Source organism: Lynx canadensis, chromosome B2 (genome assembly GCF_007474595.2).
Source record: "Lynx canadensis isolate LIC74 chromosome B2, mLynCan4.pri.v2, whole genome shotgun sequence".
Lineage (NCBI taxonomy): Eukaryota > Metazoa > Chordata > Mammalia > Carnivora > Felidae > Lynx > Lynx canadensis.
Window position 1 is genome coordinate 101,135,448 of NC_044307.1, and position 71,454 is coordinate 101,206,901.

Below are 71,454 nucleotides of genomic sequence, written 5' to 3' on the forward strand. Positions count from 1 at the left end.
TTTATTTTTGAAAGAGAGAGAGAGAGACAGAGTATGAGCAGGGGAGGGGCAGAGAGAGAGGAAAACACAGAATCCAAAGCAGGCTCCAGGCTCTGAGCTGTCAGCACAGAGCCCGATGAGGTCCTTGAGCCAAAGTTAGACGCTTAACGACAGAACAACCCAGGCCCCCCCCCCCACCCTTAACTCACCCTGACAGTCTTCCCAGGAGTCGGTTCTGTCCTCTTCTTTCTGTAGCTGAAACTCTGAAAGTAACTTGCCTAAGGTCACACAACTTACAAATGAACAGGGACTCAGGTTTTTCTGATTACAAAGCTACTCTGCATGTGCAAGTGAGAAACTTGTTAAGACACTTGTTAAGCTTGTTAAGACAGAGTCCATTTGGTCAGTGCTTTCTGCCGCATATTTTGCTTGGGAAAATTGGACAATGCCGATATTCATTCATGAAGAGAGCTTCCTTGCCCACTCCAGCAAATTATCATTTTCTGCTTTCTCACTCAGTTGTTTGTGGATTTAGCTGACAGGCTCAACTTCAAAACATTCCCCACTCCCTATTTAGTAGGGTATAGAAACCCACTTCCTCTCTCCCCGTTGACCCCATCACCAGCCAGGTCTCTGCCTTCCCAGATCATTGGAGGGCGCAGTGTAAAAAGCACATCCCCACCATCCCTCTCGCCACAGTGTGGTCTGGCCCTTCTTGCCAGATGGATCTAGGCTGTCTTTAGAGAGGGCTGATGTATGCCCTGCAAGCTGCATTGTCATGTAGTAGTTTAATTATATACACTCTGCAGTGCTTTTCCATACTTTCCTGTTCTTACATTGTGTCTCTCTCTTTTTTTTTAATGTTTATTTATTTTGAGGGAGAGAGAGAAAGAGAGAGCAAGCAGGGAAGGGACAGAGAGAGAGAGAGAATCCCAAACAGGCTCCACTCTCAGTGCAGAGCCCGAGGCAGGGCTTGACCTCATGAACCATGAGATCACGACCTGAGCCAAAATCGAGAGTTGGATGCTTAACCGAGCCACTCAGCTGTCCCTTACATTGTGTCTCCTAATCTTGGAGTGATACATAGGGATTTTGAATATTATCATCTCAAAGGTGTATGTGGGGAGGAGGAGTGAACAAGTCTTCTGTTTATTAGGAGAAATGTCCAGTCATCTGCTCCTTGGAGGATCTGACCTTGAAACTGCCTAAATGTGGGCTCAGTCCTGGGTCCTAGTGAGGGTCGGGGAAAAGAGAGCAGCTGCCCCTTGCTTAGCCTCTACTGCCTGCTGCTTTGATTCAGTCTTTTCACGTGGCTCATGCCATCCTAGGTTTGAAATAATTTTATCCACGTCCCTAGATTTGAAATAATTTGAAGGCAAAGGCATGTATCATCTTTATGCCAAGCATAGTACCTTGCACACAGTAGGCATTTAATAACTAATTGTAGATTGGTTGCTGATCTCTAGCTGCTGCCTAGTTCCCACCCTGTTACTTTCGGGGATTAGCTCTTCAATGACCGGCTCAACGGAGATGGTAGCATGATGGAACCTGAACCTTTCTGCTCACACTAGGGTGTCAGGGACTTCTGCTTCACGTGCCTTTTCAACAAACAGCTATGTGCTGGTATCCAAAGACCTGGTTTAGAATCTTGAATTTTAAAAACCTGGGTGCAGAAAGGCCCTGCCCACCGAGTTTGGAATGCCCACCCTTCCACCCGACGTAAGTCACCTCACAGCATGGCTTAGCACCTGAACTTTGTGATGCTGTTTCACCTGGGAAAATTACTGCATGCAGCTTTTTCCTCCACTGACACCAGAGCTTAAATTAGTTTTTCAGCCATTCGTTTTTTACTTATTAGGGTCAAAGGTAGGGTGATGTGTGAAGGGGCCTCCAGGGCCTCATCTGGGGAACTGGGACTTGACAAGGGGGGCAGGAGCGTTGGTGCTGGGCCTCTTTGGGGAGGAAAACTAGAGCAGGACAGAAGCGGAAAGAGGGTTGGAGCTGCTGAACAGTAAGCCCCGCTTGACAGGTCTGCACTGAGTGGCCTGGCCCCCGCTGTACAAGTTCTCCCCAGTTCAGTGGTTTTGCCACAACCTGGTTTAGCATTGTCTTGTGTTCTTGGAGCCTGTTGGTGAATGAGCATCCTGTTTTCAAAATCCATGAGAAGCTAGGAGAAGTTTTCTTTCAGTCACAAAGTGAGAAAAATGAAAACAGGACCATCCCACCTACCATTCATTTGGCCTTATAACAATTAAAAAAAAAAAAAAACAAACAAGCAAAACTTCTCTGTTTAACTTGGGAGGATTTTTATAAAATCTCCGCATTTTGTGCACGTTTTGAACATGAGTATCTACCACCCCGGAGAGGGATTTAAAGCTCAGGGAAACAGGGGCGCCTGGGTGGCGCAGTCGGTTAAGCGTCCGACTTCAGCCAGGTCACGATCTCGAGGTCCGTGAGTTCGAGCCCCGCGTCGGGCTCTGGGCTGATGGCTCAGAGCCTGGAGCCTGTTTCCGATTCTGTGTCTCCCTCTCTCTCTGCCCCTCCCCCGTTCATGCTCTGTCTCTCTCTGTCCCAAAAATAAATAAACGTTGAAAAAAAAAATAAATAAATAAATAAAGCTCAGGGAAACAGCCACTCTCCGCAAGTTTCCGAGTAACTGAACTTTGTAGATAAGTACAGATTGGAAGATAGAGTCGGTTAATCCCTGAACTCAAGGAACCCTTGGCCCGTATCCCAGATAACACAGGATGCTGACAACCGGTCAGCTCCCAGCCTCACCTAAACACCTTTCTGCTCTCCTCGGAAGGATGCAGTTTTGACCACTGCCGGCCAGGCCTCCCGGTTCCTCCTGGATGAATGCGCCAACCAGTGGCTTTCTGCGAGGAGCCCGGCACCTGCAAGGGGCCAAAGGCCAGGCAGGTACCTGCGGCCCAGCGGCTGCCGAGGGACGAGGCCCGCAGCCAAGCGGAGCGCCTGCTTTTTTACAGCCGCCCTTTTGATAACACTGATTACGTTTCCCTTCACCAGAGCCTTGGGCCGATTGAGCAACAGCCAACTTCTCCGGGTAACAAAGAGGAGGGGAAAGTAATCCAAACACAGGTTTTATTATAAAAACCAGGGAGTGAGAGAAGTATGTTTATTCTGTAAGATAACACACCTGCTCAGTGCCCCGGAGGCTCATTTCCATCAGTTGCCATGGCAAACTCGTTATACTTCAAGGCCATGTGGCTTTGTTTCCTTTTGAGATCTGGTCCTTGTCCTACCTTTTCTAACAACTCCAACACAATGCCATGGAAGCCCGCGACAGCATAATTGATTTCTCCTTCCCTCTATCAACGGTTTACATTTGTTGGGAGCAGGACTGAGGCTCCCTTCTCCTTTGAACTCCTAGCTAACCGTGAAGGCATGCTTCAGAGAGCCGTCCTCATTAACATTCCAGGTCCCCCTTCCCCGTCAGCGATAAACGAGCCCTGCATCGATGGCCTCCTTCCTTCCAGTTTTACAAATGAGTGGCTCGGTTCCATGTTTTGCTGCCGATCCAGGTGCCCAGGCGGACAATGCGGGGCTAAGAAGCACGCGGGAGAGACTAAAAATAGAACAGCAGTTTGGACGCATACCAGAGCAGCTACTTCATCTCAACTTGCTTTGCACACTAAGCCTAATGGGATCCATCAGGCATGAGTTCTCTCTCGCGCCTTCTCCCTCCCTCTCCCGTCTTTCCCCAGCTGCCTTCAACCATCAGCGCCTTCCTGGTGAAGGGAGCAGAGGGAGGTCAGGCAAGGGACAAGAAATGTGTGCCCTGGTGGCTTTCGTTACAAGTGCTGGGAGATCTGGGGGCTGCAATTATTCCTTCCCCTCGAGTGTTTCTAGAAAAGAGCAGGGAGGCCCAGCACACTTCTCCCAGGTACACTTTGGTCCAAGATGCCCTTATTGTTTAGCAAAGGCTCAAATACCACTTCCTAAAGGCCCTGGGAAGTGTGACCTAGACCCATGCTCATATGCTCCTTGAGAAGTCAAATACGGAACTCGGCTACACGGAGTGCTGCTCTTACAGGTCCCACCTGTTCTGCTTGAGGCTGAGGACTTGGGAGCAAATGCAGTCACAGGTGGAGGGGCTGTGGTCCATGTAGGCGAGTGGACAGCACACGACTGCCCAGGGTCTGTGAAAGCTTCCCAGACCCTACCAAGTACGCTGCGATTCTATCCAAAAGCTTTCTCCGATAGAAAATGGAACAAATCAGGGGCGCCTGGGTGGCTCAGTCAATTGAACGTCTGACGTTGGCTCAGGCCATGATCTCACTTTCTGTGGGTTTGAGCCCCCATCGGGCTCTGTGCTGACCAGCTCAGAGTTTGGAGCAGTTTCAGATTCTGTCTCCCTCTCTCTCTGCCCCTCCCCCACCTCGTGCTCTATCTCTCTCTCTCAAAACTAAATAAACATTAAAAAAATTTTTAAAGAGGGGTGCCTGGGTGGCTCAGTCGGTTAAGCGTCCGACTTCAGCTCAGGTCACGATCTCACGTCGGTGAGTTTGAGCCCTGCATTGGGCTCTGGGCTGATGGCTCAGAGCCTGGAGCCTGCTTCCGATTCTGTCTCCCCCTCTCTCTCTGCCCCTCCCCCGTTCATGCTCTGTCTCTCTCTGTCTCAAAAATAAATAAACGTTAAAAAAGAGAAAAAAAAATTTTAAAGAAAAAAAGAAAATGGAACAAATCAGCACGAAGTTAGGAACATGCTACCTTAGGAACTGTGTTCCTGTCCTAGGACCATTGCTAGCCTTTTGGGCGAGGCTCTTTTGTGTTGTTGCTGTGCTTCCTGATAAAACATACCTTTCCTGAAGCCTCCCCCCACCCACAGGAGAGTTATAACCCACACCTTTCTCCTTGTTTCTTCTGAAAGGTAATGCGTTTTCCGAACAGCTATGTATTATTCCAACAAGCGCTACTCTTATAGAATCAGAAGCAGGAGGGAAAGATGAATACCACAGTATTTAAAAAATAAAAGCACGTTTCATTGTTTTTGCCTTGGAGATTGGCCAGATAAAACTGAAACAAAATCGATCTAATAGCAGATTGTATCTGGAAGCTTCAGGGAGGTGCCAAGATCTTTTCAATTGTGCTTTGGTTTTATATAATACTAGTATAAAATAAATATGCCACACTACTTCAAGAAAAGTTACACTCCATATAATCACAGCAATAATTAATTCCCCCAAGAATTTCCCACAGAACAAGTTGCAACATGATCATTTAATCCTCCAGCCACCAGAGGACAGAGATGCATCTTCCCTCAGGCGTCCTTCTTTCACGAGGCTCAGTTTACCTCCAGGAGACCATGGGTCATTTGTTGAACAAATCTACAACCAAAAGCCAGAAAGCCTTCTAGGTTTATCAAACAAAGGTCTGCAGACTAGAAATCAGGCTATCTGGGTTCTAGCCGCGGGGCGAACTTAAACAAGCTTAGGTGACTGTGGGTCCCACTTTTCTATGCATGAAACCACACTGCAGAGGTGCTGAATTTCCCGGGTCCTTTTCAGACGGAAAATTCCAAATGGTTCCAGAAATAAATGATTTAAGAATTACATTTATTTCTGTGCTTTCTTTCTTCCTTTCTGGTTTTTGTTTTAGTTTATTTTGTGGGCTCATATAGAGCCACTGATCTTGAAACGTAGTGCCTAATTCTTCAGGATGAGAGGCGCTTTTTCTTTGTGCCATTTTCCCACAGTCTAACCTTCCTCCTCTTTTCATTTGCCGCTAGGAGGTGGGTCTCACTGATTCTTCTTGGTTCATTAGGAAGAAACAGAAAGATCCTGTGTTTTGAGAAACTCTTTCTGGATCATTTCCCAATGATCACAGGACTTTTGCAATCCCTTTGGCAAAGGTGATGGTGACAATGGGGTGTTTGGCAAAGTGGGTGGAGGTGGCTAATGAAGTGGCTGAGGTTAAGAAAAATGCTCTTGGCAAAACATCATGAAACAAGGTCTGGAGTGCTCAGAGCCGAGGGCTTTCCTCCCTTGCTGAGATGACTAAGAAAAACCCAATCTTTAAGTAGGTGATTTCTTTAATAGGAAAAAAAAAAAAAAAGACTATCAACAACAATAATTTTTCTGAGCACTGAACTGAGAAGTAGCCAGTCCAATACTTAGATTGTAGCCATGCACTGAGATGCTGTTAAATGATACAGAAGTCAAAGGAACTCGGCATAGATTTTGAAGCCGGTCACTGAAATTAAAAAATTACATTTCAAATTTTAAGTGAGTCACTAAATATTAGACTTAAGAATCTGACCTTGCATTGTGCACACCTCACCGCTAAAATCAGTTTTGGTCTGAATCAAGCCTTGAGGCTAAAGGGTTATTTTTACTGAGTCAGCCCTACCTCACTTCCACCCCCAAAATATCTGCAGATGAACGCAGAGGACAGGGATAACATCTAAATAAACCAAGTGTTAATCCTAGTGTCAGTGCTCTATAATAGTTGTTAAAATTCCTTTGATATCCGTGGTCATCAAATTTCTTAGAAACTTCAAGGGTCCAACTTTCATCACTTGGCCAGGTGTTGTATGTGTGTGTGTGTTTACTTTTTGTTTGTTTGTTTTGCTACCAGTGCTCCCAGCTGTAACACTTTAATGAATGTTTGTGGAACACCAGGGAATAACCCCGGGTAGGAACAGTGGCTGAGGGCTCAGGACAGGTCTCCGAAGGGAGGAGGGGTAACAACGTCCCATTATTAAACCTTGCAAACTAGACACATTTGAGGGTAGTAATTACGGATGTCATTTTATTTACAAGGGTGTGAATCCTTAATGATTGTGTCACCTCCAAAAAAGATTTAAAAAGAGAGAAAGACTTGAAGTTTGTGTTTGGGGTGTTTTCTTAGGCATTTTGAGTTAATCAAACAAGAGAGAATTCAACCGGGTCTCAAATGCTACGGAGCTAAAGATGCTTGTGTTCGTCTTACAAATGATTCCTTAAGGGATACTAGCTTCTATCCTTTCCCGATTTTTTTTTTTCAACACAAAGACATTCACCTTACCACCCAGAAGACCTCTAGGTTACAACGTAAATGAAACTAGTGTTCTTTACAATTCATTAGCAAACTTGCTTATTTATAGTTGGTACATATTTGTCTTTTCTCTGTGGCGACATACCAAGGTTGAACTATCTCACAGCACAATTGAGCCTTGTTTAAGAGATTAGATAGATCGGTAACAGGAAGCAGTAGCACCCCTCCCCCACCCCCCACCCTCCCCAGCCCCCAAGAATCTTCATATTAGCTTACTACTTAGGCCATAATTAACGTAATACCACCTTGCTCAATAGTTTATGTAGATTATACACATACTTCATATACAGGTATGTTTGTGTGTTTTTTGGAATCAGATGAGCAAGGTGTACGTGTTTCTAAAATTATGCATGTGAGGGACTGGAGAGATTTAAAGAGAAGAGATTTTAAAAAGAAGAAAATGTCCTTGTTAAGAAAATGTAAATTTATCCTCTGGGAGATATAATTATGACAACTCAGTCATTCCTCAAAAGAGTATTTAGAACTTAGGTCCCAGACCTTCAACCATTTAGGGCCGTTAGAGGTACATCTGTCCATGTGATTTTGTTTTGCGTAGGCTTCATCCCAGCACAGAGCCCAACGAGGGGCTTGCACTCATGACCCTGAGATCAAGACCTGAACTGAGATTAAAAGTGGGACACTTAAGTGCTTGAGCCACCCTGGCACCCCTGTCCATGTCAGTTTATAACGGAGTCCTCGGGGTTTCAGAAAAGTGAAAGGACTTGCCTAAGGTCACATGGCTAGTTAGTGATAGAAGCAAGACTAGAACACAAACCACCATTCCAGCCAAACTTCTACATCCACGGCCACTCCTGACCATAGAGGATATTCTTAGGTATACACATATCACGGTGGTTGCACAAGTGGTTTTGTTAAAAAGTTCTACTGCGACAATAAAGCTTTCAAGATTATGTGAAAAGGGATTGTTCAACTATCTGGCTCTAATCCTTTAATACAGACTAGTGTATCTAATATTACATCTAAGCAGCTTTACTAACATCCCTGGAAGCAACTGCCCATCTCATCAGGAATTAATACACATCTATCTCCTTTGAGATAAGTAAAATACAGTCTTACAAAAGAGTAAACATTTTATTATCTGTACACGAATCAGGTTGGTCTGAGGACACAAGAACATCTGGCTAACTCATAAAAGTAGCCCTAAGCGATGGGAGAGTGTTTGTGGTCCGTTTGCATTTATCGCAACATCATTTATATGATCTACTCGCTGAGCAGTGAGAGGCCCAGAATGGACACATCAGACAGTTAGGAGCAACATGCCGTGGGTGTTAGCAGTAGGGAAGGCAGAGCAACATGGCCTCTGTCTGAAAGGAGGTCTCTGGAGGAAGAATGCTCTGCAGAACAGGTTTTCTGGGGTTGGGGGGAGCCCTCTGAGAGGGCCTGCAAACGAACAGCCTCTGCTAGAAGAGTGCTTGTAAGTACACACACACAGCATGGCCCTGGGGCTCTGGGGATGGTGGGGGTCACAAGGGTACCACCTGAAGGGTGGGCAGAGGCCCCCGGGGAGGGGCTATGTACTCTTCCTCTCTGAGCAGCCGCAGCAGGATGTTTTTTTTATTCTTGGGCCAGCTGTAGATGTGAGTGTTCTGAAGCCAGGTGGGCACATGCTCCTATGGGAGAGAGAATGACAGGAGTAAAGGCCATTAGAGAAAAACCTGGATTCCAGATCCCCGGCTCCGTTCCCAAACATCTACGGCTTTCCCTGCATGGGCGTTCCCTGCCGAACTATCCTGGGAGTTGTGCTGTTTTGCTTTTGGAAAGGGCTAGCATGTGAGCCTCTCCTGGCTCCGCGTACAAGCTGAATATCTCATTATGGAAACCACATGTGCGCGGCGTTTTCTGTCAGCCTCCCAGGCTACCTGCCCTTTGCATTTCAACGTGCTTTTCACCACCCTCACATGAAAGGGGTAGGACAGAGGTCACGCAGAGTGATGGGAATTCCTTCGTGGCTTCAGAAGAATGCCAAGGCTAGGGGCTTAATCTAATTCGTTTCAGCCACAGATCTGGCCTGCAGCAGCAGGAGCCCAGCAGATCTGTTAGCAGGCAAAAAGCACAAAGCGTGAGCCGGGGATCATGAGGGTGCGCTTTCTGACCGCCCTCGTGGAGTGGACATTCTGTCTGCTGTGGCGTGGACAGACAGACGACGAATCAGGAAAACGTATAGTGTGTTTGATGGTGATACATGCCTCGGAGAAAAATGAAACAGAGAAAGGGACTAGAGAGTGCTGGGGCAGGGCTGAAAGGTTGCAGCTTTAAACAGAGCATGTAGGAGGGGCGCCTGGATGGCTCAGTCGGTTGAGCGTCCGACTTTGGCTCAGGGCATGACCTCACAGTTCATGGGTTTGAGCCCCGCATCAGGCTCTGTGCTGACAGCTCAGAGCCTGGAGCCTGCTTCAGATTCTGTGTCTCCCTCTCTGTCCCTCCCCTGCTTATGCTCTGTGTCTCTCTCTCTCTCTCTCTGTCAAAAATAAATAAACATTAAAAAAAAAATTTTTTTTTTTAAACAGAGTGTATAGGAAAGGTCTCACAGAGAAAATAAGCAAAGACCTAAAAGAGCAGAAGGGGCCAGCTTTGTGGATGTCTGGGTCCAGACAGTGCAGAGGCCCTGTGACGGGGGCGTGCCTGGCCTGTTCAAGGAGCAACAGGCCAGTGTGGCCAGAGAGGAGTGAGTGAAATAGAGTAGGAGAGGAGGTCTGGAAGTAGGGGGGCCCGTGTCCCATGGGGCCTTGTAGGCTTTTCTCTGAGGAGATGGGATCCCTTTGGGGACTGCCGGATACACCCAGAAGCAGCACGTGCTACGTGTCAGGCATGGTGCTAGGTGTTGATGACACCCAAAGGAAAAGACACAGTTACTGTCTTGAGGAGTTCACAGTCTAATGTTGGAATGTGAATGAAGATGTAAAGAAACTATTTTCTAGGCAATAGTGTACCAAGGGGGCAGGAGGTGGGAGCACAGGCCACAAGGGACTGTCTGACGAAGTTTTAAAAACATTAATAAAACCAACTAAAAGTCGGTCTCCTTTTCCATCACCATATTCCCAATAGTGCATCCACCCCCAACCACATTGACTCAAGGCACTACGACTGAGAGAGCTCAAGAGTATTGGCAAAGGGGACGAGAAGTCAGGAGAGGCTAGACAGATTGGGTGATATAAGGATAGGCAAGAGTTGACTACACAGACAAGTCAGGGAAGGGCATTGTAAGCGGGGGGAACAGAAAGTGCACAGGCACAGAAACATGAAAAAACACGGCAGGTGTGAGGGCATGCTGAAATAGCCCAGTACGACCCGAGCATAGTCACTGTGCACACGGTCGGGAGAGGAGACTGAGCATGTGGGCACAGCCCTCTTCTCAGGGGCCTCATCTGTCACGCTAAGAAAGGTGGATATGATCCCGTGGTTGGTCGGCATCCGCCACATGATTTCTAAGCTGGGGCGAGACAGGGGAGATCTACATTTTGGATGTTCCTCTTTGACGGTGGTGCAGACGATGGCTAGGGAGACCAGTCAGGAGATGCTGCAGCGGGGCTTTGAGAGCCTGGGCAAGGGATGGACATGCATACCATCGCACAGGGTGTGAGCTTTGTAACTGGAGGCATCCCATTCGTATCAGCTGGACTCTCCCTCCTTCGGCACCTGAGTCTCAAGGCAGTCCTGACATTTAGGGATCCTCCAGGGTGCAGCTGGGCCTGGGCTCAGGGTGCTGTGCTCCAACTCTCAAGACATCCACCACACCTCTGTCTTCCCTTTGCCAAGCCTGGAACGTGGCTTCAGATGGTTTCTGTCCTCCCTCCCCTAACCTGCTGGCATGCTCTTCTGGGGCAAAAACCCACATAGGAACCACAGCAAAGCTCACTTTGGCAACTGTGTAGATTTAATTCCTTTCATCTACAGGTTTGAGAGCTGAGCTATGTGCACCAAAAGACTTCTGTGGCTAGTCAGCAAAAAATGTACATATCTTGACTTTTATGTACAAGAGATAAGAAGTATCAGATGAACAGCCTCTTTTTCTCTCATGAGTTAAAACACAAACTACTTCTTTGTGTGTAATGGCTGTTTGAACAATTAGGGCAGCGATGGTCTATCAGATAACGTCTTAAAACCTTCCTGATCCATGCAGCTGAGCTGAGCGCTCTACGACCTGTGGATCTTTCTGGTAACACTGTTATCTCTAACGACTGATAAAGAGTTCACAAGCTTTTCCACTTAAAATCCCAGATAGCAGACAAAGCAAATCTCGAATTGTTAAGGTTTGTTTGTTTGTGTGCTTATTTCTTTGTTTACCTTCTTAGCGTTTGGGAAGAGCACAGGGATGAATCTGAAATTCATGCTTCCTTGTTTTATGAACTCAATCTGCATCTGGAACAGAAGGAATGTGAAAGTTTGATTTCAGGAATGCGGAGGAGGAGTTAATGGCACCCACAATCATGCAAGGCCCACACAGCGTTTTTATTCTGATTTCGAGTGCCACACACTTCGCCTTTCAGGTGCCCCCCATGACACATGCATGCCATACACACGAATCATTTGTTGAAGGCCTGCCTGTTAAACATCACACTCAGTGCTCGACCTTGGGTTTCAAGGATTAGGATACCCTCCAGGGTGTGCTGAGCTGGCTCCTATTGGCTCACAAAAGCCAGTTGTATGCATCCATTCCTAATTCCTTGTTCAGTGATTTTACACTGGTAGCTTGAAATGGGCCCTAATGAGAGTATTTATACCATGGAAATGGGGAAATGCTACAAATCAGGATTTTTTTTTTTTTTTTTTTGAGAACCAGTTTACCGGAACACTACGGATACAATCCCTATCCTCCGAAAGTCAGCAGATTGGTGCGGAGGAAGAAGGGTAAATTGCCAACCACGGTGCAGTGTGAAAAGTTTAAACAAATTGCTGTGGAAGGCCAAAATGGGGGCCATCCATTCTGCATCAGTGATTTGAAGAGTTACAGGGGATGTGTCACTTAGATACTGGAAGACAAGAATAATTTGATCAGGCAGAGGAAGTGGGGGAGAGGGGAAGGACACTCCCAGCAGACGAAACAGCAAGAGCAAACCTTTGGAGGTGTGAAAGAATTTTAGTGGGGTTGGGGCCAGCCAACAATGCTTTGTGGCTAGAGCACAGGATGGGCTAGGGAGGGGATGGGAGATGAGGCTGGGCGGGGGGGGGGGGGGGGGGGGGGGTCAACCGTGAGGAGCTCTGCCTGCCACAGAACATGTAGGTTCCCCACACGGTTCCAGTTTGCTCTGACACTGCTGTGGCCCCAAAAGACTCAGCTGCCAAGAACTGTATCAAAACCAGAATTTTCAAGATGAGCGGAGCTGGGAGTCTTCCCAATCCTGTGACCAGCACAAAGCTCTCAGTCAGTCATCTGATGACAAGGAGATGAGGAATTATGTGTCCCCAAGTATTTCATCTTCCAATTGATTTTTAAAACTGAGAAATCTTCATTGTGCAGGGGAATACAAACAGGACAGAGAAGTGACAGTGGTGACAGTTGGTTATTGAAGTCACCATAGAAACCCACACAGTCTCACGCGTGCGCACTCATACACACACACACACACACACCACACACAAATGACCCACACGGTGTTTTCTCAGAACCGCTGTCTTTTAAAATCCAGAGGACCAAAAGCATATTTTAAAATGACCCACGTACAGTGCAACTGAAAGCACCAATCATCAGGACAAACACGTGAAAGGAAGGGCACAGGGTTTAGAAGCTAAAAGTAAAGAACTGGATTTCACCTCTGACTTCCCAGGACCCTGTCTCTAAAATTTTGCTTGTCTGCTAGGCTACCCAGCCTGCCGGCGGGCCAGACAGCAGCAGCGGATTATAGTTTTCTCTCGTATTTCCAGATACCGGCTTTTCGTGAAGTCACTGGCTCTGTAATGTGGTTACTCCTGGGTACCTTTTCACTCCCTCTGTCCTAGAGGTTTCTGCTGCCTGGAGGGGACCTGGAGGTCAGCCAGCTGGGCAGGAAGGCACTTCTGTATCAGGCCTCTTCAACTCCTTCAGTGATAAGGAAGGGCCCAAGACATCCATGTCCCCAGACACTGAGTTTGGAGACAATCTGGTTCATGGCTGGGCACAGTCAGACAAACTCTGAGGTTGAGCTGCGTTTTACTGCCTGGCGTGGCCACACACCAGCAGACCTTGACAGGTTTCCTCAGGAACTGGCAGGGACCTGGAGCCCTTCCCACACACCAGCTGTCAGCTCCCAGGACTGGCAGGTTCCTAGAGATGCAGACAGGACATTGAGTGCTTTGGGGCCAGCCAGACATGCAGCAGACAGCCAAGGGATGGCAGCACCCGCAGCCAGCCGTGACCCTTTTCTGGGCCCTGTCCAACCCCCAGGGGGCTGTCAGACTGGGAGAGGATGAACAGGGGGGAGGCTTAGCTCCTGATTCCCTGGCCTTACTCTCTGACCTCACCACCTTGCCTTGGGTTGGTTCTGAACTCGCACAAGTGGTCGGCACTTGGTAGAATAGGAGACAGATGGGCAACCCCCACCCACTCTGCCTTTTTCCTGTGCTCCTGATCCCAGGACAGACCTGGACTTAAGTCAGCTTCCGCTGAGGTAAAGCTGCATGTCCCTTGCCTGCCTGTGTCCTGCCTTGTGCTGCTTACTTATTCTGTCGGGGCCACTTCGGTGTCTTGCCTCATCTTCCTGTCTTAGTCAGTGATCCTTTCTGCGCATTCCAGGTGCCTGTGGAATGTTACCGTTGAAATGGAGCTTACAAGTTCTAGTCCAGTGGATTTCAAGCCTTTTCAAATCTCAAAATCCTTGGTAAACAAGCCTGAGAAAAGCAAACCAGCTGTGGCTGAGTTGGGGTTGGAGGCCCAGAGCCGCTCTGACCCCTGCGAGAGCCCATCAGGGACATTTTGACCCGCAGGACATTTTGAAAGTCACAAGTCTAGTCCAGCGCCCGAGTCAAGCAGGGACCATCTCCACAGCATCTCTGTAATCCTGGAAAGCAGGGAGATTGCTAGCTCACAAAACAGCCAATTCCAAAGCTGGGTGGTATTTTCGGTCAGAATGTTTTGCCAGATGCTGAGCACGCCTAACTTCCTATAAATTTTTCCCACTGGTTTTAGTTTGACCAGATCCCATAGTTTAGGTGTGGCCGTGGATGGTTGCTCACCTATCATGAGCTAAGAACAGTCCCTTCCCTTGATGTGAGCATCGATATGTACGTCACGAACGATTTCATTCGATCTTTACAACACTGTAAGTATTAGTGACCCATTTTATGATTAGGGACATGGAGGCACAGAGAAGCTTAAGCAGTTGGCCCGCAGTCACACAACTGTACACGAGGAAGCAGAATTTGAACCGGGTCTATCTGACACAACAGCACGGGTCCTTTTCACTATGCTACTCTGCCTCTCTGGTGAGGCAGGGGTCAGAATAGGACACAGATGCAGGAGCCCGCTCTCCGCACAGCCCTGTCCCCTGCCCTCTTGGGACTTCACATTTGTTGGTAAACAACCAAGTCAGCAGAGCACTGTTTTCCAGAGCCTTGGACGTTCCAGAGCACATGTGAATCTCCCCTTGCTCCTGATAGGAACGGAGTCCCAGAGACGTGGTCACTTAAGACAGAGCCAGAACCAACACCCCCCACTGCTGCCTGGGCTTCTTCACCCATCATCATGCCGCCTTCAGTTGGTTTCTAGTGAAGGACAGGCCTTCACAGAAGAAAGAGCCCCTCTCCGAGGGGCGGCGAGGTGCTGCGGTCCCCCCACCACTCACCATTCGATGAATGTACTTAGTATGTAAGCCATGCTCATCCTCGTCCAGCTGTGATTCAGCACCTTCCACATCCTGTTTGTATTTGGGGCTGATTGCTACAATTATCATCACTGTCTTCTGTTAATGAGAGAGAAAGCATGTTTATGGAAGTGTAAAGTGTGGTCCATTTGGTGAAGGCAGGCTGGAAACTGGCCAGCAGGACTGTAAGCGTCGTGACATGCTCCAGAGTGGAGGGCCTGGCTCATTCTCTGCCCAGGGTGAAAGGCACTGGCCTCCACTCTTAACAGGCTCCTGTCTCCCCTTCTCCCCTCCGTCTCCCTCCCGGCTCCCTTGAAATGCAGAGCAAATGGCTCTGTGAGGAGCTCTCCTAAATGGAGGCGGTTTTGCCCACCATTGTCCACAACCATCACTAATAAACGTCTAATGAAAGCCGGAATCGCTAAGTGACTGTGCATCGTGGCAAAAAGGCTCCGGAACATCACCGATGAAAAGCCCCCTCCCTCCGGCAGCTGGGTGTAAGCTGTCAGTTACTGCACTCTTGACTGCCCTGCGTGCCACGAGCGCTTACGAGTCAGCACAGCCAGGAGGAGCAGCCCCTTCAACACAAAGCAAACATCAGGCTGCAGACAAAAGGAAAAGCCACAAAACCCCAGCCTGCTGAGACTCTCTCCCCCACTGCTCTCTCCAAAAGAAGCAGCTGAAGCAGCCGACACGGACACACTGGCAGCAATCAATTTCTATCTTGTTAAAGCACAAAGTGTCCCAGTGGTCAGTATAGATTCTGTCAGTGGAAAACAAATCACAGGGCTCCGAGTGGGCGCCTGGATTGGGGAGAGGGGACGGTTGCTGCACAGGGAGCCTCCCGGGAAAGCTCTGGAGCCCAATCCTGCAAAACACTTGGGGTGGCCTCAGATTAAATTGAATTCTGTCACTCCCTCCCCACTCCCTGCCTTCATTTCCTCCTTTCCTATTCTGGTCAAAAAATTGTTTGCTCTGATTGTTATCAACCACCTGTGTCTGGTTTGACCGTTATTTCCTGCCTGTGCATGTCCAGAAGGGTGACCCCATCCTTCCTTTCCAGGTCTTTGCGCGGCTGCCAACAAGGGAGGCTTTGTTGGGACTTTCTCGGCTTTGGACTTGGTGGGTTTGCCAATTGCTCCTTTCATAAAATAGCCCCATAAGCACATTGTCTTTCCCACCAGCCAACGAGCTCAGAATTTTGGAAGGTACTTACATCTCTAAGGTAGCGTTCCATCCACTTGATGATATCAATGCCTCGGATTCTATCCTCAAATATGTCAATCTACAAGAAAAAGACATGGGAGGTGGCTCTGAAAAGGTTTCTCTAGTTGCAGAGCAAGAGAAAACACGAGACTATATGCATTTAAGACTGAAAAAATTATGAGCACTTTTTGCAGAGAGCAGCATATAAGTCTAAAAGCCAAAATACAATTTTCTTAAAGTGTTCCCTATTTCAACATTAGTAGGCATTTAAGTATTTAATATCCGTAATTAGGATATAGTGGTACACATCAAAATGTATCTTTGGCTACACAATAATTATATTTTAAAAATCTGAGAGATATAGTAGACTACCAAGTTGGATATAAGCCAGCAAAAAAAAAAAAATTTATATATATATATATATATATATATATATATATATATATATATATCTGTAATATGAAAGGCAAACACGACATGATTCTGGAGCATTTTAATGGATGTGTGGCGTGCAAGTACTGAGATATAGTTCTGGTGCTTTACTTGCATTAGCCAGGTCATTATTATGGTATTATGTCCAGTTTCGATCTATACATTTAAGAAGGATTGTATGAAACTTGGAGCAAATCCAAGGAACAGTCACAAAAACAATTACTGAGATGGTGGGAAAAGGTTTATGATGAAAGTCAAGAAGCAGAACCTCCTGGGCCTTGAAAAGATAGATATTAAATATCAAGTCTTTGAAGGAGTATTTGAAGGAGAGAAAAACCAGTTACTTTCTGTTTTTTCAGAAGACCAAATAAGAAGGCCTTTCTGGGGCTCAGGCTTTGCCCTGCAGCCAGAGAGTAATGTACATGTGTACAGGGTGCTCTTGTTTGGAAGAGGGATTATATACAAGAATGGGTGACTCGGGGAGAGTGTCCTTGAGGAGGAGTTATTTGGTTCGGCCGCACCGTTCTCAGATCAGTTGTCCTAAATGTCACTCCGCCATTTAAGTCCTAGCTGTTCAGTAAGTCTCCATGCCATCCGTGACCCAGCCTTACCTCTTGTTTCATGTGCCCTGTCTACTTTACTCCCCCACACCCCAATAGCATAGCCCAAGCCTCCCTGCTCTGTGACTCCTTCCCACTCGCTGACTTCCTCCTCCTCACCTCACCCGACTCAGCCCTGCTGTGACCAGTGGTGTTAGACACTTAACACATCATTATAACATCCTTTCATTCACTGTATGACTCATTTATGTCTGCCTTATCTCTTCAACCTAGTTCTGATCTTCCTGTGGAACGAGAAAGTGCCTCGAGAACACCAAACTGTCAAACACATACAGTATATAATACAAGTTCAGAATATGTTTCTTTACCGATGGCACATTAAAAATAGAATGGCTTTCCTTTTGGTTTGGATGATTCCTGCTTTAAAATGTCTGATAGCCAATGACCACATGAGGTGATCTCGAGAAAGCTTGTAGCTCTCTGTGACTGTATCAGGAATTCATTTCTATTATATGAGACAGAAGCAATATAATGTTGGGGTTGAGAAGGAACGGACAGCTTGGCTCTACTCTTGGTTCTACTGTTGGCTTCTGCACTTCCTGCTTGCATAACTTTAAAACGTTACGGAAACTCTCTAAGTCTTATTATCCTTATTTGTAATATGTGGTTACTAAACCTCCTTCCAAGGATGGTTATGAGGATTAAAACAATTGGTTATGAAAAAGATATATCATAATGCCAGGCTTGAAGTAAGTACTCAATGAATGGTAATTTTTGTTGTTAACTGAGCACCTAAATTATTCCCTGCTACTGAGGTGGACTTTCTGGGAGGCACAATGTGCTTGATATCTCTCATTTGTCTCTCCAGGTCTCTACCAAAGTCCACAGCATCTGTCAGGCCAACTTTTCCACACAGCCGCTGTTAAAGGCCACATTGTTTCCCCCAAAACTCACATGTTGAAGTCTTAACCTCCACTGACTCAATGTGACTATATTTGGAGATAGAGCCTTGAGAGAGGTGATTAAGGTAAAATGGGGTCATGAGGGTGGGCTCTGATCTAACAGGACTGGTGTCCTTAGAAGAGATTAGGACACACAGAGGGAAGACCGGTGAAGACACAGGAAGAAGACGGCCACCTGCAAACCAAGGAAGAGGCCCGTAATGAAACCAATCTTGCCGACACCTTTATCTTGGACATCCAGACTCCAGAACTATAAGGAAATAAATTTCTTTTGCTTAAGCATGTGGTACTTCATGGCAGCCCTAGCAACCCATATGGCCTCCCTCTTCAGATTGCCATAGCCACTGTTCCCTTGCCTCTTTAGACTTAGGGGTGGTGGCAACTTCCTGCTGTTGCTGTAGGCCCAGGATATGCTCTGTTCCCTGAGGATTTCTTAAAATTTACCTAGAACTTTGAAAATAGTCCTTTCGGGGCGCCTGGGTGGCTCCGTCGGTTAAGCGTCCGACTTCGGCTCAGATCATGATCTCACAGTTCGTGAGTTCGAGCCCCGCGTCGGGCTCTGTGCTGACAGCTCGGAGCCTGGAGCCTGCTTCACATTATGTCTCCCTCTCTCTCTGCCCCTTCCCTGCTCATGCTGTATCTCTCTCTGTCTCAAAAATAAATAAACATTTTTAAAAAAATTAAAAAAAAAAAAAAAAGAAAATAGTCCTTTCATTAAACTCTCCTTAAATTACCCATTAAGTGTTTTTCTCCACTAAGGGACTCTTGATGTATCAATATAGTAACTTAGCTGTCCAGGATGGGGCTCTGTGAGTCTAATACAAGGCTTCATGGTGATACAAATTAAGGACAGATTTAAATTCCGTCTAAGGCGTCCCTGACTCTTAAGTTCATAAAAACCTGTCTTCTTCTCCAAGGGCAATCAGTATGCTTTTTTGGAAATGACCAAAAGTAAGATCTTTTCTGCAAATGTTGGCCTTAGGACCTGTAATTTGATTTTACATCCTGGTTGCCGCAGTACTTTCTTTCTCTAGAAACGAGAAATTGAAATGTTGGCTTCTATACAGTCACTTAAGTTGGAATGTATAAATTGTATCCATTTTTAACCTTGTAGACGCTCCTATTAAAAAAAATTATAGAATAAAGAGAAATTCAATAAAAACTGTTAAATAACGCTAAGTAATGTTTAAAATTGACATTTAGTTGCTAAGTATTCTCTTTTTATCCTTCCACATTCCTATTCATAGATATTTTCCTTAATTTTTCATCACTCTCTAGAATTTACTATCACTCAATACCCAAAGGGGGCCTCTGGGAAGGAAGAGAAGTGAGCTCAGGGTTTTAGGAAAGCCAGTCCTTTGAGTCGCCTCCTGTGGTATTTTGTTTATCCTACAGAAGAACTTATATGACTTTAAGCTGTGCTGTTGGAAGGCACTGCAGGGAAACTTGAGGAGTGTGTGCTTCCTGAGATTTCTTGGGCCAAGGTCACAGTGAACTGCAGGGCTGGGTTCTCTACCTCCCCTAGAACTAGACGAGACCAGCTGAGAATCAGGCCATGTATTCCCTGCCCAGAGGGGCTGCTGCTGCATCAAGATGTGGAAGGCAGCTGTGCACAGTGGGCCTTGACCTCAGACCTTACTGCCCGACAGAAGGGCCTTGTACAATAAGCAGGTGGCCTGGTTAAGCCTGAGGCCTCCTGCATCACAGGAAACGCAACCAAAGCAGACTTGCTTGGTTAAAAAAAAAAAAAAAAAAAGAAAAAGAAAAAAGAAAAAAAGGGCAAAGGTAGAAAGTGCATTAAGAGCCTGGCATTTCCTTTGCGTTGGGGGCCAAGCTGCGTCTGTGGTCAGCGCCGACTACCACCGTTCCGGCTGCTCAGAGGTTCTCAGGGTCCCTCCAAAAGCACACAAGAAGTAACTGCTGGAGACTCTGGAGAGTTTAAAATCTAGAAAATAATTACCTACATCTATAAGCGTTTAGCTCCTAATCACGTAACTCAGATAATACAGTTTAAAACTTCAACAGCTATTTTGTTTTGCTTCTCATTGTACTTGCTTTATTATTTTTTTTAAGTTTATTTATTTCTGAGAGAGCGCAAGCGCATGCACATGCATGAGTGGGGGAGGGGCAGAGAGAGAGGGAGACACAGAATCTGAAGTGGGCTCCAGGCTCTGAGCTGTCTGCACAGAGCCTGACACGACGCTCGGACTCACGAACCATGAGATCATGTCCTGAGCCTAAGCTGGATGCTTAACTGACTGAGCACCCCCCCCCCCAGCTGCCCCTCATTGTACTCACAAGTCTTCTCTTTGGAGAAAATACTTACTGCAGTTTGGAAGCCATTTACCAACAAAAAGTTCACGAATTTCACCACCTCCGTGGCTGTGTCCATAGAATAAGTGATAAAGACTTTCCCTAAGAGAGAGTTTTCACATTTATTAGAAACTAGTCAAATCATTCTATTCTGAACACATGTAAATTGTATGCAATGTTTCTTGTCTTTTTAGACTTATAAAGTGAAACTTTATCTGGGGTTGGTCTGAGGGCTTATGCCTGCAGCTGTGTGCATCACTAGGCCCCAAGGGGCGGCAGGGGTCTGTCCGAGGGGCTGCAGACTGCCCAGTGTGCATGGGAAGAACAGTGCTGGTGGCCTGAGCCAAGCCAAGGAGGTCTGCTGAAAAATCACACGATGCATTAACAACATCTATCACCCAGAACCTGAGGGGCCTTAAGATCAGGCCACCTCCTGGTTTCTTAGAGACACTTGGCACTGTGCCTGAGGAATACTCTCACAGCAGGCCAAGAAGCTGAACCTTGCTAAGGGGCCACCCAGCAGTGTCCTCTTTTGATCTCATGATGCTCTCTGCTCCCCGAGCTCTTGCTCAACAAAAGCAAGTGGGAGGAGAGGGAGCAGGTGGTTCCCTACCACCTCCTTCCCCTTACCACTCACTGCTGGGAGAAACGCCAGGAAATGAGGGTACACCAAAGCATGGATCGGGAATGTTAGTAGGAACTTCAGCAGCTTGAAGGACAGATTCCACCTCTGGGCATCCAGTGTCACTTATTCTCTGGCTCCTCCCTGGGTCAGCCTGGAGCAACAGATGGCATTGTGCCCACAGACTTGACCCAGTCAGGATGGCAAGCCAATGTTTTCTCAGGCTAAAATCTTGGGGAAATTTCTGGGTAGGATGTTAATGTGATAGATGAATAATCTCTGTGTGCTGGCTTTTAGTCTGGAAGAGACAAGCTCAATATCAGGAAGTCCCTGGGGCAGGAGGTGGAGAAGAAAGGAAAGTTGGGGAGAAAATATGAGTTTGTATGTATTCATCTATGCTTGGGCTCTGGACTTTTGAAACAAATATCTCAAATAGAAGCGTGTACAATGCTCATACTGACTCATTTAAGCAGCCCGACATATCGATGGCCCTCAATGTATTCTTAACACCTAATATTCAACCAATTCCTAGGTAAAAATTTCCAAACTCCTTTATAGATTATGGTAAGATAAATATGATCTGTAGATTGACATGAGGATTATATCCTATGCAGGACAGCATCCATTCTCCAGAAGTGCTCAAGATTAAAATGTATAAGATTTTGAAAAGATTAAAAAAATTTTTTTGGATGATAAACAACAATGGATCCTTGCCATAGAAATCTTCCAGAGCCCTAAATGACTAATGAGCACAGATTCCCCCGATAGGAGTTAGCAAATGCAGAAGGCTTAATTTTCAAGTTTGGTTCAAAGAGGCACCCAGGTTTGTAAAGGGCTTATTAGAATTACCTGAACTTCTCTAGCAAGCACAACAGAATATAACAATTTCACAAGTAGTGGCTGTTTTCGTAAGATTTCTGGAACTTACTGTCCTGACTGACCTTAATATGAGAACATTTTGGTGATATTTCAACATTTCTGGTTCTGGCTGCAAAATCTGGAAAAAGAATCATCACCTGACACTTAGTCGAATGTTTCTTTAAATAAAAGGCTTGGTTTGCATTGGTTGTAAAACAGTATGGAGAATGTGAGACCGCTTTTTCCAAACAAGATTGCTCATTCCTACAGGAAATGACCTCGTTCCTGATGGCTGTTGCTAATTTATGGTGAAACACTAGGTCCCTGGCCAATACCACATGGACATCCAATCAATTTACCCAGGGACAAGTCCACTCAAGAGCATCATTTAGAAGAGAGAAGTGTTGGAGTTATTTGTTGTTGGAGTATACGTTTAAGAAAATCTAATGGTAAGCATTTTGTGAGTTTTGCTGGTAGTGTCAGCATCACTAAAAACGATTCATATAAAATGCTGGTTACTTTTTAAAGCAAAAAGTAAGGAAGTGAAATTTATTTCACTCTGTGTATGAGGAATACCCAAGGTCAGGGATGAAAAATCATCAAGTACTCTCTAAGTAGAAGACCTGACAAAAAAGAAGGAAAAACAACATTGCAAACAACTTACGTAATTCTTCTGGCAAATTGCTTGTTTTCAGAGTTCCTCTGGCTGGAAGGTTACTAGGGGGTCTGGGGATAGCAGCTGGGGATGGAGCCTGGGGAGCTGGTGGTCTCAACTCTGCAGGACACTCCAAGGACTCCTCAGGAACTCCCGCTCGATTAGGTGGCTGATGATATAGTTGGTCCCTGGAAAAGAATACATTTATGGTAAAATTTTCATTTTTTTACAAAGGCAAACCTAGCAAGACAGAAAGCCTTTAAGAACTATGGGAATATACCAGTGAGCTATCTCTCTCCTCTCCCTCCATTTCTTTCCTGAGCCAGAGGGATGAGGGTTGCTCCATTGAATTTCAGTCAATAAGTAATTCGGCGGGCTGCCATTTGTAAGGACCTGTGCTAGGGGTCGAAAGAGGGAGCAAGACCTGTGTAGGAAGAACAAATATTGTTAAAATGTCGATACTACCCAAAGCAATCTACATATTCAATGCAATCCCTATCAAAATAACACCAGCATTCTTCACAGAGCTAGAACAAACAACCCTAAAATTTGTATGGAACCAGAAAAGACCCCAAATAGCCAAAGCGATCCTGAAAAAGAAAGCCAAAGCAGGAGGCATCACAATCCCGGACTTCAAGCTTCACTACAAAGCTGTAATCATCAAGACAGTATGGTACTGGCACAAGAACAGACACTCAGATCAGTGGAATAGAATAGAGAACCCAGAAATGGACCCACAAACGTATGGGAACTAATCTTTGACAAAGCAGGAAAGAATATCCAATGGAATGAAGACAGTCCCTTCAGCAAGTGGTGCTGGGAAAAGTGGACAGCGACATGCAGAAGAATGAACATGGACCACTTTCTTACACCATACACAAAAATAAACTCAAAATTGATGAAGGACCTCAATGTAAGACAGGAAGCCATCAAAATCCTCAAGGAGAAAGCAGGCAAAAACCTCTTTGATCTTGGCCACAGCAACTTCTTACTCAACACGTCTCCAGAGGTAAGGGAAACAAAAGCAAAAGTGAACTATTGGGACCTCATCAAAATAAAAAGCTTCTGCACAGTGAAGGAAACAATCAGCAAAACTAAAAGGCAACCGACAGAATGGGAGAAGATATTTGCAAATGACATATCGGATAAAGGGTTAGTATCTAAAATCTACAAAGAACTTATCAAACTCAACATCCAAAAAACAAATAATCCAGTGAAGAAATGGGCAAAAGACATGAATAGACACTTCTCTGAAGAAGACATCCAGATGGCCAACCGACACATGAAAAAATGTTCAACATCACTCATCATCAGGGAAATAAAAATCAAAACCACAATGAGATACCACCTCACACCTGTCAGAATGGCTAACATTAACAACTCAGGCAATAACAGATGTTGGCAAGGATGCAGAGAAAGAGGATCTCTTTTGCATTGTTGGGGGGAATGCAAACTGGTGCAGCCACTCTGGATAACAGGATGGAGCTTCCTCAAAAAATTAGAAATAGAACTACCCTATGACCCAGCAATTGCACTACTAGGTATTTATCCAAGGGATACAGGTGTGCTGTTTCGAAGGGACATATGCACCCCAATGTTTACAGCAGCGCTATCAACCATATAGCCAAAGTATGGAAAAAGCCCAAATGTTCATTGATGGATGAATGGATAAAGATGTGGTATATATATGTGTATGTATATGTATATATAATATATGTATACATATATGACATATATATACATATACTATATATACATATACTATATATATTATATATATACATACATATATATATATATATATATATACACACATACATACACAATGGAGTATTACACGGCAATCAAAAAGAATGAAATCTTGCCATTTACAACTATGTGGATGGAACTGGAGGGTATTATGCTAAGTGAAATTAGTCAGAGAAAGACAAATATCATATGACTTCACTCATATGAGGACTTTAAGACACAAAAAAGATGAACATAAGGGAAGGGAAATAAAAATAATATAAAAACAGGGAGGGATACAAAACAGAAGAGACTCTTAAATATGGAGAACAAACAGAGGGTTACTGGAGGGGTTGTGGGGGGGAGGGGATGAGCTAAATGGGTAAGGGGCATTAAGGAATCTACTTCTGAAATCATTGTTGCACTATATGCTAACTAATTTGGATGTAAATTTAAAAAAATAAAATTAAAAAAATAAAAGAATATGAACAGGAAAAAAAAAGAAAAGAAAAAGAAACAGAGAGAAGATTTGATTTCTCCATGCAAGGACTGTCTAATTGGGAAGATAAGTAGTATGTGCAAGGCAGACCTGGTCTCCAAAGAAAAAAGGAATATAATGGTTGACATACAAGGTTGGTGTTATAGGCATTCAGATAAAAAGACAGGATTTTTAACTCATGGTAGAGAACATTTCATTATGTATCAAAAGGTAGAAAAGGCCGTGTAGGTTTAAGTATTTATGTTGTTAATATATGGATGAAAATCTGATTTTGAGGAGCTTTTAATGAAGTTTCTACCACATTGTTACATGTTATTATTAGTATTATTTTTGTTTTGGTCACCAGTATTCCCATGAACATTGCACTGAGGAACACACAGATGCACTCAAGTGAGATCTGGAAAACCAGAGGAAATATGCTTCTGCCACTTCTGTGGTTTCTGTTGATAAGTGCTACCATCAGGTGCTGAGTTCCTGGGGAAGCACCCCAGTGTCCCATTACCAGCTCCCATGTCAAGGTGAGGGCAGAGGCATCCATTGTTGGCCAGTGCAGATCCAGCAGGCACAGAATGGACCCAATAATTGCAGCGCCGGTGGCTTCCTGATCTTGGACTGTACGGTGGCGACATGGCCTTGAATGGAGGGTTCTCTGATGGCTTTCTGATCTTCTGCCTCTCCCACTGTGATGGAGGAAGCAGCTTTTTTGGCATCCCGTTCTTTGGTCCTGCTCTGGGGTCATTCCTGGAAGCCTGGCCTGAAGCTTGCCCTTCTAACCTCCAGCGATTCTGTAAGCACCCGATTCCCTGCATTAAATCCTTTCTGCTGAAAATAGCTATTTTCTATAACTGAATCCTGACCGATAGGGGGACTACACCTGCATCTGTAATGTTTTATTTCTTTAAAAAGGCTCTGGACTATGTATGGCAGTATGTTCACATACAAAAAATCTAGGGAGTGGGAACGTGGATGTTTGTTGTTTGTTGTGTGCTTGAGATTGTTTTATATTCTAATATTTTTTAAGTTTATTTATTTATTTTGAGAGACAGAGCACGAGCAGGGGAGAGGAGAGAAAGGGGGAGAGAGAGTATCGCAAGCAGGCTGCACAATGTCAGCATATAGCCCTACATGGGGCTCGATCCCATGAACTGTGAGGTCATGACCTTAGCCAATATCAAGAGTTGGCTGCTTAACAGACTGAGCCACACAGGTGCCCCTTTATATTCTGAATTTTAAAAACGGTTTTGATGACAAAATCCATGTGTATATGCCCAGTTTTTGTAGATTGTTGCATATGCTCATATTTTTACCCAAAAGAGTATTACAAATTTTGAAATTCTTATGCAACAGGATTTAAAATAATATTACACAGAATCTCAAGTATACTATATTTTTCCTTTTTTTTTTTTTAATGTTTTATTTTATTTTTGAGAGAGAGACACAGTGTGAGTGGGGGAGGAGCAGAGTGAGAAGGAGACACAGAATCCAAAGCAGGATCCAGGCTCTGGGCTGTCAGCACAGAGACCATCACGGGGCTTGAACCCACGAGCCGTGAGACCACAACCCGAGCTGAAGTCGGCCACCCAACCAACTGAACCACCCAGGTGCCCCAAGAATACTTACTATATTTCTAAAGTGTGAATGTTTGAGGAACTTATTTTTATTTTATATTTTTATTAATGTATAGAAAAAATCTCCATAAAATATGCTTTTATCTAATGAAGATCCAGCTCCACATCATTTTGCATGAATTCCCTTTATATCGAAAGCTGCTTGGTTGTTATAGAAGACAGTTGCTCATTTGATAAAGACATGTTAAAGCTTTGATAATATTTTTGTAAAATTTTTTAATGTTTATTTATTTTTGAGAGAAAGAGAGAGAGACAGAGAGAGAGCTTGAGCAGGGGAGGGAGGGAGAGAGAGGGAGACACAGAATCCAAAGCAGGCTCCAGGCTCTGAGCTGTCTGCACAGAGCCTGACACGGGGCCCGAACTCACGAACCCTGAGGTCATGACCTGAGCCAAAGTCAGACACTTAGCCTATTGTTGGGAAGATTAAGTAGTATGTGCAAGGCAGACATGGTCTCCAAAGAAAGAGGTGCCGCAAAGCTTCAATCATATTAAAAAACCTCCATATAAAAACAATATCATGGATTGAATGACAGAGGAAAGTTTCTGTGTCAAGGTTCCCTTTCAAATTTATCAGTAAGAGGAGAATTAGCTTCATTACCTGAATTTATTTTTCATTATCCTAAAATGATAAAATAAATCCAAGGAGACCATAGCAGGCTCAAATTGATGTTACAAAAGCAATTACTCTGTACTAGCTTTGCAATTCTTCTGTAAATCTAAAAATATTTCAAAATCAATGTTTTTTTAGAAAAAAATTACTATTGTCTCTCCTATCCAATGCCAGTAGACATGTGTCATAAAGTTGCTTAAATTTTGTCTGTTTTCTTGGAATTTCAGATATTTCTTCTGCAAGCATGCTTATCTGGTTGTACAGTCACATTTTAGTTAATTTCATTATTTAAACTCCATGCAATGTTTTAAAGTTTGTTTATGTATGTATGTATGTATGTATTTAAGTAATCTCTACACCCAACCTAGGCTTCCGACTAACAACCCTGAGATCAAGAGCCAAATCCTCCACTGACTGAGCCAGCCAGGCACCTCAAACTCCATGCAATTTTGTTTTTGAATAATAAGGGCTCTGTCTAGAAAGAAAATCTGAGAACATATGGGCTTTTGAATAAAGGTACAGGCATGCACCTTATCTACCATTGTAAATGGAGTGGGCTTTTTTCCTTTTAATAAAGTTGCTGAACTAATTATCAACTTCTGCATTTCTGAAAAATCTGCTTTACAATGACCTTTGTGTCTCATTCTTTTCTCAAAAGAGAATATAATTTTACTCTGAATGGTCTATAAAAATTGTGCTTGAGCAAGAGCAAACATTTCATCTACTCTTTTCAATTTTGTCTTAAATTAAGAAGCTCCCTTTTTACAAATTCTTCCTCTGTATTTTAGATCTGTTAATTAAGAGGGGGGTGCCTGGGTGGCTCAGTTGTTTGTCCAACTCTCGATTTTGGCTCAGGTCATGGTCTCACAGTTTGTGAGATCAAGCCCTACGTTGGGCTCTGTGCTATTAGCACAGAATCCTAACCCTGCTTAGGATTCTCTCTCTCCCTTTTCTCTGCCCCTCCCTGGCTTGTGCGGTCTCTCAAAATAAATAAATAAACTTAAACAAGAACAAAGAGAGAGAAGAGGAAAACTTGAAGAAGAGTCAAAGGAGAACAATAAAGAGAAATGACTAAAACTTAGACAACTGAAGTCAAGAAATACCAGAAGTAGTTTTCTGGAAGAAGTATAGGAAAGACCTAATAATGGTGTTCCATATGTGTGGATGCTAATATAAAAAAACAAAAACAAAAATTTTGTTTTTAAAAATTTCTCTTCGGAGCTAATCGAATTTAAAATTTCCAAGTAAGACTTGGGTTTAAACAGGTGTAGAAACTAGGGTAAAAAAACCAAATATCCTATTGGTAGAAGTCAGTCGTAGTAAAAAGAAAAATCTATTTCTGGGCTAAAAGGCCAGGTGATTTGACCATAGAAGGAGGGGATGTCACTTGGCATTTTAAGGGCCATTCCTTCGAAAGAATGTTGACTTTCGTTGTCACCAGTGGCTTTATGTGTTGGAAAGAGATTCTTGTCAACCAGCTTCCATCTCCTCCTGACTCAAAGAGTCTATTCCCCTGTGTGGCTTGGTCACTAACCTGGGGAACAAACCAACAGAGAGTTTTGATACATCTTGATTGCACTGGTGTCATTCTTTTTCTTTTTCACGTTAAACAATGTCTGGGGGTGCCTGGGTGGCTCAGTTGGTTGAGGCCCCGACTCTTGATTTCGGTTCAGGTCATGATTCCAGGGTTGTGAGATCGAGTCCCGCTTCAGGGTCTGTGCTGACAACCCAGAGCCTGCCTGGGATTCTCTCTCCCTCTCTCTCTCTCTGCCCCTTTCTCACCCTCTCTCTCAAAATAAATACATAAACATTAAAAAAAAAAATGTCTGAAAAAAAAAAAAATGTCTGAAAGTTGGCCCTGTCATACTGATACCTTGGGAGCCCTGGGGAGTGGTCTCTTTGTGCCGGCCTCTCCTCTTGGTCCCAGGGGCTGGGGTAGTTCAGGATGACCTTCTGCACAGGGTGTGGGCCTCGCCCGCTGGCTCCTGGGAGGGGCTGCCCTCGTGGCTGGAACACTTGATGGTAGGCTGCTTGAGGGTGGTCAAGGCCGCCTGCAGGTGAAGACAGCAAAGTGAACAGGGCAGAACGATTCTAACTTCTTCGTGTGAAAGTATAAGCTCACTGCCAATTTTTGTCTCAATACTGAGGGTTCCAGATGTCAGCTACCACCTCTGTAATGTCCGCCATGTTTCCGTACTATTTTTTATTTGATAGTTTTTGGTCAGTCATTTTTTTCCCCTTAATAAAAACATCTGTGAAATCATGAGTGTGGTGTTCTAATTGGAAAGCACGAAGCTCCCCCCAGGCCCCTATTTTAATAAGATATTTAGGATAATCTAACCATGAGGATCGGCTCACACCACCATTCCTACCATAATTTCCCAGATTTCCAGAACACAAGACTAGGAGAAATGACCTCCACAAAAGATAGAGAATTCCCCCAAGTGGACACAACGCACACACACTCACACACACACATATACCATTCCCTCTTAAGGAAGAAGTAAATGAATGAAAACTTGGCTCATACCTCTGGGAAGTAGCTAACCAGTTGGCAATACCTCCTGACCTTTATTCTTCTCTTTTTGAAGCCTACATGTGCTTGGGACCATGGCAGTTAGATAAGGGCAGGCCTGGTGGCTCAGTCGGTTGAGTGTCTGACTTTTGCTCAGGTCATGATCTCATGATTCATGGGTTTGAGCCCCACATCGGGCTCACTGCTGTCAGTGCAGAGCCTGGAGCCCGCTTCAGATCCTCCCCCCCCCCCCCCCCCCTTCTCTGTCTCTGTCTCTCTCTCAAAAATAAATAAATATTAGGAAAAAAATTTATAGAAAAGGGCAGACCTCAGGACACAGCCAGGGCTGGTGGTGACTTATGTGCATGTGTAACCCAAGAGAAAGTTGGTCCCAGCCAGCCCCAGGAGCAGCAGGGTTCCAAGGGAAGGAGGGCATCCTGCCTGACCAGGTGAAGGAAGAGAATTCAAGGCCAGAGGAAGGATGCAGAGAAAGCAGTAAGGACGAGAGGAAGTCTCTGAGGGAACTGAGCCCAGAGGGGCCCAAGAGTGGGAAATCTATGGAGCACCTGGGTGGGTCGGTTGGTTAAGTGTCCAACTTCGGCTCAGGTCATGATCTTGCGGTTCATGAGTTTGAGCCCCGCATCAGCCTCTGTGCTGATAGCTTGGAGCCTGGAGCTCGCTTTAGATTCTATGTCTCCCTCTCTCTCTGTTCCTCCCCTATTTGCGTGCGCGCTCTCTCTCTCTCAAAAATAAATAAATTAAAAGATATTTTAAAAAAAGAGTGGGGAATCTAAGCAGTAAGTGTGGGGGTGCATCTTAAGGGCGGGTCTAGCCTACAGAGGGATCGGAGAGATCCAAGTGGATAACGCAGCAAAATAAACTATCCAGTAACTGCCTAGTGATCTAAGCACTGCCACCTCTGCCCAAGAGGTTGGATGATCTGGCAGGCACAGCTAGTTAGAATAGGAAGGAACCTTGTTTTTCAAAACATTTTTTGATCCTTCTTTTTCTGATAATAATAATAATTAATAATAATAATAGTGATAATAAAAGCTTGCTTGCTGTGAGGTAGGATACATGAAGAAATGTAAAGCAAAATAAAGCCAGCAAGTGAGAAAGTCACCGATAAGGTAGGTTGGAACCAGAAAATGGGGGGTGAGGATATAGCAGAGAATTTTCTTCTTAGTTGGTGGTCAGCAGCCATTGACGTTTTTAGGGGAGCATTCAAGGGAACGACAGCCTCAGATAGAGACAGAAAACAATGTGCATGTTCACTGCCTCCAGGTCTCCACTGTCTGACTCAGGAAACTTGGCTGGGTGACCCTGGAAATGCATGCAAGCCAGTCTCTCAAACATGGTCAGGTTCCCTGGGTTCAACCTATTGTCTGCTTTGACACAGGATGCCAGCCAGGCCCTTCCTGTCACCTCTCCAACCCAGGTTGACTCCTGGCCCTGACCCTGATGCTTGCCCTGCAATTGCTCAGGCCTGGTCTTGCTATTTAGGGGCAAGAGGAGGGATGAAAGAGTAGGTTGCTGGATCTATCCCAGCCCCCTGGCTGATAAAGGAGACCAGGACTTGGAGAGTACCTTCAAGAGTGGGGACACAGGACCACAGGACACGATATACCACACAGATTTTGCTTTTACAGCCTTCTCGGAGCAGGCAGATGTTTCAATGGGGTCCAGATGGCCAGGTTGCTACTGCTGCTCCTTTTCCAGAGCTAGAAAGGGGAGAAAGGGCCACTGCCATCAGAACACCAGGCAGGGACCAGCCCTGCTTCTAGAGGAGTCTTGCATCAGTGGACCATTTACAAAAGCAGCTGCAGCGGCAACCCTCTGATCTCCCCTTGCACTTAAAATCCTCCTTTGTGATTGGATTCCTGGGCTTGACCTTGGCCCCTAGTATGCTCTCACAAGCTCACCAAGCCCCAGCTACCCTGGTCATCTTTTATCTTGAACACCCAAGCTTGTCCCCATCTCCGGGACCATGAGATAGTCATCCTCTCTGCCTAGCATATTATTGCACTACGTCTTTACAGACCAGCTTCTTGTCATTCCAGGCTCACTCAGATACCACCTGTTCAAAGAGGCCCACCCCCTCCCCCAGTTGCCTTATCCTACCCCCCCCACCCCATTTTATTTTCTTCATGGTGTTTATCATATGTTTGAGTAGTCATGACTCTTGTCAACACTTTGTCTGCCTTCCCTACTAGCATTTAAGCTCTGTGAAAACACAGACTGAGTCTGTTGGCCACCAGGTCTCCAAGCACAGTGCTGGCACACGGGGATGCTCAAAAAAAAAAAAAAAATGGATGAATGAAGATTCAACAGTTCACACACAGAAAAAGAGAAGCCACTAGACTGTCTACTTATGTGCAGTCCATTGTGTTTTTCTAGTGTCTCTCCTGGAAGTAGGAAGGAGAAAGACTTTGCCAGTGGCCTTGAAAGTTTTTAATATTTGCAGCCATTTTTGCTTCCCATATCTGTTAATAAGCAGCTAATAATGTTTTATTTGCTTTAGAAGGACTACCAGGCTCTAATCATAGGGTTTGTTTCTTTTCCAGAGAGCGGATGTTAGTGCTGTTAATCAAAAGCCTTTGAATCAAGGTCATATGATTTCTAACAGATTATTTCCCGCACAACATGTTTTTGTCTCATAGCAACAAATCGTGTCATTAAAATCACTAAGGCATGTGGGCTAGGGTTTGATTAGCTGTAACTTTCATTTCTGAAATGGCCACCTGAGGTAAAAACTTGCACCGGTTTACGTGACCAGATGAAAATGATCCACCTTACCTGTTTTTAAAATTGACAAGGAGAGTCCTCTCTGCTGTCCTTTGATTGTTTAAAACAAAGAAATATTGAACACTAGAGGGTCAGCCAAAAACAAGCCTTCCCTTTTGTAAGTGAAATTTGGTTGTGTGGACAAGTGGCTAAATGAAAAGTATTCATTTATCAGGTAAATGAATATCTCTTCATTGCTCACGTTTTATTCATTCTGTTCCACTATTCTGACCGAGCCTTGCTCATTTAGTTGGGTATTCTCCATATAATCATGGCCGACACTTTTTGAACACTCGCTACCTGCCAGGTACCGTACTAAGTTCCTTAGTTGGGAATACAGAGTTCAATTTTCTGTTTTCTTAAAGAAGTTTGAGAATAAAATCTGATTCCCCTACCATGGTCCTTGGATCCTTCCCCTTCTGGCAGAGCTCACCTTGCTACAGCCCCGTTGGCTTGCTTTTGGTGCCTTCACTGCACCCAGTTCCTTGCTTCCTTCACTTTCTCATCTTTCAGATTTCAGCTCATAGGTGTCCTCTCAAACAGGTCTCCTCTCGTCATCCTATTAATGCCTAACACCCAGTTATTTCCTTCATAGCACTTATACTTTGTTTTGTTTGCCGATTTCTACTTATCTGGCTCTCTAGTAGATTATGAGGTCCATGAAGACAGGATCACATCTGTTGTATCACTGCGCACCCAGTGCCTAGCATAGGATGGGCAAATATTTGTTGAATAAATTGATAAATGAAGGGACAAGTTCTGTTTCCAAGTCCCATGATGCCCCTCCTTTCCTCCCCTCCTCTCTTCCATAGGCCGTTAAAGATGGCCTTTCCATGGCTTGATATCACAAAGGCCCCACTCATGATTAGGGATTACTCCTTTCCTCAGGAGGCAGGGAACAGACTTCTTTTTATTCATTCAACAAATATCTGTTGAACCTCCACTGCGAGCCATGCAGCGAACAGAGAAAAACAGGATACAGTTTCTTTGAGTAGCTCAAAATAGATGGAGAAAGAGAGAAAATCTGTGTGTCTGTGGGTGTCTGTTTTGAAACACAAACCCACACTCGTTAGTATGTGAGAAGGGGAGGCGTGCAAGTCAGCAGCCACCTACTTGGTAGACTTAAGAATTACCGCCCCAAAATATCTCCCCCACTGATTTGTCCTCGGTGCCTAAAATCCCATCACAAGAATTTATTCTGCAGGAGATGGGGGATGATGTGACAGACAGATGATTTGTGAGCAGGGTAACTCCTCAGTTCCGAGGCAGTGTTCATCACAGAACAAAAATACAAACCTTGCACACTCATAAATGGGTGCCCGGGACTGTATGTTTGTCAGTCTGGAAACCCTCTTGGCCTGGATGCACACGGTTTTCATGTCACTAGGGCTTTTACCACTTGGAATTTGTAAACCAAATCCTAAGCGAGGTTTTCCACTGATCAGTCAAGACGTTCAACATTTTTCTTCCTTATTAAGAATGGTATTGCAAGAGTTTGAGAGAGGAAATAAAATCTGATTTTCAAGTTGTCAAAAAGCATGATGATATAATGCAATCAGTTTGGCCAGGAAACAAAATGGCCAACATAAACTGTTACGGGAACACCCACAGCTGTAAGCAGCTGCGGTTCCTGAAAGGCAGGTCCTTTATCATTTCTTCCATCTGGGTTATTCTTTTCCTTACTTTTAATTGTGTATGCACTCTAGCATACGAATAATCACTTTTTCGGGTTCCTGTCAGCAATAGTAGGCCTATGCCCACAGTTTTATTTTATTCGGTATTCTTGGTAGAGAAAGCAAAAAATTTTATAGTAAAATAAAGGCTGTTTAGATTTAATACGTTCTTTTTTTTTCCCCAAGTTATTTGCATCATGGGCTTTATTTGATTGCACAGCCATGATCTCCATTCTGGTGACCTTCAGTGGAGGCATCCTGAGACAATAAGAGGCCAACTTCTCTGGGAGGTCTGGTGGGGGTAGGGGAGAAGACATTAAGCCTATTCTACTGCTTTGAAGTTGTTTTTTGTTTGGTTGGTTTTTTTACATGAAAGGGGTGACCGGTAACCATTTCTGCTTTAACTTGCAAAGGCTAGGGTATGCCATTTGCATGGTGATCATTATTTATTTATGTTTTCATTAAGGGAGGAGGAAGTAATGCTCTTCTAAAGCCAAGTAGAACCACGTTTCCAACTGCACGAGCATCCCTTAGGTGAACAGCTCTTTTGAAGTGGTTTTGTTGGCAATTAAGTGCCGTTATAGTCCTGACATGAAACTAAGCATTTGTACACCTGCTCTGAATACTTAAAATCTGTGCCGGTGAGAGGAGTGTGGAAAGGGAGGGGCGCTCTCCAGGACTGGGCTGCTGGATCCATGTGAGTAATAACAATGATAACTAAGAGCTGCTAGTTGTTGAGGGCTTACTTTCCTAGTGCCTTCAGTATATTATCTCATTTAATCTTCAGAGCGGCCTTCATGGGAGCCATTGGTGCCGGGGGCCTCATAAATATTCTGGGCTTGCAGTGCTCTGAAGAAAACCATAAGCACAAGTCTTCCCTGACAAAGCCAGCCCAATCCTGACCCTATTCCTTGTGATTAGATGCTTTTGGGAGCCGGGGCCAGGGCAAAGAAAGGCATGGTAAATTAGTGTGCTATATACTTTCATTTCCTGGGGGGTTTTCTTTCTTCTTTTTCACTTTTACTTATTTTTCAATTATAAACATAATACCTGCTTGCTATAACAAATTTAAGAAAAGTATATAAAGTTAGAAGGACAGTCTCTCTGTCTCTTCTTAATTCCCTGTCTGCACTCCCCCGCCCCACCCTGACTACCCCAAGCCATGATCACTGATAACAATTGGGGCAATTGTTCCAGACTTTTCAATGTACGGTGTTTAAACATATATAGCTTTTAAAAATAACACATATGGGATAAACACTGCATCTTGCTTTTCTGCTTGATCTTTTTTTTATATAAAGTCAGAATGTGTATTTTATTCTGTGTAACAGAGGTCTAGTAGTCCGTTGTATAAATAAATCTCAAATTACTTATCTGTCCCCTTACTGAGCGGCATTTGAGTTGTTTTCCTTTTCACTGTAATACAACAGTGCTTTACTAAGCATCCCTGTTCATGTGTTTTCATATGCTTGTTTACCGTTTCCCTGGGATAGATCCTGTAAGTGCATCTGCGGGGCCAAGGAAGCACATTTAAAATTTTGATAAATAGGGAGATTGCCTTCCAGAAGATTGTACCAATTTATACTCCTGCCAAGAGTAGACGGGGGTGTTCATTGCCCCATAACCCCACTAACACTGGATGTTCTCTGACGTTTTTATCTTTTTGCATATCTAATTAGGAAAATGGTATCTTAAAAAATTTTGCATATATACATTTTTCTTAAATTTAGTAATGTTACATACGCTTACTGACTGTATGTCTTCTCTGAATTATTCCCTTCTCCTGTCCAAGTTCTCCCCTCTGCCTTTCATCACCTCTCCTCCCCCCAGGACCCCCAGTGGTCCCCTTCTCACCGCTTTGGTGGAAGGAAATGGTATACAGAGCCAGGGCAAGGCAGTTGATGAGAGAAATCTCATCAGAAGGTATTAGAGACAAAAAGATTCCCCAGTCAGAGATGTTTGCATTTTAAAAGAGTCTGCCCGGAGGGGGCAATTTGCACTCACCTCCAAAGACTGGATTGCTGGTGGGGTCATTTCAGACTTCAGCACAAAAAATATTTCCACGTGGGAAGATCTTTCTGGGATCCTTGAATCATAAGGAGTTAATGCTTTCTTTGTCTGTCATAACCAGGCTTTCTCCTGTTAGTGGGGAAAGGCAACTGCCTGGGACTTAGTATCACAAAGCCCTTACTAAGTATTCACACTTCTACACATTAATCTTAGGAATTCATCAGAAATGCAGAAAAAAACTCCTATACATGATTGTCCTAGCATTGCTTATTGGATCAGAAACTGGAAACTAGTAACAATGTCCAACAATGGAGAATAGCTTAAAAACAATTTGGTAGATCCATCTGATAAAATACATGCAGCACTTTTTTTTTTTTTTTTGAGAGAGAGAGAGAGAGAGAGAGCGCGCGCGCGCACACACACACATGTGCATATGCAGGGGGAGGGGCGGAGGGAGGGAGGAGGAGAGGGGGGCAGAAAGGAGGAGGGGGGAAAGGAGGAGATATATATCTGACATATATTTTATATGTCAAAACCCCAATAAGGAATTATATTTAGGTGACAGAAGTATGAATTGAACTTTTAGGCATATTTCAATTTTGAGAGCAAAATTCTGATTCTGATTTTTTTTGATCAGAAAAATCATCTTTAAATGCACAGAGTAGAATGTTAAAAAGTAGTTTATGGTATTATCCTCCCAGAATTATTCCCTTTTATCCTGGAAATCATTGAGAAATAAATGTACCCCTGACCCTGCCAAGGTCCAGGCCTCAGTGATTCACATGTAAGGAATTCGGCCACCACATCCATCCTATTACTGGGCCCAGAGAGCAGGCCGAGGTGTCTACAACCCCAGTCAGTGACTTCCCAGCCTCCCAAACTCAAGGTCTCAGCTTTAGGCCTCAGAGCCTCTTTCTCCCTGAGCTTGCTGCTTCCACACCTCCTGGCATCACTCTTAACCTCACATTTATTCCTACTTTTTCTTCCAACTGTCTTCTAAGCTCCTTTAAGATTTAGCTCAAGTGTCCCTCTGGAAATCTCCCCAGATCAGCACCTCGTCAGGCTGTTTGCTTCTGCTCTGCCTGTCAAAACACCTAATGTCAGTACGGCATCTACTCATGGGCTTGCCTACCTCCCCCTCCAGAAGGCAAGCTTTTGTACATCAGGGCAACAGTTTCTGTCCCTCCTTTTTAAAAAAAAATATGAATTAATGAATTACTGTGTTGCTCTATTCACTTTAGGGGGCTTTATACAAAGTGTGCTTGTATAAATACATAAACTGTGATTGGTTATAGGATTTTTGATTCTTTTTTTTTTTTAAGTTTATTTATTTTGAGAGAGAGAGAGAGAGAGAGCACGAATGGGGGAGGGACAGAGAGAGAGAATCTCAAGCGGGCTCCACACAGCGCAGAGCCTGACACGGGGCTCAAACCCACGAACCACAAGATCATGACCTGAGCCGAAGTCAGATACTTAACCAACTGAGCTACCCAGGTGCCCCAGCATTTTTGATTATTTCTATAATTTATTTCAAAGCTAGGCATCAGACCAAAGAGTCTGACCATTTGAACTGCTTTTTTGTACCACGTTTATTTGCTAAGAAAAATATATCTCACAGCCCTGTGACTTCCCAGTAGCCTTAACGGAGACTGAACATCAAGAATTGTAATGAACCTTTTATCTCAGGCTAAGACTTTATCACTTCCAGAGACACTTACTGCACTGATACACATTACTCACTCATCCGCTCATTCAGAAATAATTTCCTCAGAGTCTAGCGTATGCTGGCCACTATGCTAAACGCTGAAAAATTATGGATTAAGGATATACCTTTGCTGTTGTGCTGGAGGGAGAGGTAGACGAGTCCATGAGTAGATGCATACTGATATTAGGTGTTCTGACAGGCAGAGCACAAGGAAACGGAGAGCCCGAAGAAAGGATTGATCTGGGGAGTTTTCCAGAGGGACCCTGGAGCTAAGTCTTACAAGGTGATGGTTGTATAACTCTGTGAATATACTACAATTCATTGAATTGTACACCTAAGTGGGTAAAGGGTGAACTTTACAGTATGTTGATTAGATCTGTAAAGCTGTTTGAAAAAAGAGGTATAGAACTGGGTCAAATGTGCACGAAGGGGACGAACATCCTGGATAGAGAAGAACAAGGGCAAATGCTTGGAGGTGTAAAGGAGTTAGACAGGTTTCGGGGGACTGCGGTCCTTGGGGGTGGCCAGGGTTAGAGTAGAGGTGGGTGGCTCAAGTCTCCAATGGGGTTTAAGTAACAGCATCATAAGAGCAACTCGGTCTTCATGTGATGGCATGAATCCAGAGTTTCAATAACATTCCGGCATTTTTGACTGAAGGCCTCTTTCTTTGCCAAAACTAAGATGGAGAAGCAGCTGGGAAGAACCCGGATGCCCAAGAATGAAGACAACAAAAATATACTCTAGAAGTCATTTGGGTCATCTCCCTGCCTGTAGGCAGGTTTCAATTAAACTGAGACAGAAGGATCCATTTTCTCCTTAAAGTTTTATAGAGAAGGAGGTTCCAAGTGGGACAGGCTTTGGGCTAAGATGAAGCATTCTTCTGGAAAGCCCCTATTCTGGGAAGCAGAATGCCTTCCCTGCATTCTGACCTATCTGTGCTGGTCTAGAGACGTGAGACATGGACACAAGGCCTTGTTTACTTAGTTACCCAGCCCGGAATGTCCACAGGAGGTGAAGTTCACTTACATGGCACCTGGTGATGGGGACCTCCAGGACACTGGTAATGACAGTTCCACTGAGCATGAGGGCTGGGAGGCAGCATCTGTACACACGCTGGGTACCTCCGAGGTTCAAACTGAGGGAACTCCCTGGACCTGAGAGGTCTGGGGAGGTCCTGGGGGTAACACACAGAGGTGAGGGGCAGGGGCCTTTCCAGCTGCCTGATGCCCAGGACATCCTGGGGCTGGGAATCATACCCCGTGTCTATTGTAGGCAGATCTGGAGCTGCTCGGTTCCTGTGGGGCCGGGGCTGTTGCACCGTCTCTTGGTTACTGCCCGAGGAGTCTGCCGAGGCATTAGGTAAACTTTGGTCTGATTTCTCTGAGTCATGGCCAGTGTCAGGAGAAGCTGCTGAAAGCTGAGATTCTAGCCATTGATTCCGTTTTTCCATAAATGAAAACTGATGCTCCAGGGGGAGGGCTCCAACCACAGACTCAGGCTCGTGCTGGCAGGCTGCAGAGGAACCCGAGGGAAAATCTTTGCCTGGGTCCGGGTGTCTCCTCCAGAAGCTGTCTTCGCTCTCCTCCAGGATTTTAGTGCGCAGGCAGGTGACATGCTGGGACACAGGCCGCAGGTGATTGGAAAGTTTCAGGGGTGGATGAGCCTGAGAAAAGTCTCCTGAGGAACAGTGAGGGGTTTGGGGTACAGACAAGCCGTTGGGTGCCATGTTCCTTAGATTTGGAGCAGGTGGTTCGGATGCCTCTTCCCGGGAACAGCCTGGGATCGGTTTCAGTAAGTGACTTGGGTATGGTTCTGATTCATCAACCTCCACAGGAATGCTTCGGTTCATCCTAGTTTCTGGAACAAGAGAAAACATGCCACAGCCTTAGAAGACAGATCATCTCCTGGAGCCCCTACTTTATGGCCTTAAGAGACCTCGCTCGAGATGTGGTTTCAGTTAATAGCAGTGTGACACCAACGTGTTTCAAAGCCCCAGTCACATAAAGTTGTTCACTCATTCTCTAGGCAAAGGCTCTAGTACTTATTAAGATACTTTTACATGGAAGGCGATTCAAAGAATGTGACAGGACTGTCATGCAGCAGACAGCACAATGGGAAGACAGATGAATATCAACAGCTAAGTATGGAGGAGGGAAATTATAATGTGGGCTGCTGTGTGTGTGTGTGTGTGTGTGTGTGTGTGTGTGTGTGAAGGGTACACAAGACATTGATTGGTCTGCCTTTGAGGATGCCTCTGAGGATGCAGTGGGGAGAGAGTGTCCACCTTATAAACTTTAAAAATGTTGCTTCATTTTTAATCAAACAAAAAACATTAAAAAAAAAAAAACAACAAAAAAAGAAAGTGTGAGTTAAAAAGCACGGAGAAAAGGTCATAGTGACATTTCCCACTTAACAACTATAGATTGTTTTCTGGACTTAATTCCCTCTGGCACTATGCTTACAGTCAAGGTAGCCGTGGCCGTCTGGTTTGTGATGAACTGGCTGAACTAGCAAGGCTGGCTAAACTAGCCTTTAGCCTACAGTCCGAGTAATATTGGTTTTACCTGTAAAAATAGAACCCGTAATCAACATGATGGAGTAAAAGAGAAAATTAGCCTCCCCTTATCATTAGTTTGCTTGAGATGACGTCCCAGGACACCTAAGCTCCAGCGGAAGGCAGGAGGCAGGCAGGGAAAAAAGAGTACGGGAGTGACTGACGGCCTGCAGAAAGTTCCAGAGCAGGTGTAGTGGTAGGGAGACCACGAAAAAAAGACATCCCAGAGGTCTGTTCCGTGAAGGCCTTGTACACAGTATACCTCAAATATCATACAGAGGATACAGGTGGTGCTCTGCTGGTGGATTTTTAAATGCCTATTTGGGGTTCCTGGAGAATTTCAGCCATATACATTTACTGAGGGCGTGCTGTGCCCCAGATCGTGATGTACGTCAATTGTCCCTCTAAGCCAAGTGTTGAAGACTATGAACTCCCCTTCTCTTGAGCCCTGTATCCGTCCCAATGGGAACCTGACAGCACCCGTTTTAAGGTGCTCCCCTCTGAGCAGAGGTGGGGCCGGCAATTTCCTACCAAATTTATCTTCAGTGCCTGTAGGCAGAAACTTCTATCTGCCTCCCCACCCCCTGCCAGGTGAACTCCAACACTTCTCCTTAGCCTCACTTGGTAACAAACGTACCCATCTGCTGCAAACAACCTTTGTGCTGTTTTCTGGCCCGGAAGAAAACTCTTTTAGTGTCTAATTCCTGGCTGGCCCTCTCTCCCTCCCTGCCTCATTTCCCCTTCTCCTGGCTGGCTGACCCCCCCCCCACCCCCCACCCCGCCTTCTTGGCAGCCGGCTGGGCGGTGCGTGCCCCTGGCCTCTGGACTCTGCAGAAAAGAGACCTCATCACCTACCTCGATTAGACCTTGTAAAAACGAACAGGAACCTACCCCAAACACAAATATCTCAGCTATTTATTATTTTTGAGTGCTCACCATTGTTTTCCTCTCTGTCTTACACTTTTTCTACAGCTGTGAAATTGGATATGCCACACAACATGCTCTTCGGCTGGTCAGGAAACAAAGGCATTTTCTGAGGGGGTGGCTGAGTGTTGTGTAACCTCCTGCAAGCGTCTGTGGGCCCACAGCTGAGTGGAAGGGCAAGGAGGTGCCCCGAGTGAGGGAGCTAGCAAAAGGCCTGCACTCTGTCAACGATTTCTTGTTACGTGATTCAGGTGCCACAGTTTACATTCTCCCTGGGTTTAGAAAAAAAAATTTTTTAACGTTTATTTATTTTTTGAGTGAGAGACAGAGAAACAGAGAGAGACAGATCATGAGTGGGGGAGGGGCAGAGAGAGAAACACAGAATCTGAAGCAGGCTCCAGACTCGGAGCTGTCAGCACAGAGCCCGATGCGGGGTTTGAACTCATGAACTGTGAGATCATCACCTGAGCCCAAGTCAGACACTTAACTGACTGAGCCACCCAGGCACCCCTCTCCCTGGGTTTTTTTTTTTTTTTTTTTTTTTTTTTTTAATTTTTTTTAACGTTTTTTTATTTTATTTTTGAGACAGAGAGAGACAGAGCATGAACAGGGGAGGAGGAGAGAGAGAGGGAGACACAGAATCAGAACCAGGCTCCAGGCTCTGGGCCATCAGCCCAGAGCCCAACGCGGGGCTCGAACTCACGGACCGTGAGATCGTGACCTGAGCTGAAGTCGTACGCTCAACCGACTGAGCCACCCAGGCGCCCCCTCCCTGGGTTTTTAAATGTGAATACCTTAATACTTTATTGGGGGTGGGGGTGTGGCTAGATGGCTCAGTCAGTTAAGCATCCTATTCTTGATTTCAGCTCAGGTCACGATTCCAGGGTTGGGGGATCGAGCCCTGTGTTGGCTCCACGCTGGGCATAGAGCCTGCTTGAGATTCTCTCCCGCCTTCACCTTTCCCTCTGTCCCTCCCCAACTCCTCCAAACAATAAATTAAAAAAAAAAAAATGTGATTACCTTACAAGTATTTTCCTAAAAATTGCAAATTCCAAACCTTCCAGGGGCTTGAAAGAAGCTAATAAAAAAAAGTGACAAGCGTGGCCATCTCACATAACTGGAAATCTGAGGTCTATCTTATGGTGGGAATTCTACAATTAAAACTGTTCTGAAATTAAACTAAAACTACCCCTTGGATGGTAGTAAGGATCAGCCGGCAATAAATGGCCTCTGGGGAAAGCTATGGGATTAGTAAACCATAAAAGGCAAAACAACCCTTGGTGTTTTAAACGTGTCACTATCAAATATTCAAAGAGCAAATAATTACTGAACCTACTATGTGTCCAACTCTGTGCTCTATAACCTCCTTCTGAGGCATGGGCTGAATGAAACCCTTTTTTTAATAACAAGTAATACTTGCAAGTGATACAAAGTTCAAGAGTACAAAAGGGTATACAGTGAATGGTAATCAAAAGTATTTCTAAAGCCTTAAAAAGCATTATTCCTGCCCTCATGTTGCCTGTGATCCAGAACAAGAGAGAAAACTAATAGAGGAAATCAAAAGCCCTATCTCAGGGCCTTTGCACTTGCTGTTCTGTCTTCTCTGAACACTCTTTGTCTACATGTCTGCAGGGCTTGCTTCCTTTCTCCTTCAGGTCTCCTTCTCAAGTGTTTACTTGCCCTTCTCACTCCCTGTCTCTCTTCCCTGCTTCACCATCCTTTCCAGTAGTTATCATCACATCTTACATACTACAAAATGTGTGTTATAACTGCAAATATCTAATACATTCCTTAATTGTTTATTGTTTCTCTCCTCCCCCAGAATTTAAACTTCATGAGGATGTGATTTTTGACTGTTGGGCTCATGGCTATCTTCTCACCATCTAGAGCTGTACCTGGCACACAAATATTTGTGGACTGAATAAGTGATGGATGCCTGTTTTTGGAAAGAGTACAGATCTGTGTGGCTGGAAGGATCACTGACAGTGAGAATATCAGGCACCACGGTGGGTAGCAAGGAATATTGGGTGGACCAAGTACTCACAGTTCTTAAAGTTACTCCACTTGGGGACCCTTCCCCCTTACATCCTTGCTTCTTCTCAAATATTTATTAAGGGCTCACTAAGTGTCAGGCCCCAAGGTGAGTCTGGGCCATGCCTACGAGGTCCCATCGGTGAGCAGGGTTGACCGTGAACCTTGCTTGCAGAATACAGGTGTTTCTACCATCTAAAGGGAACATCTGGTATTCTGTTCCAGATAGGGAGCTGGTCTGTTCATGCATCATCAGGCTTTGCCCGGAACAGTGGAGGGTGGGCATGCCTCCCAGCTACCACGTGGGTCCCTCCCAGCCCTAGATCCCTGCCAGAACTGGCAAAACAAACCCTGATACACAAATGGTGTCACTGAGAACAACTACACGCAAATGCCGCACCAGAGGGTCATGGGCAGATTAGTGGGAAATGGCCGTTTCGTTTTTGGTCTTTAATGTCAATATTGTAAAAATGCTACACATTAAAAATACTCATTCAATATCTCCCACGGCTAATATTTCCATTTTTCCCTGTTTTATTCCAGGGCTTGTCACATGATATCCACATGGTTACATGGCCTGTGCTCCAGTCCCCAACAGGGGGTGGCACTTGGAGTGAAATGGAAAAACCTCTGTGTCCTACCACTGTTCTAGAGGAGAAGGCTCTGACTCCCCAGAGGGACAGAAGAGCTGCCAGCCAGGACCCTGCAAGCCTGAGTGGCAATGCCCCGGACAGATGCTCGTGGACATCCTGTCCCACTCAGCAAGCCTGGGGGAAGCTGGGACCGGTCAGCTGGTCAGCCAGGAGGATAATTGTCAAGTCTACCTGGCCTCGGGGCAAATTCCTGGGGAAAGGGAGAGGCTAGAGGGTGAGAGAACTCAACTCAAGGGAGTCTTCTGGCTCAGAATCTCTTTTTGAGGCTCAGAACACAGGTGCTCAAGCCCCACACCTAGAGATTCTGAGGTGAGGTCAGGGCTCCCGTGTATCTTTAAGTCCCACAGGTACTCAGATTCTCTTGTACTGTACTTCTCTTGTACTCTGTGATCTGTGACATTTGGCAGGAACTATCAGAATTTTAAACGTTTATGCCCTTTGACCTAGTAATTTCACTTCTAAGAATTTCCTCCACAGGGATAAGGGTGTACCCTGGGAAATGAAGAGGCTCTGAAGATAGGCGATGCAGCCTTGTTTGTAATAGCAAAGACTAGAAACAACCCACATGTGCAGAAAGGTTCTAATTTTTTTTTAAATTTTTTTTAACGTCTATTTATTTTTGAGACAGAGAGAGACAGAGCATGAATGGGGGAGGGTCAGACAGAGAGGAAGACACAGAATCTGAAACAGGCTCCAGGCTCTGAGCTGTCAGCACAGAGCCCGACGCGGGGCTCAAACTCACGGACCGCGAGATCATGACCTGAGCCGAAGTCTGCCGCCTAACCGACTGAGCCACCCAGGCGCCCTGGAAAGGTTCTAATTTTTAAAAACTGTGGTCCGGCCAAACAACGACTGCTCTGTGTCTTTTTTAAAAAGACAAAGGAAGTGCTCTGGGGACTGATGTGGAACGATGTCCAAGGTTTATTTGTGAAGTTAGGAAAAGTAAAGAGGAGAACAGTGTGCAGAGCATGCTACCCTTTGTACGATCTGAGGTTGTGTATGCACATGCCATCTCGTCAGAAATTTGGAACAACGGTCGCCTCTGGAAAGGGAACTGGATGGCTGGGGAATGGGAACAGGAGGGACGCTTGCTTTCCGGAGCATTTTATACCTTATATATCTACTTAAAAGATAGGAGAAAAGGAAAAGCTTCAGAGTGGTCCTGCTGTTCACAAAGATTAAGAACCAACCGTGAAGGAAGGGGAGGCATGTGTCTGAAAAGACAAAAGACCATTCCACTGAGGGTGAAAACATTTGCCCCCCCGGGGGCAGGAATGGGTGGGCACCAGCCAGGAACAGAGGGCTAGTCTGGAGTACACACAGCTAGGCTGAAGCAGTCATGCACGGGAGTCTGGTTCTGATTCACTGAGTTGACCCAAAAGACGCTAACTTCCCTTCTCTTGAATCTCATTGCCCTTTGGACAGTGAGCTGTGGTTCTAGCCCTTGATTCTGACCGCAACTTTCTTCAAACCCGGCGGTTTTTCTCTGTCCAAGTCTCGTCTTTGGCTTCCTTTCTGCCTCCTCTGGCCTGAAACCTTTCTCTTAGCATATCCACTCTACCTTGAGTAGCCTGATTTTGCAGATAAGCTCTTATCCAGATGGCAGCGGTTCCAACATCCCATGTGACAATGCTCCCTGGTGTCCCATTCACAGAATTTCCCACCCCCTCCTCCCTTTTCCTGCACACAGCTCTTAGTCAATCCCCTGGAGCTGCCTCCAACTCTTTGCTGGTATCTGTTCCCGGCAACTTTTTTCTTCTCCAGCACATCCTGCCTTAAATTCTTAGTTTCTTGAAACAGAGCCTATTAAGTCTTCAAAACACGATTTTTCTGATCTCACAGTTCATAAAAAAGCTTCTTTTCCTTCCCTCATCCCAACCTTCCTTTCTGCATGTCCATTACATACCGCCCTGGCCTGAGTGCAAAACAAGTTCTCTCAGGGCACACGTGAAGAGACTTCATGTCCACGTTCGCAGTGAACTGTGGCTTCTGCTTTCCAGATGGACTTACTCTGAACCAACACATATTTCTAGGATGTAGTATTTAAATGCACAGGCTCTACATTCAAACTCCCCACGTTTTAATTCTTTCTTTGCCAGCTGCATGATTAGAAGTGAGACCTTGAGAAAATTACTTTACTTCCCCGGGCCTCATTTTTCTAATATGTAAAATGGGGGAAAGACCATTTGTCTTACAGGGATGTTGTGAGGATAAAAGAAGATGGAAATAAAATGCTGACTGCAGAACCCGGCCTATATCAAGCTCTCAAAAAACAAAACCTGTTTTATTATTGTTACAACTGATTTGGCTTTAGAACTTTCTTCTAGACTATGTTCACTGGTTTTATACCCAAATGCTAGCGTTATTATATGAGCCTAATGAATGAAGACCATATCTTTTTTTTTTTTTTTTTTTTTTTTTTTTTTTTTTTTTCAACGTTTATTTATTTTTGGGACAGAGAGAGACAGAGCATGAACGGGGGAGGGGCAGAGAGAGAGGGAGACACAGCATGGGAAACAGGCTCCAGGCTCTGAGCCATCAGCCCAGAGCCCGACGCGGGGCTCGAACTCACGGACCGCGAGATGGTGACCTGGCTGAAGTCGGACGCTTAACCGACTGCGCCACCCAGGCGCCCCAAGACCATATCTTCTTAACCAATATATATATTTATGGCACATTCGATACGCATGGCCTCTTGTCTTAAAAAGAGCTGGGCCAGACAGGGTATGTCCTATAACTTTCCCATTCCTATTTCACAGAGGGTTAGAGATACATTAAGTAGCTCTTCCAAAGTCACAGCTGAATCTAGCCTATAGATCTCCGAGATCTTTCCATTAAACCACATAGATCAGGAGCAAACTTTTTCCGTAAAAGTCCAGAGAGTAAAGAGTTCACGCTTTATGGACCACAGATGGTCTCTGTCTCATACTCTTGCTTATTTAAAAAATTTGTTTTTAAGCAACACTTTAAAAATACAAAAGCCATTTTTAGCAGTATGCTGTAGCAAAAACAGACTATGGGCCACATTTGGCCTGAGGGTTATAGTTTACCAATGGCTGATACAGATTACACTGATAAAATACAAAGAAACCTTCCCCTTTATTAGTAGTAACTGCTAATATTTGTTGAATGTTTACTATGTGTCAAATATTGTTCCAAGTGCTTTACATGTATTAACTTATTTCATCCTCATAGCTACCTTATTTGGTAGGTATGATTGTCAACCTCATTTTACAGATGGGGAAACCGAGACAAAGGGAGGTTAAGTGACTTTCCCAAGGTCACATGTCCAGTAAGCAGCACAGACAGGATTCAAATCCAAGCAGCTCAGCACCAGAACCCGTGCACTTAACAATCTGTTTCTTGGTTAAGAACCCTGACTTTGAAGGGCAGGGGAGGGGATTGGAGCAGCTGAGTAACCCCTGGAAGCTTCTGGAATGAATATGTTTCAGACTCTTCACCTTGAAGCTAAGGAGGTGTGGATACGGGCCACCTGTGTTTTATAAAGGATTACCGGGCGGGAAACCTGTGGTGGCTTTCCTTCATTCCAGTACAATAGAGGACATGGATGAGGACTGCAGAGGCATCTTGATTTGAGAAAAGCACTTGATTGGATCTCATTAAATTTTAATCATAAACTGAATTCAAAATAAATTGAAAACTGGTTGACAGAGCACAAACAAAGGGTGATGATAAATGGTGATGCATCTAGAGAGGGGATATCTTCCAGGGGACGCCTCTGAGGCAAGGACGGATGGGATTTAATGAAGGTGTTATGTCCCTGGAAGAAGACAAATAGCGAGAAACAGAGGAAGGGCAGGAGTGAGCAGCCTGAGTAATTAATAAACCACATTACCAGCTCCTAAATAATCAAGGCTTGCTGTTCACCAACCACGTGGATTTTTTTTTTTTTTTAAAGAATTCTTTGGGTCAACAATAGTCTTGAAGAGTCCTAGAGGCACACACCATGAATATTTCAGGTGGACGTAATAAATATATACATTTACAGCTAGAAAGATCCTCAGATCCAATTTGGATCCGATACTTTCAATTACAGATTCTCAAGGTCTTACTTCATTCTGCAGAGAGTAATTTTTTTTTTTTTATAAATTAAAAGTCTAAAAGCCATGTTATTAAAAAAAAAATCTTTCAACTCATTAATGCTCTTTGTTTACTGCCCAAGTGCATGCAAACTTTCACAATGTCAGTTTGCTCAGTGGAGGCTGGTTTTGAGTGAACTGTTTGGCTCCAGTTCAAATTCCAGTGAATAAATACTTCCAAGTTTACTTGCAGAATTTCCCAGACAGAGAAGTTCTTCCATTTGGTGTGCCAGAGGATTGGAAGCAGTGGTGAGCCCTGGAGACAAGGGAACATTTACTGGCCCTTGTTCATCCCCTGCACGGTACAACTCACATCATGCTCAAGGCAGCACGGCATGACCTGACCTGATTTGAAGTTCACTCTGGAACTGTTCTGAGCCACTGAGCAAGGAGACCATGGACTAGTGGGAATGGACTGACCTGGCTATATTGTTAGTTGGTGATAAACATTTGGAGAGCAACCTCAAACCGGCCCAGGTTTTTGTTTGTTCTGCTCCGGATAAGGTTTCTCTCAGCACATGTCTGTGATTCTTAATTTCAGTCCAAGCCCTAGAGTGAAGACGAAGGGGCAGAAAGGAAAAATCAGGAGAGGAAGATGAAGGGATAGAACATAAGAAAGGAGAGGGGCGCCTGGGTGGCGCAGTCGGTTAAGCGTCCGACTTCAGCTCAGGTCACGATCTCACGGTCCGGGAGTTCGAGCCCCGCGTCGGGCTCTGGGCTGATGGCTCAGGGCCTGGAGCCTGCTTCCGATTCTGTGTCTCCTTCTCTCTCTGCCCCTCCCCCCTTCATGCTCTGTCTCTCTCTGTCTCAAAAATAAATAAAAACGTTAAAAAAAAATTTTAAAAGAAAGGAGAATGGAAGAGGAGAGACACAAGGAAAGAGGGGAAAACTTGAAGGACATTTAAAACAATTTGCCTTTTATTAGTGTAGGAGAGAGACTTATTTGTGATTTTTATGTATTACTGAATACGAGAAAGGGCAGTTGGAAGGGAAGAGAAAGAATGAATACAGTGAAAGGCAAGAGTGTTGTAGGTAAGCTGGTGAGCCAGGAAGAGCCTGGACGACAGCACCGAGGAGGAAGGCAGATCGGAGATGGCAGGGAGACCTAATGACCCTGAGAGGGGAAGAAGGAAAAACACTGGGACCCCAGGGCAGGAAAACAATGAGGCAGAAAAGAGCCAAGTTTTCCTCATCGCTGAGGGACCTGCCAAGATCCCAGCCAGCCTCGGTGTTCAGGGTGGAAGGAATGGGGACACGCAGGCTGGGGGCGGCAGTCAGTTCCATCACTCCCAAATCGCTCCACCTCGGCTGCCTGGTCAGGGAGCCAACCCAAACTGGCACAACTCTCCGGTTCAGCCGGTACATGAAAGGCCCCCCCACCTCCTCGGCCAGGGTACAACTTGCAGCCTCCGGGAAGGTCTAGATGCATGCACGCACTCACGCACAGAGCGACACGAGCGGCCAGGCATCGAAGTACATGTGGGCTAGTAGAGGCCTGCTGGTGAAGAGACGCAAAGAATGTCGGGGGGAGAAGGGACAGCTGGGGTTTCATGAACTAAAAATATCTTGGTGACAACGCACTTAGAAGAAACGGGAGAGGCCCAAGGGGAGAGCTTCTTGATTCCAATCCTCAGATGCTTTCTCACGAAAGGCCGGCAGGATTGTTTTGATAAGGAAATGTGGTCAAACATCAGGGGTCATTTCATTGGATCTGAAAGGAATATAAAGTTTAATGTGCCTCATCTGTGCCCTTGCCCCCGCCCCCAAACAGTTGCCTGCAATTGTTACATATTGTTATGGGCTAATCTAAAACTTCCTGCTGCAGAAAAATGGTTGGATTCAGGGTATTTCTGAGATTTCGATTCTGTGCAGGGTAGAACAGATTTCATTTAGACAAACTACCCACATAATCTATCTTTCTGAATGCCTGTTAAAGAATGCCTGCAAATCGAACTACCTTGTATTTTCAGAGCGTTTGAAAGTCACTAACTCCTTAACCCTGAGAGAAAGAAGCTTCAACACTTTGTCTTTGCACCCTCCAAGAGTCAGTATCCCTGAGTTAGGATGATGGTTCATCCATGCTGGTTCACTGCCCTGACTGCACTCCCTAGTCAGCCCACCACACACAGTGAGCAGAGGCACCACACTGTTTCATGACTGTCATCAAAAAATGACTTGGAGGGGCGCCTGGGTGGCTTAGTCGGTTAAGCGTCCGACTTCAGCTCGGGTCACGATCTCGCGGTCTGCAAGTTCGAGCCCTGCATCGGGCTCTGGGCTGATGGCTCAGAGCCTGGAGCCTGCTTCCGATTCTGTGTCTCCCTCTCTCTCTGCCCCTCCCCTGTTCATGCTCTGTCTCTCTCTGTCTCAAAAATAAACGTTAAAAAAAATTTTTTTAAAATGACTTGGAGCTGTAACACCAGATTAAGAATGGCTACGGGTGGTCTTTCTGGGTAAAAGCAGGGCTGGCGGCTGAGAGCAGTTAGCCTCATTTCAGATAATGGTGCTTCACCCTTCGAAATTAGAATCAGTAATTCATCACAGGTGAAACATCTCGAAATTCCTGCCCTCTCATCCCGGGGGGCATAGAGAGGGCCATCTAAGAACGTGACAATGACTACACCAGGGCCTTTCCACAGAAACAGTTTAGCAATACTGAAAGCACTGAGTCAGCCCATCCCCATCAGCCAGGGCCTGTTGGAACGGTAGTGACAAAAAATAATTGCCCAAAGAAATAATAATAACAACAACAACAACAACAATAATAAAGTAGTGGCTTGGAAAAGGTTAAGGATCCTGTGTCTGCCAGCTAATGTGTCCAATCATAGCCATCACCCTTACATGCTATTAGGATGTACTTCATAGCTTCCTTTCACCTCCCATTAAAGGCCCCACATGCAGCGATTGGTCTAGCCCAGGAGTGGTTTTCAGCTCCAGCTAAGTCAGTAATGCAACCTTCTGGAGCCAGGCTGGCCTGCCAGTTCTCTGGCCTGCCATGAATCTGTGGGCAAGTGCATAGGACAGTTCTTCCTGAGCAACCCAAATGGGACATGAACTAATTTAAGAAACCCCGTTTTATGTAACTAGAGCCAATAAAAACGCCTAAATTCCCAGCAGCCTCCCGCAGAGCCACGTGGCTGCCCAGCTTCCCCCAGCCTTTGGCCCTGACTGAGGCTTTTACCTTGTGCTTTGAGAACAGGTGAGTGAAACAGAAGTCAAAGCAGCTTATGTGATAAAAGCTTGAGCACCTATGAGGTGTTTGACAGTATACTTGTGCTAAAGGGTAGAAAAGGATTAAGAAACAAAGTCCTTTTCCTCAAGGAACTAACCATCTAGTAGCAGGAGGTAAAATTCACATGTTTGAATAGTCAGTAAACAAAGTAAGTCTTCCAAGATCACCCATTACGGCTAGCCCTCTGGGGACTCCCATTTTCCTAGCTTTATTTTGTGAGAAGGGAATTTAGACAAAATCATGTTAGTTCACCCCCCACACACATTTTATTGATGAAGAAATCCAGTCCTAGGGAAACCAAAGTGATTGCTTAAGCCACAAAGCCAGCAAGGAATGGAGTGAGGACTTGAAACGGAGTTTTTTGTCCTTTTTTATTATTTATTCGGTCTCTCCCCCCGCCCCGCATTAAAATTGCCCTATTCTAAGAGACCATCTTGAACTTGAAAGTCACATGAAACTTGATGAGCTTCTAAGATCGAGTAATAGCATTTCTCTCCTTGTTTTCTGTGCCAGCAAACGTCTGGGTTGCCTGGGAGGGGCGGGGGGCTGTGGGAGAGCGCTGGGAAGGCAGCCGGGAGCCAGCGCAGGGCTGAGCTGAACTTCCTGGCCCACGAATATGGGGTTGATCTTTTCCCTGCATGAAACAAGGATCGAGAAAACTGGGAGTTTTCCTTCCATCTTTGCCACTGACGTGTCCCGGGGCTGGAAGCCAATGACTTAATTTTTGCCATCCCTGGCTCCCTCCTTGGAGAAGTGAGGCTGGATTCTTAACCGAAACTTGTGGGACACGAAGTACTCAAACAAATGGTTCCCAGACAGCTCCGAGAAAACACCCGTGTGTGCGCTTTCCACCCCTCAAGAGTTAATCTCCTCTCGCCTGTCTGAAATACTAAACCACCAGCACTTTCTGGCAGCCAGATACTTAGGTGTCATTTTCTCAGCCCCAGCCGGTCTCTACACGAACAGGTTAAAAAGGTGGGGAGTGGAAGGTGGGGGGAAAGTAAGGCAGAACATTTCAGCGAAGGCGAAAACTGCTTTTGGAAAATGGGTCAGCAGCTAAAAAGTAAGGCCAGGCAGGCGACAGCTCTGAACGACTTACCTTAGCACCACCACGGACAGACAGACCGGCTGACGGGGTGGTCGTGCTCTCTCCTTCTCACACTCCACCTTGGGTCGCTCCCGCCTCCCTCCTCCCTCTCCAGGCCCAGGTAAGCGGTCGAACAAGCTCTGAAGCAGGAAGTGGAAGTTGTATGCAAATTTCTACGGAGGCTAGGAAGCCTCTGCCGAGAAAATCTCCCTGTGGGCAGTGAATCAACAGCTGAGAAGTCACTTTATTTCTTAAAACAGAAACCTCCTTCATTCACTAAAAAAGGCCACTGACTGACCAATTGGGGTGCATTTTTGTTTCCACCACCCAGCTAAGTAACTGCGGAGGAATGCCCGCACTGCCCTGGACCTCGGTGCTACTGCCGCGCCCCGGCCCTAGACAAGGTGTCTGGAGAGGGATTGGATTTGGGTGTTAAGATTGGTTATTCATTAGCTGCTCCAAAAGAGGAGATTAGGGGCAGATAGCGGGGTGGAGTGTGAGTCAAGAGCTTCTTACTATCTCTGTTTAAACGTCAGCATTTGCTGCCCTTGCTCATGTGGGGGCAGGACTCACTGCCCATCCCCATGTGAGCCTGCGTGCGTGCACACACGTGCATGCACACAAGCACAAGTATGCATGCACTGTCCTCCTTTGGCTGCGTTTTTCATGACCTCAAGTTTATTTCCTCTCCTTCCTTCTCCTTGTTTAATCCATAGACTGGAGAATTTATTGTCAAAGGAAGCACATGATGGGAGCTGTGGCCGCTAGAGCTCTGGAGTCGGAGGGATGTGGGTGTGAACTCAGTTCCGCCACTGGCCGACTGGGCACCACAGCCAGATGCCTGGGCAGGCACACTGTGCTCCTGGTGCTGGCCTTGCCTGCCCGTTGAAGAGTCCCAAGGGTCAGCACACACTGCCAGCCATCTCTCCACCCTTGTGCAGGGGACAGGTCCCAGAGCAGCCCCATCCACACTGCCAGGTTCTGCTCAAGTAGGTCACACGAAGTGGGTTGCTCTACACTGCAAGCAAAGGAAACACGGCTTGTTTTTAAAATAACGTATAACAGGTTGCATATATTTTGGTATATCCTTGTGATGGAATACTATGCAGCTGTGAAAAATAATAAATATGTGTGTATATATTTCTACATTCTAACGTGCAAAAGTGACTATATTATTTATTAACATGATCTCATCTTTGTCAATATATATGGCAGATAAACACGTGTACATTCATATATAGATTCATGCTTGTTCACTGCTGGTTGGCCCTGACACCTGCCCGGAACATAGTGAGCAACCATTCTATATGCGTCAGATGAATAAATCATAAATGTCTGGAAGAACACATCCAAACTGTTGAGTGGTTTTCAGCCCCCCGGGAATGAGATTGAGGGCAATGAGTGAGAACAGAGGACTTATATACTATTTACACATATGGACTGTTTGATTCTTTTTTTCCACAAACATATTTTTCAAAAAAAATTTGTACTTGCTACCTTAGCCTTGACCTTTCTGCCTCAAAATTACTATAATAATAATCTTTTTTTTTTTTTTTTTTTTTTAGTTTAGAGAAAAATAGTATTCTCTGCGCAGCAGCTGGTACCAGGATACTTTGAAAAAGCTATCTGTGTTAGGAGAGGAGGACAGAGAAGAAAAGAATGCCAAGGGGAGGAAATAAGAAGGAGAGCAAAGAAGGGGGTGGGGTGAAAAATAGTTTTCATTTCTCTTAGGTCCCTTACATGGATTGGGAAAAAGCCTGGAAGATGCTCCTGTCAAGTACTACCTTTGGAATACAACTCATCGGGAAGAACAGGGAGAATCTTTTTTTCCATGGCTCCCACCGACTGTTTTCCCAGCCGTGAGGCCTAAGGGCCCTGTAGGAAGATAACCAAGTGCTGTAGTGCTGCTTTGAATTGCTGTCAGCCGGGCCTTCCTCCCGTCTCCATTTATCCTGAACAGAAAGTCAGCCACTTGCCGGAATAGGTTAATGGTTCCTACCCGGGAGCCTTCATGGAGGCCCCTACTGCAAAGCAGCATGGGAATGTAAACTGTTTAGAACGGGAGAAACTCCTGTCTAAATGTGCTGGAGGCAGTTACAGTGAAATGTGGATGCAGGGGAGGTGTCAGGGAGTCTGGAAAATGAGCACCTCTGGCCCCCAGGAGTCCCCACTGGTGTTCTCTAGCACAGACACCCTTTTAGCTGCCATCACAGGAGAGGGGCGCTTCACTGAGAACCCACCATTCACCGCCTATCAGCACATTTAATCCTCCAACAGTCCTGAGAGAGGCATCGACTGTCATTCCCACTTTACCTTTGAGGAATCCGAGGCTCAGAGACACTGAGTAACTTCTCCATGTTCACACAGCTAGTCTGTGGAAAAGAATTCTGGAACTCTCCCACTTCCAAGTGGATGTTACTTCTTGCCCCTTCTTGCCGTGTTGTGGTCTGTCCTTCCTACGTGCTTGGGTGAACACAGGTAACTTGCTTCCTTCGCACAACTCTCGACAGCACTCAAGAAGGAAAAAGGGTGTAGACAATAAAAGGGTGGAGCTGAGATTGCCAGTCACGTGAGGCCACGTGTGTCCACGGCGCTGGCTGCTGTGTATGTGCTAGGCAGAGGAGCCAAAATACGGGTCAGCTCTCACCCTCCCGTTAAATGTCTAGGAGGGGAGGATTTGTGTTTGCCAGCTTCTAGCGTTGCTCAGTATTCTTGCAAAACACATAATTAGATGAAAGTCGGCTGGCTCTCTCCTCCTCTGTAAACAAAACAAAACAAAGCCATTTGGATCTGATATTCAGAAACTCTCCATTCTACGGTATTTTTAAAAAATTTTTTTAATGTTTATTTATTTTTGAGACAGAGAGAGACAGAGCATGAATGGGGGAGGGGCAGAGGGAGAGGGAGACACAGAATCGGAAGCAGGCTCCAGGCTCTGAGCCATCAGCCCAGAGCCTGACGCGGGGCTCGAACTCACAAACCGTGAGATCGTGACCTGAGCTGAAGTCGGACGCTCAACCGACTGAGCCACCCAGGCGTCCCTCCATTCTACGGTATTAATCCACGAGAAGAAGGGGAAAAGGAAAAGATTCATTCCTTGGACAAGCCTTGATTTTCCATTTTTAAATGGTATGATTTCAAGTGCTGGAAGGGCAGAGCGAATTTCCCTGAGGACGGCCCTCGTTCGGAGGGTCCCTGGCACTCACACTCTGCTGGCTGACAAGTCTGTGGCATGGCCGTTAAGACCGATGGCAGCAGGAGCAGAAACGCCCAGGCTCCCAGGGTCTAGTCCTGTTCTCCTGCGTATTCCGGTCCCCCAACCTTTAGTGAGCACTTGCCTCATTCAGACACACACTAGGTGCTAGGCATGCAAACCGAAGGATTCTCAGCATGTTCTCGTGTGTCTGTCAGAAGCAAAAACTGAAGAAACAGGGCAGCTCCAAACCAACCGGCCAGCAAAACAAAGCTGCAGAGTCATCTGGCTGCTGCTTCTCCACTGCTTTGGCGGGCTGCTTCTAGCCGGGAGGGACTGCCAGACCCAGGCAGATGCCAGAATCCATCCATCACTAGCTCTTCCACGCCCCCGCCCTACCAGTCCGGAGCTCCTTCCTTCTTGCTGAGTTCCCCTCCGGAACCATTTCCTGTTCTGTCAGCAGATCCATCCAGAACCTGGCAAAGAGGTCGTGGTCACACTGACTCTCACAAGGGAAGGGTTTTGCTCTCAAGCTTCTTTCTTTCCAAGATGCAGATTTAAGCATCTCGTTCCACTACCAGGGGCTACTGGGGACAGCAGCTTCGGTCAAGCTACAAAAGGTCCTGTCCTACCATTTCCCAGAAAGATGGGTGCCTGTTCACCTTCCAGTTGTATACTTAAAAGGAGGCACTCCAAAGCCAAAGATTATCTACCCCGAGGCGATTCTCCTCATGGTCCACTGGAACCCAAGGTTGTTGGCAGCTTCTCTTGCTAAAAATATGATTAAGTCCTATCACACTGGGGTCCCATTACTACCACTGCGATAATAATACCACCACAGTAACTGCAGATAGTGCTTATTAAGTGTGAGCAGTGTGCTAAGAACTAGTCATTTCATGTTCACAATGTTTCTATGAGGCAGGTACTACAAGCTTAGCTACCATTTATTTATTTTTAAAATTTTTCAATGTTTATTTTTGAGAGAGAGAGAGAGAGAGAGAGAGACAGTGTGAGCGGGGGAGGGGCAGAGAGCGAGGGAGACCCAGAATCTGAAGCAGGCTCCAGGCTCTTGAGCTGTCAGCACAGAGCCCGACGCGGGGCTCGAACCCACGAACCGCGAGATCATGACCTGAGCTGAAGTCGGATGTTTAACCGGCTAAGCCACCCAGGCGTCCCGATTAGCTGCCATTTATTGAGTAGCTACATTGTGCCAAGTGATTTTCATTATCTGTATAATGAAGTAGAGAAATGTGTTCACCGGAATTCCAGACAGCTGCTCTCAAAGAGAGAAAAGCAGATAGAGACCAGATTCTGCTTTCTATGGAGGCTGAACGCAGCAGAGCAAGTCAGATGAGAGAGGAATGTTTGGAAAGGGACGGTGAGAAAGTAGCTTGAGCCCAACAGAGGAAGTGAAGACACAGCAGTTTGGCAGCGAGGAGGTTTCTGTGGAGCAGTGTGGCAGGGAAAGAGCGGGAGGGATCCCTGTGCCCCTTCAAGAACATCTACGATAAACTATGTTATTCTCCAAGTATTCTCTAGCTTGATGTACTCAATTGTCTGGCTGTTGGTCATGTCCGTGGGCAGCTTTGTGTAAGTTTACATTTAATAATGAGGATGTTCACAAGAAGAAGAAGGAGAAGAAAGAGGAGGAGGAGGAGCGGGAGGGGCAGGAGGAAGAGGAAAGAAATTAAGCGTTGGTGAGAATGTGGAGAAATTGGAACCTCATGCACCGTTGGGGGGAATGTAAAATGGTGCAGCCACTGTGGAAAACAGTAGGGTGGTTCCTCAAAAAATTAAAAAATACCATTACCACGTGATCTAGCAATTCTTCTGGGTGTCAAAAGAATTGAAAACAGGGTCCTGAAGAGATATTTGCGCATCCATGTTCCTAACAACATTAGTCATGATAGTCAAAAGGTGGAAACGACACAGTGTCCATCAGGGGACGAGTGGATAAACAAAGTGTGGTATATCCATACAATGGACTACTATTCAACCTTAAAAAGGAAAGAAATCCTGACATGCGCTACAACATGGGTGTACCTGGAAGACATTATGCTAACTGACATAAGCCAGTCATAAAAGGACAAATACTATACAACTCCACTTACTATAAGCCACCTAGAATGGTCGGATTCATAGGGACAGACATTAGAAAGGTGGTAGTTAGGGGCCGGGCAGAGGGGGAATGGGGAAGTCATCGTTCAGTGGGTACAGACTTCCAGTGTTGCAAACTGAAAAGAGTTCTAGAAGACGGATGGTGGTGATGGCTACACAAAAATGTGCATGTACTAACTGTCACTGCATTGCACACTTAAAAATGGCTACAATGGCAAATTTTATCTTCTGTGTATTTCACCACTCTAAAATATAAGATAAAATAAAAAATTCCTCAAGCAGTCCTGCACAATGGGTTTTATTAGCCTCCTTTTACAGGTGAGGAAATTAAGGTGCAGAGAAATTAAGCAGCTTCCTGGTGCCACACAAACAGACTCATCTCCCCTCTGTGCCCTTTTCTTTCTCTGGACTACCTTTCGGCTCCGCCTAACTGTCCTTATTCTCTCTTCTGCCTTTCCCTCATCAAAAGGTGCTCTCAGGAAAAAAACCTGATCACTCATTTATACCTAAGTTACATGGCGTGAATTTAAATCAGTGTGCTACCTCTCTGTGGGGTGCTTGCATTTTAAGCCTCATCACCCTTTATGAAATGAAAGCCTTTGTTCCGTATTAAAGGAATTTCAAGCATCAGGGAGCAAGCAGGGAGGATCTGGAGTGCGGTGGTGGCAGGCAGGGCAGCCACAACCCAAAGAAACACATTAAGTGGTGGAAACTTTAGGCACAAAGTTAGAAGGGAGATATATTTTATGGACAGACTGATCTTTCAAGGCTCCACAAAGATGTGAGACGTGAATACAAGGGAGGGAGGCAGACGATTCACGTTAAACCCTCCCCTTTGGGCAAACTTGCTTGCCTGACTTCCAGACTCTAGTCTTATTTGGTGCCAGAATTGTGCACAGCCTTGAAAAGAGAAGACAGAGGGTTGATTTTTCTCGGGGCATCATTTCCCTGACAGTTCTCGATGCCTCTTCTCTTCTTGTTAGATTGTGAAATTCTGGTCTAATGCAGCCAAGTAAAGCAGCTGGAGATCTCCGTCCAAAGAATCTGAGCAATCATTCCTTTTGTGTCCAGAATGCACTCAATGCACACGTGAACATAATGTGTTGTACCGAACCTAACACAAATCATGTGGACGCAAAAGCCTGTCTCCCGGGTGCTCGTGGCCTGACTGGAAATTTCCAGGGAGAAGACCTCACACCAATAGCATCCAGGTTAAGAGCCTGGCCTCTGATTCAGGCTTCTGGTCTGGGTCCCCACTCCATGGCCTGCCAGTTGTGTGACCTTAGGGAAGTTTCTTGACTTCTGTGTACCTTGGTTTCTTAATCTGTGTAATGGGAACAGTAAGGCAACTCTTTCACAGGTGATCAAGGCTTCAAATATAGCAGTTCTGGTGGCTGTCTTTGTGTGGAGAAAACATTTCTCATCCAAGGGGATGAAACCTCTCCCTCAGCACAGACCTTGGTGAGTGAGGACCAGGGTAGGTTTTTGCCCCACTGCCTCCCCAGCCAGACACAAATGGCACAACTGTGCCCTGCAGCCCTGGGGGGGGGGGGAGTTATCATGAAGATTAGATTAAATGATCTATGTAGAGGGTCTGGTACTGTGCTCAATAAATATCAGCTGCTATTGTGATAATAAATATTAGCTATTAAATAAATGCATAACTCCATTAGGATCAGTTATCAGTCAATACCGTAAGAGGAAAAACAACATAGCACATAATATAAATAGTCATATGTAGTGGTAAGAGGTACTTTTATGCTAACAATTGAATAAGAGCGTATTGTCTGTCAGAGAATTGACTACAGATCAGAGAATGCAACCACATGTGAGGATCCAGTTGAAGAAAAACCAAAGGCCGAACCACATACCTGGTGAGGGGTTTTGTCTGCCCCGCTCTGTTCTGGGCACAGACCGACTACATCACCTCTCAGGCCTCCTGAAAGCAGAATTGTCTTCACTCTCCAAGCTTGCTGCCTTGATGCTCAGGCCTTCCTGGCACAGAAGAAAACTGAGGATTCTTTTCATTTAAAAGGTCTTCCCTTTCAGCTTTGCCTACTTGGCAGGATGCATATGGAAGTAAGCGTAAACAGGAGTAGGGACACTATCTATAAGAAAGATGTTTTTAGAATTGCATCTTCAAGGGTGCCTGGGTAGCTCAGTCGGTTAAGCGGCCGACTTCACCTCAGGTCATGATCTCGAGGTCCGTGAGTTTGAGCCCCGCGTCGGGCTCTGTGCTGACAGCTCAGAGCCTGGAGCCTGTTTCAGATTCTGTGTTTCCCTCTCCCTCTGCCCCTCCCCCGTTCATGCTCTGTCTCTCTCTGTCTCAAAAATAAATATTAAAAAAAAATAGAATTGCATCTTAAAGACAATAAAGTCACAAAATTTTATGTGTGTGTGTGTGTGTGTGTGTGAGACAGAGAGGGAGAGAGAGGGAGGTTGATTTCATTTTTCGATTAAGCCAAAACACAAAAGAAACCCAAACCCTACAACCTTTTTGTCCTGTGATTTAGCCTGTTCTCATGAGCTCCCATTCCACTAAAGAGTCAGGGAAAAACTTTATACTTCCAGTCAGAGTCATTCAATCTCCGTTCTCTCTCTCTTCGGCAAGTATTCAGTCTTTTGGCATTTCTCCCTCTTTCTCTTCAAGATAGGGTCTAGAGGTAGAGGAAACCCCGTGTCTTCATAGTAGTGGGGCAGGGCCTCAGGCCCATGTTGGACTTTCCTGTTCTCTGTGGAAAGAGTCTTTCCTCACTGAGCACCTTGCCCTTACCTGAAGATGATGACAATGCCTGACAAGCAAGTCCCCTTTTAACGCTCACCTTGACTTTCCTGGAAGGGCAAGCTGACTTGTTCTCCCCCTTCTCTCGGAGACTCTCTTAAGAAAACGGACCCAATTTCGGTCCAACCCAACTGGGTTGTTGATGTTCGTAGCAGTGGCTGAGAGTGAATCCCAATATCCAGTCCCTTCTTCTGCAGCAGTAACTAGAATCTTTAGTTGGGCAAATAGCTACTCAGAAAAAAACCTACATTACTAGCCTTCCCTGCAGGTAGGTATGGCCATGTGGACTAAGTTCTGATCAATGAGGTACGAGAAGTGTCATGCCCTTTGAGTGACACTTCTTTCCTCTTCTTTCCCCTTATCATTGGCTAGACCATGGATTTAGTGGGGGGGGGGGGGGGCAAGCTGTTGGGGACTGTGTGGTTGACAGTAACACTCCAAGAATGGTAGAGCAACAAGATGAAAGTAGTCTGGGTCCCTGATAACACCAGAACCTATATTCCAGGTATGAAATATTATGACTTTGACTTTGATTTGCCTTATTGGGATTTTCCCACTAAAATTGTATCCAACTCCCATCCCCCTCAACAGCCTCAGGTGGGGGGACAGATTTTCTTTGAGAATTGTGGCCATTTCCATTATTAGTAATCTTAAGAAGAGTTCAACCGTAGAAAGGATTTGAGGACTGAGATTGGCCTTGGACCAGAATCAACCCTTCCTCTCTTGGGGCCTCTTGAATAGGGCTAGGACCCTGGATGGAGAGCACGTCTTCTGTGGGGAGGTAAGCTAATCTATGGGAGGAAGTTGCACACTGAGACTCCCTGAATAGGGGCTAGTTCTAAGTTGGAAACAGACAAGCAAAGGGGATCTTGCCTCTAACTGGCACCTGAGACTGACAAGGTAGCTAGAACCACGAGACCCTGACAATCCATAAGATCACCTTTTGCTCTCTCTCACTCTCTTACTCTCTGTGTGTGTCACACACACACAAACACACACACACACGTGCACATACACGTGGTGGAAATGTCAGCAATTCTGGAGAGCTCTTAGGCCCTTTGAAGAAGCTTAATTTCCAGCAACTGGTGGCTCTCAAGCCTTCACACTTTGAATCTTTTAAGAGAAGTATTACTGAGGCACCTGGCTGGCTCAGCTGGTAAAGCATGCAACTCTTGATCTCGGATTTGGAAGTCTGAGCCCCACATTGGCTGTGGAAATTACTTAAAAACACGATCTTTAAAAAATAAATAGTAAAAGAAGTATTACCTGAAGAATTTGGGTGAGAGGCAGAAGGCTGTTGCTACTAACACCTGGGAAAGAGGTGATGTTTGTCTGCAACCTCTTTTCACTAATCGATTCCCTTCATGGGTTCCGGGTGCCCTCCTTTCAAAATGCCATCGTCCCAAGACACTCCTTGCACAGAGAGGGCTGCTGACCATTGTGTCACACATCTTCTAGCCTCCCAGTATTATTGCCACCAGGCCCTTTGCCCTCCTTGAGCCGTTCCTGCCCCAAATCTGGCCAACTCTCTGCCCTCCAGGGCGCCCCCGGTTCATGAGGCAAATAGGGAATAGGAAACGGAAGGAAGCTGAGGCCACTTGCCCAAATCCACAAGGCTAGTGGGTGGTGGGGCTGGGATTTTAATCCATGCGGTCCAGTTCCAGGCTCTGGGCTCTTTGCCATAAGTCCTCCAGACTTGAGAGCTCATCCTTCCTTTAACAAATAAAAGTAAGTCCATCTCCCACATCCCGTGGGAAGTCCCACGCCTCCCCAACATTTCCAAGGCTTCCTGGGCAGTCAGGGTTGAGTTATATTCTCCTGCTCATTCCCACTTAAATTGCTGATCCCTTCCAGTCCTTGCCAGCAGCTGCTGGCTTCTCTCCCTGTCCTTCACTCAGTGCAAGAGTGCTGTCTCTCTCCCTGATTCCCCAAAGCACACCCAAGCCAAAACCGGTGTGTTAAACCCGCCCTTAAGGACTGGGGATGTTTGGTGGTAACAGAGGGTCGCCATACCACAGCAGAGCTGAGGGAAGAGCTGTAAATTCATAACGGGGCATGACTGTTTGCAGGCTCACTCCTGTACCTCCAGGGATGGGGCAAGAGCCCTGCTCTTACCCCTCTCCCATGTTCTTCCTAATGCCGGCTCCTCCGAGGGGCCTCATGTGTGGCCACCGTGGTGCATATTGAAACTCTGTACCACCCCCTTGGAGAACAGGACTCATGGGATCAGGGAGTTCCACGGTCCCAAAGTAGGGTTGAGGCTTGGTGTGGACACACCCGTCGGCCCCAAGCAGGTGTGCTGGTTGGGGTAGGTGCTTGAGAGTTGACTCATCTCTTCTTAATTCTGTCCTCAGTGCTATCACACCAGTGGCCTCAAAAATCGGCTGTGGTGTGGTAGGAATACGTAGACAATAAAAACTGGCAAACTGTCAACTTTCAAACCCTACAACTCAGTTTTTTCTTTTCTTCTGGAAAGTCTGTTTGTCAGTATACCACTGGTCCATGGATACCTCGTGCAAACACAGGGCAACAGCCAGAAAAAGGCCAGGGCAGAACCCTCTACAGCAGTGGTTCTCGGATTTTGCTACATGTCAGAATCACCTGCAAGCTTTCATGGTAGGCTGTCAAAACTTTAAAACGTCTTCCAGGAGGGGCTCCTGGGTGGTTCAGTCGGTTGAGCATCAGACTTCAGCTCAGGTCATGATCTCGCGGTTCGTGAGTTCGAGCCCCACATCGGGCTCGCTGCTGCTGTCAGTACAGAGCCCGCTTCGGATCCTCTGTCCCTCTCTCTTTCTGCCCACCCCTGCTCTCTCTCCCTCAAAAATGAATAAACATTAAAAAAAAAAAAAGCTCTCTAGGTAATTTCAACATACAGCCAAAGTTGCAGACCAGTGCTCTAAAACATCTCTTATCAACATTTAGTGTACAGGTAAATTGCCTGGGAATCTTTCAAGTGGCAGATTCTGGTTCAGTAAGTCTATGGCGAGGCCTGGGATTCTGCATTTCTAACAAGCTCTTAGGGCGCTGCCGATGCTGCTATTTGTGGGTCACAATTTGTAAAGCAAGGCTCTAAAGCGGAGGGCCCAGGCCTGGTGCTGCTACTCCCAGGACGCTTAGCTTTGCCTACCCTGGAGAATTTCTCACTTGGAGTTACCTTCCTCCATAAGCCTTAAACTTAGCCATTTTGGGGGCCTGTTCTGCCCCCTTTCAACATATTCTGGGTGATGGGGCAACAGTCTCCTTTGGTGCTTAGGGAAAACCCCCCAATTCCTGCCATTTCGTTACCTGGGTCACTTCAGTTCTCCTTCCAGACTATGCTTGGAGCCTCACCTTTTATAACCAACCCACATTTTCCTAAACAATGAGGCCATTTTCTTTCTGCCCCGGCCCGCCCATCCTACACCTCTAGAATTCAAACACACAGGTACAGTGATTTATGTTTTGTTTTGTATCATTCGGTTTCCTTTTCTGTTACATTGACAAAGACTGAGACCTAGTGCTGGGGGTCCTGAGACAGGTGTGACTGTCCAGATGATGCAGGATGAGGACAGGCAGAATGTGCAGAAGAGGGACCAGGCCCCAGAAGGCCAGAGGTTAATCCCTCAGTCACACAGGCTGGTATCCCCAGGCCCCGAGCGAGCCAGGACTTGCCTCAGAACTAAAACAATAGCCACTCTCATAGTTTGTTATGTAAAAGTGTAACTCAAGAATAATAAAACCACACCTCATTCCTGCAGAGTGTGGGTTCAGTCACTGTCAACGAATCTTTTGTAGCTTAAAGTCTGATTCAAGAAACCCGAGTTGCATCTCTGGACAGGGTGACCCTGTCTCAGAATCAAGGTTCTGATACCCACGGTGTCCTTATTGAGGATGATTGTACTTTACAAGGTCCTGTCACAGTGCAGAGTGGGTTCTGTCTGAGCAAGGTCATATTCCAAGGCCAGTCCCTGGAGCGACTCTTTGGAGATGTTCCTCATAGCGATGGGAAATGAGATCTAATCTAAGCTGCCCCAGTGTCCCCAGCTCTCTGAAATCTACAGAGTTCTGTATAACAGGCTGTGAATTTTGATAAAGTTTGTCACAGAGAGGATGAGTCTTGGTTTCTGGCCTGGACCCTACATTCACTAAGCAGGACGTTTTTGCCCACGTATGACACTGGTGCTTTACCTAGGGTGGCTCTGGTTTTCCTGCTCAGAGGCACGGGATTCTCAGGATTACCTGGAAAGTCCCAAGTTTTCCCCTTGTCTGCAACTGCCTTTTTCTTCAATACCTACTCCAAGTGGCTGTCCCCACCTCATCTCCTGTAGGATTTCTGAAGTGCCTCATGGCCACCTGGAACTTGATTTTCTGCTCCCATTGGATACAGCTACAGTTCAACCTCCCCCACACTGAGGACCCCCCACCCCCACCCCAACCATGCCTGGTCCCTCCCATTCTCCCCATTTAATCAAAGGGCCACTATCACCACTTTGTTACACATAACAGACTTTAGCTGAAGGTTTAGTGACAATGGAGAGGAATGACAGCTCAGGGTAGACCAAGCAATCTAAAATTGACTGTGAGGTATTCTAGCTTCATTGGCCATCTTTGCCTTGAAATATCTCCCTGATCATCTTCTGCCTGAGGATCCCTGACCTTGGTGTGGTTCCCCCTCTCTAGAGACCTCTTCCCTCCCTCCTTTCGGGGCGCTAGACCCCTGTCTCAGTACCACCCAGGGAAGACAATACTTTTGTAACTTTATCAAGGCTGTACCATCTAGTTGTTTTTCTTGGTGGCGACGTTCTCCCTCTGGATCATCGTAAAAGGATCTCACTTTTTACAGCCAAACATATCCCATTAGGGTCATTCCCTCAACAGCCACCTGAGAGCAATACCATCCCCTAAATGCCCAGAGCGAAAATTATTTTATTTTTTTGTAATGATTTTTCCCCCTCTCTGTTAGATCAGAAGTTCTAGGAATATTAAAAACACATTAGGAAACAGTTTGGTGATTCCTCACAAAGAAACATATACCCAAAAGAATTGAAAGCAAGGACTTGAACAAAGATCTGTACACACATGTTCACAGCATCTGTTCATGGTAGTCAAAGGGTGGAGACAACCCAAATGTCTATCAACAGATGAATGGATAAACCAAATGTGGCATATGCACACGGTGGAATATTATTCAGCCTCAAAAAGGAACAAAGTACTGATACATGTCACAACATGGCCGGACCTTGAGAACATTACGCTAAGTGAAATAAGGCAGACAGAAGAGGACAAATATTATTTGATTTCAGGGACGCCTGGGTGGCTCAGTCGGTTGAGCGTCCGACTTCGGCTCAGGTCACGATCTCACGCAGGTTCCCGAGTTCGAGCCCCACATCGGGCTCTGTGCTGACAGCTCAGAGCCTGGAGCCTGCTTCAGATTCTGTGTCTCCCTCTCTGTCTCTGCCCTTCCCCCACTCGTGCTCTCTTTCTCTCAAAAACAAATAATATACATTGAAAAAATATTATTTGATTTCACTTACATGAGATGCCTGGTCGTAGTCATAGAGGCAGAAGGTAGAAGAAAGGTTACCAGAAAAGGGGAGAATGAGGGGCTGTTGTTTAACACGTGCAGATTTTCTGTTTGGGATCATGAAAACATTCTGAGGATGGTTAGTGGAGATGGTTGCACAACAGTGTGAATGTACTCAGTGGCACTGAATTGCACTCCTGGAAATGATTAAAATGGTAAATGTTATGTTATGTATATTCTACCACAACAATAATAAAAAAAAAACCCAACCAAATTAGGAGTTTTGGCTCTTTCATCTTCCACACCCTCAGGCAAGACTCTTCTCCATACACATCCCCGGAGAGCCCCAGAGGGGACAGGTGAGGGCCGAGGGCAGGGCAAGCTGACTAGTACAGCTCAGCTCTGCCTGTAAAGCAGAAGGGGCTGTTTTGCAGATTCTCCTTCTCACTGGGACTCAGAATCCATGCTTGGCTCACAGGTAAGCCTTCCCTCTAAAGATCCCAAATGTTATGCTGTTTTCAGTTTTCACCTGTCTTTTGATTGGGTTGAAGCCAGCTCCCTCCCTGGGATTAATATTCACAACAAGCAGCGAGTGATTAATTTAACCAGTTGAAATTTATTGTGCGCTCGCCTTAACTCAAAGCCAGCTTCTGCTGGGTGTTTATTTTTCACCGTTGATGCATGGCACATGACAGCCCCTAAGCATCTGAATTTAAAGCACACCATTGTACAGAATTTCTGCCACCCCCCCCTCTTCTTGCCCGACCCCCTGAAATCTACAGAGCTCTGATTTCCACACCATGTCTCAGAGAAGGTAATTCTCATTGCTGGCCTATGGGAACAGTTGGGAGCCTTGAGGCAGTTTAAGATTTGGATTTCATGCCCGGTGCACTGAGCTGGCGACTCCTTTCATTTCAAGGGGCTTCACTCAATAAATTCCGACTCTAGCTTACAAGCATATCCCACCCCACCCCCCAGCCATCACATAAACAACTGGAGTACTGAGCTTGTCTCTCAGAGCATGAAACCCTCTCTGCTGGGTCGATCCTCACTCAGGCTGCACACGCGCCATTGGGCATCACGCAGCTCCTCCAGCCCCAGACCCCTCTCCTGCCTCCCTTCGCCCCAGCCCACTGGCCCTCCCTGCCAAGTGACTGTCTGGAGAGGACTCTAACTGCTGGTGCCTAACAAGGCAGAACAAAGACCCGCGTGCTCCCAGAGTTCCATTTGGAGTGCACGACAATTTCAGAGCACAAATGGAAAAAGAAAAAAAGAAGGTTTGAAATCTATAGCTGGCTTTTATCAAACCAGAACTTGTAGCTCTCAGCTGACAATCAGCCAGCAGCTAAAACCCACGAGGGATGGTTCTTACTCGCAGCTTCTGGCTGGCTATTAGCTACCAGCAGCCTTCTGACCCTTTTTCCAGGGAGGTAACAGCTGGCAGCTGACAAAGGCACTGGCAGAGTGGGCAACTTTCGCTCTTCTGGAAACGAATGTAAGATTGGCAGGAAATAAGGCATTTAAAAAATGATGATTATAGGCATTTTCACTTGCTTTTCTTTATTACGCTTTTGGGTTCTGGCTCTGATTGCTAAAATGTATTAAGTGCTAAGGAGCTCTGGTGGCATTTTTTTCTTCTTCCTCTTCTCCTCCTCCTCCGTCTTCTTCTTCTTCCTCCTTGCAAAGGAGATGTCTTATCGTTTTCTCCTTTCACAACACTACCCCAGAAAAAGGTGCATTCTGTGAGCATTGTCTACTGAGTGCTCTGTGAAGCAGTTGTTAATAAACAAAGCAGATAGACCAATGGCCATGAGATGGTGGGAGCTTAAGTGCAGTGCTACTGTCTGATTAAAACAGGGCTTTAGTTTATTTGGTCCTGTCTGTGGTGTTGCGGCAGCTGCGGAGAAGAGAAATTGGGAGGAAGTGAGGCATGGATGGATTCACCAGCAGTGGTGTGGGATAAAGATCAATTTAGCCTAAGTTTTCTCTTCTGTGCTCTGCCCAGCTCTCCATTTTTCTGTCAGGAAGGGCAGAAATGGTAGGTATACAGCAGGAGGGACCAGCTGAGGAGCCAGCCACGGGGAAAACCATCCCTGGGGGCGTGGAGGGACAAGGTGTGAGGATCCCACACTTCAGTCACTTTGGTTCCAGCTGCTTTGCTCCTGTGTCTCCCTTCCTAGGGCATAGCACTTTGGGGCTGTAGCCAATACAATATTTGTGACATTGCTGTTTTTATTCTGATAATAATACTACAATCTGCTATTGTAATGGTTGACCTATATTGGAAGTTTTCAGTACGATGTGGATGTTCAAAGTAATGTTTGTCCAAAGAGCACCAGATGAATGAGGACAAAAAGCCTAGATCCTGAACCCAGGAGACAGAAATATCTAGAAGGTCCAAGGGACTAGACTAGATGGAAGAAGTATGTTTTCCATCACAGGTTTAAATGACACACGTGTATATGCATTTTGACTTAGCAAGCAGAGAATTTTCACAACACTGGATTCTGCTATTTATGTTCTTGCCTAAGGAAAAAAATTAGTCTATGTTGAGAAGAAGGCTTATTTTTCAAGACGGGCACATGAGTTTCTATACGCTCCCTTCCAAGGATCCATTAAAATGATAATGAAGGAATATGCAAAAGGTATAACCCCACAACATGAATAAAATTGAGAAGCAGGAATCTGTGGACAGTGAGAGAAGGAAAAGAAGACAGTTGGTTTGCTAAGGATGTCCTCTCTACCATTTGTTTTTTCAATTGTGTAGATACATTACTTTGGTAAAAAATACATACTTTTTTAAGTTAGAAGGGATCTTTGCTGTCTTATTCCTACTCCAGTTTTTTTGAAGTATAATTTACATACAATATCTTGTTAGTTTCAGGTGTAGATCTTAGAGATTTCATATTTTATACATTCTGAAATGATCCCCATGGTAAGTCTAGTTACCATCTGTCACCATACAAAGTTATATTACAGTATTATTGACTAGACTCCCTATGCTGTACATGACATCTCCATGACTTATTCATTTTATAACTGGAAGGTTATACCTCTTAATCTCCTCTTTACCTATTTTATTCACCCCAACCCGTCCCCCTCGGGTAGCCAATAGTTTGTTTCTTGTATCTATGAGTCTGTTTCTGTTTTGTGTTTTAGATTTTACATATAAGTGAAATCATATGGTATTTGTCTTTCTGACTTATTTCACTGAACATACTACCTTCTAGTTTCCTTTATGTTGTTACAAATGGCAAGATTTTGGGGCGCCTGGGTGGCTCAGGCGGTTGAGCGTCCGACTTCGGCTCAGGTCACGATCTAGTGGTCTGTGAGTTCGCTCAGGTCACGATCTAGTGGTCTGTGAGTTCGAGCCCCGCGTTGGGCTCTGTGCTGATGGCTCAGAGCCTGGAGCCTGTTTCAGATTCTGTGTTTCCCTCTCTCTCTGCCCCTCCCCCGCTCATGCTCTGTCTGTCTCTCTCTCTCTGTCAAAAATAAATAAACATAAAAAAATGGCAAGATTTTATTCTTTTTTTATGGCTGAGTGATATTCGTGTGTGTGTGTGTGTGTGTGTGCATAGCACGTCTTCTTTATCCACTCATCTATCAGTGGACACTTATGTTGCTTCCATGTCTTGGCTACTGTAAATAAGGCTGCAATGAACATGGGGTGCATAATCTTTCCAAGTTGTGTTTCCATTTTCTTTAGGTAAATACCCAGAAGTGGAATTAGCGTATTACCTGGTAGTTCTGTTTTTAGTTTTTTGCAAAACTTCCATGCTGTTTTCCACAGTGGCTGCACCGATTTACGTTCCTGTAACAGTGGGCAAGGGTTCCAATGTTTCCACAAACTCACCGGTACTTGTTACTTTTTGTCTTTTTGATAACAGCCTACCTGACAGGTGTGAGGTGATATATTATTGTGGTTTTGATTTGCATTTCCCTGATGATTAGTGGTGTTGAGCATCTTTCATGTGCCTGGCCAGCTGTATGTCTTTTTTTTTTGAATGTCTATTTGAATCCTCTATTTTAAAATTGGGTTGTTTTATTGATATTAAGTTGTGTAAGTTCTTTACATATTTTGGATATTAACCCTTTATTGTATGTATGATTTGCAAATATCTTCACCCATTCAGCAGGTTGGCTTTTCATTTTGTTGATGGTTTCCTTTGCTGTGCAAAAGCTTTTCAGTTTGAGGTAATCCCATTTATTTACTTTAGCTTTTGTTGCCCTTGCCTGAGGAGACTGGTCCAAAAAAATATTGCTGAAAAAAAGTGTTAAAGAGCTTATTGCCTAGGGTTTCTTCTAGTTTTCTGTTTTCAAGTCTTACATTCAAGTCTTTAACCCATTTTGAATTTATTTTTGTATATGGTATAAGATGGTGGTCCAGTTTTATTCTTTTGCATGTACTTGTCCAGTTTTCCCAACACTATCAAAGACACTGTCTTTTCCCCATTGTATATTCTTGCCTCCTCTGTCATAGATTATTTAACCATATATGCATGGATTTATTTCTGGGCTCTCTATTCTATTCTAATTCATCTAAGTGTTTTCATAACAGTACTATACTGTTTTGTTGCTATAGATTTGTAGTATAGTTTGAAATCAGGGAGTGTAATACCTCCAGCCTTCTTTCTCAAGATTGCTTTGGCTAGGGGCGCCTGGGTGGCTCAGTCGGTTAAGCGGCCGACTTCGGCTCAGGTCACGATCTCGCGGTCCGTGAGTTCGAGCTCCGCGTCGGGCTCGGTGCTGACAGCTCAGAGCCTGGAGCCTGTTTCGGATTCTGTGTCTCCCTCTCTCTCTGCCCCTCCCCCGTTCATGCTCTGTCTCTCTCTGTCTCAAAAATAAATAAACATTAAAAAAAAAAAAAGATTGCTTTGCTTTGGCTATTTGAGGTCTTTTGTGGTTCCATACAAATTTTGGGACTTTTTTTGTTCTAGTTATATGAAAAAATGCCATTGGTATTTTTTAAAGAATGTATTTTAATTAATTAATTAACTAATTAATTCTAAGTTAGCTCTATGCCCAGTGTGGGGCCTGAACTCATGACCCGGAGATCAAGAGTTGCCTGCTCCATGGACTGAGCCAGCCAGGTGCCCACCATTGGTATTTTGATGGGGAGTGCATTGAATCTGTAGATTGCTTTGGGTAGCATGGACATCTTAAAATATTAATTCTTCCAATCCATGAGCATGGTGTATCCTCCCATTATTTGTGTTGTCTTCAATTTCTTTCATTAATGTCTTACAGTTTTCAGTGTACAAGTCTTTGATCTCGTTGGTTAAATTAATTCCTAAGTATTTTATTCTTTTTGATGCGGTTGTAAATGTGATTTAAAAAAAAAAAATTCTGATAGATCGTTATCAGAATATAGAAATGCAACCGATTTCTGTTTGTTAATATTGCATCCTGTGACTTTACTGAATTCATTTATTTGTTCTAGTAGTTTTTGGGGAAATCTTTAGGATTTTCTATGTATCGTATCATGTTGTCTACAAATAGTGACAGTTACCTTCCTCCTTTCCAATTTGGGTGTTTTTTATTTCTTTTTCTTGCCTAATTGCTATGGCTAGGACTTGCAATATTATGTCAAATAAAAGCAGTCAGCACAGGCATCTTTGTCTTGTTCTTGATCTTAAAAGCTTTCAGCTTTTCAGTGTGGTAGCTATGGGTTTATCATATATGGTCCTTA

The 71,454-nt window shown here is 45.3% G+C and overlaps 1 protein-coding gene across 3 annotated transcripts; it reads right to left on the bottom strand.

Moving 5' to 3' along the window:
- Nucleotides 1-8,108: 8,108 nt before the first annotated feature.
- TRAF3IP2 (TRAF3 interacting protein 2) lies at nt 8,109-52,863 on the bottom strand. 3 transcript variants are annotated; one of them, XM_030316175.1, is made up of 10 exons: nt 52,182-52,863; nt 48,274-48,402; nt 38,618-39,448; nt 28,778-28,955; nt 22,449-22,627; nt 20,318-20,406; nt 16,048-16,116; nt 14,814-14,930; nt 11,341-11,415; nt 8,109-8,666 (listed from the first exon to the last, which is right to left on the bottom strand). In XM_030316175.1, exons 3-10 carry the CDS (start codon nt 39,438-39,440, stop codon nt 8,520-8,522), a joined length of 1,677 nt encoding a protein of 558 aa, XP_030172035.1. In that variant the 5' UTR covers nt 39,441-39,448; nt 48,274-48,402; nt 52,182-52,863; the 3' UTR covers nt 8,109-8,519. The 3 variants fall into 3 exon arrangements, with proteins under 3 accessions (XP_030172035.1, XP_030172034.1, XP_030172036.1); XM_030316174.1 differs by lacking the exon at nt 48,274-48,402; XM_030316176.1 differs by lacking the exons at nt 20,318-20,406; nt 22,449-22,627; nt 28,778-28,955; ... (1 more) ...; nt 48,274-48,402; nt 52,182-52,863 and adding an exon at nt 18,436-18,499.
- Between the last annotated feature and the right edge of the window lie 18,591 nt (nt 52,864-71,454).

Bases quoted from the DNA above. Each gene is read 5' to 3' on its own strand.
- TRAF3IP2 (XM_030316174.1), bottom strand. From the start codon at position 39,440: ATGAACCGAAGCATTCCTGTGGAGGTTGATGAATCAGAACCATACCCA. The intron at 22,628-28,777 runs GTATCAGTATGA...ATTCTTTTCCAG, and splicing joins CACTCCCCAGGGCTCCCAAG to GGACCAACTATATCATCAGC. The intron at 11,416-14,813 runs GTGAGTGGTGGG...CTTCTGTTCCAG, and splicing joins CTAAGTACATTCATCGAATG to ATGCAGATTGAGTTCATAAA.